Source organism: Lemur catta, chromosome 4 (genome assembly GCF_020740605.2).
Source record: "Lemur catta isolate mLemCat1 chromosome 4, mLemCat1.pri, whole genome shotgun sequence".
Lineage (NCBI taxonomy): Eukaryota > Metazoa > Chordata > Mammalia > Primates > Lemuridae > Lemur > Lemur catta.
In genome coordinates, this window is record NC_059131.1 from 94,620,185 (window position 1) to 94,676,364 (window position 56,180).

At 36.5% G+C, this 56,180-nt stretch overlaps 1 protein-coding gene across 1 annotated transcript; it reads left to right on the forward strand.

Moving 5' to 3' along the window:
* Positions 1-3,756: 3,756 nt before the first annotated feature.
* ZCCHC4 (zinc finger CCHC-type containing 4) lies at positions 3,757-49,618 on the forward strand. The gene is made up of 13 exons (XM_045550466.1): positions 3,757-3,919; positions 4,691-4,809; positions 5,891-5,973; positions 18,711-18,986; positions 19,444-19,524; positions 28,571-28,643; positions 32,503-32,653; positions 34,518-34,618; positions 41,856-41,977; positions 42,227-42,302; positions 44,432-44,483; positions 45,315-45,459; positions 48,927-49,618. Exons 1-13 carry the CDS (start codon positions 3,793-3,795, stop codon positions 49,060-49,062), a joined length of 1,542 nt encoding a protein of 513 aa, XP_045406422.1. The 5' UTR covers positions 3,757-3,792; the 3' UTR covers positions 49,063-49,618.
* Positions 49,619-56,180: the final 6,562 nt, after the last annotated feature.

The window sequence follows — 56,180 nt, forward strand, 5'->3', positions numbered from 1 at the left end:
CACACACACACACATTCTCTCTCACTCTCTCCTGCACTTCCTTCCCAGCTCTCACGCCAGAGAGGCATGTTCAGGCAAGAGGAAAGGGGACAGGGAACTCCTGGAGATGTGGATGGAATGCCTCCCTCCCGGGGGTCCCCTGCCACAGGTCTCTGTTGGCTTCTGAAAGGCCCGCTCCATGGGGGCTTCTGTCCAGCACATCAGAAATGACGGGTGAATCTCAGTAGCTTATCAAGCCGTGTCCTTAGCTTCAGGGTGTTTGGTTAGGCCGTGTCGTCGCCGTTTTTCAAAGATCTGAGGAGGGCTCCCCAAAGTCCCTTTGTATCCAAGTCCTTCACTAGCCAAGTTTCACGACTGAGACTTTTCAGGGCTGGAAAGAGGTTTGGTGAGCTTTACTCTCAGGAATTAGAGAAAAGAAGCGGGGGGTGGGGGGGATGTCAGGATCCAGAGCCAGGGGCAGAGAATGCCACAGTCAGGTCTTTGCGGGATCTCTTCCTTGTTGCTAGTCTTCCCTGGCAGCTTTCCCCTTAAAAAAAAAAATGTGTCTGAGTGCTTAGTTTGGAGCAGAAAGGCAAAAGGCAGCCGAGGAAGCCAGGTTCCATCACAAGGGCCAGAAAGGGTGGAGGGGAGAAGGGCAGGCAGAGCCACAGGAATCGTGGCAGGGAGGAAGGAGGTCAGGGTTAGCTGGTCTTGCCTGGCAAAGGGCTTTGAGGCCTACGGATAGACAAATACATCCATCCAATATTACAGCTCCAGCCATACAGCATTAGTCAACATTCTTTGTCGTGAATGATAGAACCAACCCCATCTCAAACTGGCTCAAGGAACCATGAGGGAAGTTCTGGACTCATGTAACTGAAACCTTCAGGCATGGCTGGATCTAGGTGCTCACATGGTATCCCCATGCATTCCTATCTCCTAGTTCTGCTTTCCTCTCATTGGCTTCCTGCACGTACTTCTCAGGGGGTGGGAAACATTGCCACTGGCTACTTGGTCACCCAGGTGAAGATGCATATGTGGTAGATTGTTTCATGGACCCCAATTCTTCACTGCTTCCTGATTTGCACTCTTTGCCATGAACTTTGCAATGCTTGGCCACATGACTTGCTTGAGCCACAAGAATGAGGTGGAAGTGAGAGGCGTAGTTCCAAGCTGAAGCTTCATGAAGCTTGTCTGTTTCTGCTGCCACCTCCATGAGAAAGACATGCCCTGGCTGTCCTGCTGTTCCAGGAGGAGGATGAGAGACACATGGGGCAGAGCTGAGTTACCCCAGCCAAGGTGAACCTGGATCAGCCAACCCCCAGATGCATGACCTAGCCCAGGCAACACTGGAGAGCTGAGCCCTGCAGACAGGTGAGAAAACATCACGGATGCCACTGAGATGTTAAAATCTAACTATTACACCTTCTTTCTCAGCTGTTTCAGCAGAAGCTCCAAGTTACCTGCCCAAATCCAAGCCAGTCCCTACTATTCTTTGTACCTCTCAAGTGACATGGGCTAAAATCGGAGAGGGTTGGCTTCCCAAAGGAAAACTGGGGTTCTGTTACCAGAAGACAGAGAAGATGGTCAGGAATCCACTATAAAATGCTCCTCTGGTTTCAGCTTGGGAATTGGAGGCTTTCAGAAGACACTTATTCTATTAATAAAGTCAAGAGAGGAAACTTCCGGACTCCGATATGAAGCTCACCAGTTTGACCAGACCCTCCACTGGGAGAGTTGCTGCGTTCAAGCAGGTCTTAGCAGCATTGGGAACATTCTCCATGTGATGAAAAGTATGACCAGGATCTATCCTGGTGCTCAGTCCTCAAGGGGCCCATTTTCGCCTGCCTCTGGTTTCCTTGCAGAATCCTGCTGAGTCTCTCAGTATGTCTCCATTCAAGGATTTTTCTGCACAAACCAAAAACACTATTAGGCAATAAAATGAAACAGTCATAACATATTGGTCATATTCATAACCCCATCAGTAAATATTTAACATAGGCTATTTACTGCATATATCTTAATACAAGCTGAGATTTTTTTTCTACCCAAAGTTATCCTTCAGGAGAAAGGGAATTGCCTTGTTTTTTGAAACCTTCAACATCTCTCACATTTTGAAGTGCTCTCTCATTTACTTAGTCGAATCAATCTTTGTATAGTTTTACTGTTTGGGGAAACTTATCTGAAAAGGCTGAAAATCCATATTCATTTGGGCTGCTTATAGAGGTGACCTCACAGAATTATCATTACTTAAAAGCAAAGAGAAAATATAGATTCTATAACTATTTCCAGTTGTATGATTTCACAAATTCAATTGCAAATTTTATAAACAAGTCTTTGGAAGATCTCAAATTTGTACATATAAAACAGATTGTTAAATAAAAGTGCTTGTGTTCATGTGAGCAGGTAGTTAGGACTTGAGATAAAATTTCCAAAAGTATCACCATCATCATGGGTCCAGAAAATTCCTTATCTCAAAAGACATAGAAGTGCAGGTAATGTACACTGGAAACTTGTGTTGGACACAACGAAGACACAGATGCTGCAGGCACAGATGGAGAATTTGAGTGAAACCATTGCATGAAGTGTGAATGGAAAAGAGCAATGTTTCTACATTAAAATACCATAGCACTAAATGCGGGATGTTAAATATGTATGTGCACTGTCAATTCTTTACATAATGTAAGGAGACATTTGACTATTTCATCTATTAATACAGCCGTACATATGTGTGCCTTGATTACTGCAGCTATACAATGCCTTGAAATTGAGAAGGTTGATTCTTTCCACTTTATTATTCTTTTTCAAAATTGTTTTAACTATTCTAGTTTCCTTCCCTTTCCATATAAGTCAAATTTCATAATAATATTATCTAAATCTACAAAAAAATCTGGCTGGGATTTTGATAGAGACTGTACTAAATCTTTATATGCATTAAACCTGGGGAGCAGTGATATCTTTACTATGTTGAGTCTTCCAAGTCATGAACACATTTTGCCTCTACATTTCCTTAGTTTCTCTTTGATTTTTCTTTGTCAGCATTTTGTAGTTTTCAGCATACAAGTCCTGTTCATGTTTTATTAGATTTACACCTATATCATTTATTTGAATGATTGTAAGTGATATTCGATTTTTAATTTTAGTGTCCACATGATCATATCTAGTATATGGAAATCCAACTGATTTTCGTATGTTTGTCTCATATCCTTCAACCTTGCTGAACTCAATTAAACTGAAGTTTTTTGTTTCTTCGTCTTTCTGGTAGACTCTTTGGGATTTTTTGTGTAGACAATCATGTCACCTACAAATAGGGACAATTTTCTTTCTTTCTTTCTGCTGTATAATTGTCAGTGAGTATGCAAGTATGATGTGCAACTGTAACCGTTGTCCGAAAGTTAGAGATCATGTTGCGATTGTGACTTTGAAAAGCAGAGTATGGTTCCATCGAGTGCAGCTGCTGCAGCTATTTCAGCTGTTGGTCGGCTGCTGGCGGCGGTGGACCTACAATACTGCCAAATCTTTGTCCCAGAGTCGTCTCATCTGGTAATATTCTTATGAAAAGAGGGTGCTTCAGGAGCTGAGAGGGAAGGGGATATAGGTCCAACAAGTGAGCTGCGAGCCCCACCGCTAGGGGCCGCTTAGGAGCAGCCCCCGGGTGGGCGGGGACTCCGTTTGGGGGCGTGGTCTCCTCAGCGGCAGCCCCCCAGCTCCTCCTAGGCGCGCGGGGGCGCTGTGGGTCCCTGTGGGTCGCGGCGGCGCTCTTCCCCAGCCTCCCTTGGTTTGCACTGAGGCTTTCGGGAAGGCGGCGGGAAGATGGCGTCCCCCAGGGACGGGCTTGAAGCCGAGGAGACAGAGGAGAGCGCGAGTCGCAGGGGGAGCTCGGGAGTGGAAGTGGTGTTTCCCTCGGATCCTACCGTCTCCGCCCCGCTGTGCCCTCACGGTGGGTCGGCGTCTGGGCTAGGCCTGCCCGTCGTGCGCCAGGGCCGTGAGTTGGCCTGGAGGTGCCGAGGTCTTTTTAGAACTCCCATATTTTTATCTGCCTTTTACCCTCACCATGTGTGATGCCTAGAAAATGCTCCTTCCTCTGGATGTTGTGTTTTTCACCTTACTTGAGAAACCTTCAGAGCAAGTCCCCACTGTTGTGGCTTTGGCTTCAGGGCTTTTACATTTTTGGGGGTAGGGGGAAGTAGGCAAAGGGAAAGATGCATAGTATTGAATAATTCTGGGTGACAAGTGCTTAGAGATTTCATTTGTTGATTTGCTGCCTTTTCAATTTAAAAAAGGGAGAACGATAGAATGAAGTCTTGCATGCAAACCGGACCCAGTTTTTTTCTCTAACTTGCAGAGAGTGTCCAACTTTAAAAACTCAAGTTTTCACTGAAAGAATAACCGTGCAAGAGATGTCAAAGTACTCAGTTCTCTGGGCCCCCTCCTTGTTTTAGTCCCAGGTTTGTAACATTCGCTATTCAGACAGCATCTATATTGACAATAGCATTTTATCTTTGGAGAGACCAGTTTTCAAAAATTATTTCCATGTAGTTAGTGCCTGAATGTTGTGGCTGAAAAAAAGAAACGTTTATGAAACAGTGGTAGATTTAATTATGATAAATTATGCATAAAACCAAAACAAGTTTTATTTAAGGGCCGTGTAAACTAGGAACTTGATGTAGATGACTATTATTTGACATGTTTTTTCCTTTTCTGGAACTAGGGCCCACTCTTCTGTTTGTAAAGGTGAGCCAAGGGAAAGAAGAAACCCGGAGGTTTTATGCCTGCTCAGCCTGTAGAGATAGAAAAGACTGTAATTTTTTTCAATGGGAAGATGAAAAGGTATATCAACTTTTTGGATATTTACTTTTTATTTTTGATATATGTGACAATTTTGTTGACAGTGTATAAACCAATAAAAATATGTAGTTTGTACATTATATGAGATAAATCTCTTAAGAGTGTTGGGATTCTGTGTTTTTTGGTTCAGAAGGCTGGAGTTCCTACTTACTTTGAACTTGCTGATGTCTTAAACTACTGTCTCAAAGACTTAGTTTCCCTTCAGATGCTCCGAGGTGTTAGTATGGGGTGGCTGATCATCCTTGTGTTAGTGAGCTCTGGCTGCTGTAACTACAATATCATAGACTGGGTGACTTAAATGACAAACATTCATTTCTCACAGTTCTGAAGGCTGGGATGTCCAAGATCAAAGTGCTGGCAGATCCAGTGTCTCGTGAAGGCTGTCTTCCTGGTTTCAGAGGGCTGTCTTTTCATTATATTCTCACTCTCTCTTATAAGGACACTGATCTTACTCATGAGGGCTCTCCTGACCTACTTACCTCCCAAAGTCCCCCCTCTCTAAATACCATCACATTAGGGTTAAGGTTTCAATATATGAATTTTGGGGGATATAAACATTCAGTCCATAGCACTCTGATTGCAAATATAGATTTCTCACTAAAGAGTTTAGGTCATAATCATTCCAGGAAATGTCAAAAAAACACTTTTTTTGAACATTTGCGTTGAACATCTTTTATACAGCTATTGGGTGACTGATGAAGGCACTTAAGAGATACAGCTATGAAGTTGGTATCCTCTTAGACTCAGGTTAAGTTAGAGTTTCTGAAAGCTTTGACAAGAGAATTTTCAGCTTTGTTAGGTTTATTGTAAAACTGGTCTCTTTAGCAGTCCTGTTAAGATCACCATATGGGAGTTAATCTCTCAGTGTTTTTAATATGTTGAATATTGCTTCAAACTGCTCTAGAATTTTCCCAGTTTTTTGTGTTTTGTTTTATTTTCCACGGAAATGAATGCTTGTTGAATTGATTAAATTTATGACTTCTTGATATCAGAATGTGATACTAGTTTTTCTAGGATGATAGCAAGTTTCATAGTTTATTAAATGGGCTTTGTAATCTTTCAGTTGTCAGAAGCTAGACTTGCTGCCCGAGAAGCTCATAACCGAAGATGTCAGCCTCCCCTATCCCGAAGGCAGTGTGTGGAGAGGTACTGATGCAGGATCATTTTTCTTTATTATTTTAGCTGTAATGTTTGTTTATTTGTTTTCTTTTCCTGAGACTTTTAAGTTTACTTTCATTTATTTCTTTATTTTTATTGTGGATATATATATATATAATGTAAAAGTTGCCATTTTAATCATTTTTAGGTGTACAATTTATTGCCTTAAGTACATTAGTGTTCTGCAAACATCATCTGTGTCTGTTGTCAAAACTTTTTCATCACCCCAAACAGCAACTGTTACCATTAAGCAATAACTCCTCATGCCACCACTCCCCAAACTCTGGTAACCTCTAATCTACTTTGTGATGCTTTGAATTTGACTATTCTAGGTACCTCATATAAATGGGATTATACAATATTTGGCCTTTTGGGTCTGGCTTATTTTACTTACCATAATGTCTTCATGGTATCAGAACTTCATTCCTTTTTATGACTGAATAATATTCATTGTCTGTATATACCACATTTTGTTTATCCATTCATCTGTTGAGAGACATTTGAGTTGCTTCCACTTTTTCATTATTGTGAATAATGTTGCAAATATCTGTTTGAGACCCTGATTGCAATTCTTTTGGTGATATACCTAGGAGTGGAATTGCTGGGTCACACAGTAATTCTATGTTCAGTTTTTTGAGGAGCTGCCAAACTGTTTTCCATAGTAGCTATACCATTTTACATTCCCACTAGCAATGTACAAGGGTTCCAGTTTCTCTACATCTTTTCTAACACTTATTATTTTTTGTTTTGTTTTTATTTTTGTTTTGGATTATAGACATCCTAGTAGTTGTGAAATGGTATGTCATTGTGGTTTTGATTTTTATTTCCCTGATTACTAGTAATGTTAATCATCTTTTTATGTGGTTATTGGCTATTTATATGTCATCTTTGGAGAAATGTTTATTCAAGTCCTTTGTCTATTTTTAATTGGGTTGTTTGTTTTTTTATTGTTGAATCACGGGAGTTCTTTATATGTTCTGGATATTACGTACACCCTTATCAAATATATGATTTAAAGATATTTTCTCCCATTCTGTGGGTTGTCTTTTCACTTTCTTGGTGTTGTCCTTTGATGCACACAAGTTTTTAATTTTGATGAAATCTAATTTATCAATTTTTGTTGTTGTGCTTTTGCTGTCATAGCTAAGAATCCATTGTCAAATCCAATGTCATGAAGATTTACTTTGATGTTTCTTTTTGAAATATTAAACCAAAAAATTTTTTAAGCTCTGTAAACATCTGTTTTTTAAAATCTGCATTGTTGAAATGTTGTATTGGGTGGATTAGAATTGAGTCATAGACTTAATTCTCTGGCAAACTTGTGAAAAGAATTCATCCCTCTCCTGTGGCATAGGCATTATGTAATATGCAGCTGGGAGAAGCTCCTTAAAAAGCTCCTGGTCTGGGTTACTGATGATGAATGGTTTTTCATTTTTATGGCAGCTCCTTCATTTTACCTGGGCTGCTGTCTTCAGAAGTATTGTGAGGCCTCATCTAGGCTACATGGAAAGGAGTACTGGGATCTACTAAAAATATCTTCCCTGAGCTTTTTGGTAGTAGATTTTAAAGTCCTTTGACAGAAGAGGCATTTCTCAGGATAACTTGATTGCCCCTTAATTACAGTGCTTAACCAGAGGTGACTACTTTACTTATTTACTGTATGGAAATTGAATCAACAACAAAAAATGTTGAGACGAGAATTAATATAAATGAGCTCTACTGTGAGGCAGGCACTGTGCTAGGTATTTTACATGAGATATTATTTAGTCTTGCAGAGGTTATTTACTTAGATGAGAAATTGAGGCTTGTAGAAGTTAAGTAACTTCAGGTAGTTCATACTATGAGAATGACTGAGCTGTGACTCAAACTTATGTCTCTCTGATTCGAAAAGGTTATTTTTAAATATATAAACAGATGGTAATTAATATATGATGTGTAGATAAAAGGTAAGGACTTATATAGAGATATATCATGAGAAGATAGTATATTGAAGATGCAGAAAGTAGAAAAACATTGCCCATGGTTTCTTCCTTTGAATTCATCACCTTGTACATTTTGTAGTATTTCCTCATGGCCCTTTCTCCTATGTCCATGCCAGATTTGTTTGTAGTCATAATGTGTACATAGTTTTGTACTCTACCCATATCGCTTTTATCTGATAAGCATGTTTCTCATGTTATTATATAAGGATATGGTGATTTAATTAAACTCTGTGAGAAAATCTAGGTGATCTTGTTTCCCTGCATAATAAAATTTTAATCTGGAGCTAAACTACTATTCTTGTCTTTGTACTGCCAGAGTATGGTTTTTTGATAATAGCTTTTGAAATTCATGTTTCATATTAATTAGAACATAAAAACTGGCTAAAATATGAAGTATTAAAGAACTTCCAAAAGGTTATTTCTTGGAGGTCATAATTTCGTCTTTTATCTAGTGCTGATTCTTGAAAGCATGTCTTAATAAAATGATTTTCAACATTTTACACCATCTGTGACCCATAATCTTGAATTTTGTTGCCAGAAGCCTCCATCCAACCCTCCATCCCTCCAGTCATTCATTCATACTGCAGGTATTTGTTGAGGGCTCAAAAAGAACTTAAAATGCCAGTACTTGAGTTGAGATACATATAAAGATTATATAGTATAAAGAAAGTGGTGTTGACAGTAGTCACAGAAAAGACTAAGTGCTAAGAAGCATTAGGACTAATGCTAACGTGTGCCTTAGCTGACCAAGACAATGTAAGGACATGGTATTTGAACAGGTTTTGTAAGATGGGTAGAAATTTAAGCTTTTTGAAATGTACTATCATTGATTTCACTGCATTACGTTGTAATTGATGCTCCTATGCTTTATTATATGTTTTCTGTGGAGTAAAAAGTTTGAAATCAGTCATTCCTTAAAAGTTTTCAGTGCCTTAAGATAAAGAGTGCAATGAAAATTTTGGCTTTTTAAAATAAGAGACTTAATAAATCACCTGTTCACTTAGTGTATCTTCAACTTGAGCTGGCAGTTCATTCTTGTGTGTAAATGGACCTAAGGATGTTGTCCTATTACTTGAGATTGTAATTGTTTTCTAATGTGGATAATTTAATTTAAACAACTCATGTATAAGTTAGCTTATTAAATATTGTATTTGAAAGTATTCAACTGCATTTAAACTGTATACCTATTCTGTAAAGCAAGCTTTTCATCTGTTACTGTGGTATAACAAGACCTTTCCATTGATTAATTTATTTTTGAAATCATTAGAAAGCAATGGTAGTAGATAGCAAGATAAATTGACCTTTGTTACCTGATTTTTATTAAGGGAGTGGCAGTGTGTCACAGGTTTCTAGGTTTACAGAATGGGATTTGATATTCATGTGTCTAATCCTCTTTGACCCATGCTTTATGTTTCATATGTGGTCAGTTGACAGATTTATATTTTGTGCCTGAGATTTGCTTTTCCTTATAGTTTTTAGCTGCCCCTTAAACTCTGAAATGTGCTATTATGTTTACTATGTAGTATGTTTGCACCCTTACTGTGACCCATGAAGTCTTAGGGAAGATATATTTGAATGCTAAAATCAGTATTAATTTATGTGCATCCAGATAGTTTTGTTTAGTTGATGTTTCATTTGGTTACTTTTTTTTTTCAGAGCTCATTTAAACTTAGATTTTCAAGGTCTGCTATTAGAGAAATGCCATAAACATAATTTGTGTACTCCAGGAAAGGCAAATGGAACCTCAAATGGAGATCAATAAAAATGACATTTCAAAATGCTAGCCTGCAGTTTGTGAATCACGCTGAGCCGTGTAGCAGAATGAATTTCCTCTCCCCCCAGGGTATGTGTAGTATATGCGAATAAGGAGGGAGCCCGGAGTAATCTTTAGGGCTTCATATTCTCATGTTCTTTCTATCAAGCTTTTAAAAAGCCTTGTGTCTGAATGTTAAATTTAAGGCAGTGTAGTTGATGGTTGTGTTGTGATTTTGAATAGAGGGAAATATGCACAAGATCTGTTTGTCTCTTGTCAAGAAAAGGTTAATAAATTAGCAATAAAGCTTTCTGAAGCTTTTGGAAATAGTTAAAGGAAAGAGTTAATTGACAAGGCACAAAGATATGTCATGTAAGTGGAGGCTCCTTTAGGAGTGTTCTCCTTTTCCTTTTAAAGATGATTAAACTTAGTTCCTTATGGTGAGTGAATCATCACACCAGCCCCTCATTGCTTTGAACTTCTTTCCTCCCTTCCTAGTGACTTTGCAGCTTCTCCTGCCTTCACCTGGCATCACTCAGTGTGTGACAGGTAGTCTTTTTAACCATGTTTGAGTAACAAAACGTGATACTGCTTCATCTGCTTGTGGGATCTTCCTTTCTTTGGTTCTCTAAAGCTCTTGACTGTTGTCATCATTCTTTCAACAAGGAGTATTTATTTACTTCTCTGATATCAAATCTATGCCATTGCCCTGTTTTGGTGCCTAACTGCATGTACGGTGATGTGTTTTGGTACTGAATCATAGGGTGATGGCAGTTAGCTCTCCTCCGTAGTTCAGCAGTGCGTGGCACTGGCTTCAAGACATGGCAGTGTGTAGAGCTAGGACCGTGTTTTCATGAGGTCTGCACTACGTTGTGACATCTGGCTGATGGCAATTATAAATCCTATCTCAATATTGCAGATGCTAAAAGGTGAAACAAACATGCAGCTTAGAAGTGATGAAATAGGATGGTTGGATTTTGCTTTGTGATCCAGTCTGATGGGCTTTCTTTTAGTGGGTGAATTTAGCCCATTTTCAGTGTTGATATAAGAGAATGCTTGGACTTAGTTTGCTGTATTATTTTATGTTTTCTGGTTTTTATTGCTTCTTTTTGTTCTGTTTCATTGTATGTTCTATGTTTTCTTTTTTTAATGTGTGTTTCTTCAATATTTTTGTTGTCTTCTGTGTTTTGTGGTTACCTTTGCAACTTTCCAGACTATATTTAATCATTGTTTTCATCCACCTAAAAAAATGAGATGAATTTAGTATATTTCTTCTTCCTATCTCTTTCTTTTTCTACAATCACTATCTAGATTTAATTGATTATTTATTTTGTAGGGTTAACTTTTATACCTTTGAATATTGCTTATAGCTCTTTTACTTGAGTTTCAGTTATATCTTATTCAATTCTATCTTTAGGTTCATGTCTGTAAAAGATGAGAAAATCAGTATGCTCACACCCTCTCCCACCTTCTCTTCCTTCCCTCCTCTTTTTGTTTGGATTTATCTTAATTGTATTTTGTACAGTACTATACTCCCCACATTTGTTTCTGTTTTGGTCCTGTGGTTAGATGGATTTAGTGCTTACTGACAGCCCCTTTGCAGTGGTTTCTTTTTTTTTTTTTTTTTTTGAGACAGAATCTTTTTCTGTCACCTAGGCTAGAGTGCCATGGCATCAGCCTAGCCCACAGCAACCTCAAAGTCCTGGCCTCAAGTGATTCTCCTGCCTCAGCCTCCCGAGTAGCTGGGATTACAGGCACATGCCATAACGCCTGGCTAATTTTTCTGTTTTTAGTAGAGACAGGTTCTCAGCTCTTGCTCAGGCTGGTCTCGAACTCCTGAGCTCAAGCAGTCCTGCCTCAGCCTCTCAGAGTGCTAGGATTACAGGCGTGAGCCGCTGCACCTGGCCTGCAGATGTTTCGTATCTCTTATTTGGCTGAAATTCATCTTCTGGCAGTTTTTATTTTTTAAACAAAAGCCTTTAATTAATCAAAAATTTTTAATCAAAATCTGTATGTGGCTATTGCGTGATTCCAGTGTCCACAGTGGGCAAGACTATAGAGGTACAAAGAAGGTTAGTGGTTTTGCTTAGAGGGTGGGGTGAGGGGTGGGGAAATGGGAATAACTGCGGGCAGGTACAAGGTTTCTTTTTGAGGTGATGACAATGTCCTGGAATTAGATTGTGGTGATGGTTGCATAATTTTGTGAATATACTAAAAATCACTGAATTGTATACTTTAAAAGGGTAAATGGTATGTATGGTATGTGAATTATATCTCAATAAAAAATAATTACATGTGGTTCTGAGGTTTTACAAAGAACAACCAACACTCCTGTTTTCTACCTCTGCATTTTTCCCTCCGCAGAGGCAGCTATAGTCAGCTCTTGGCTAATTCTTACAGAATTTACCTTCCTGTCTGGTGGGTGTACGTCCTCCTGTATCACATGAAAAGGCAGATGATGTCTGCTTGTTCACTTAGTAATGTTGAGATCGATCATGTGTTCAGCTATTAGTCAGCCTAAACCATCTATTAACAAAGTTCCGTATCAGCCTGTTGCCTAATGGTTTTTAGCAGTAATTGATGATCATTGCCTAGAGGTTGTAAAGGGTTACAGAATCTTGTCATTGTTTATGCATTCATTAGCTGTATTCTTCTATAAGAAAGAATTTTGTTTCATCAACTGTTGACTTACCTCATTACAGTTCACGTGGAAAAGACAAGATATATGTCTCACTCTTCCCCTCCTGTCCTTGTAAAACAGTTTTTAGAGTAATGATTTAGTACTCCAGCAACTTCCAAAGTTGATTAATCAGGATCGTTGTTCTGTTGTCTTTAATATCATTATGGAAACATGTATTTTAAAAATTTGGTGTTTTAGTCCATTTAAATCATTATTCTTGATGACACAGCACTTTTTGAATATGATTTAATTTTTACAGTATGATGGGGGTTATGTATATGGTGACTATATAATTTTAGTTCAAATTTGGGTACTTTATTTTTAATGGACACTTTTTGAGAGTGAAAGGGGCACTAACCAAATGGAACTTCAGGATGGTGGATGTAAACTGGGATTGTCCTGGGCATTCAGGGATGTATGGTCACCTTAGTGATCTGTGGATTGTTAGGGGAAAATTAACCTTTTTTTTTTTCTTATTTTCAGCTTTACCAAGGTACAATAATTTACATACAATAAATTGCACAGATTTAAAATGTACCATCTGATGAATTTTGACATATGCATCTACCTGTAAAACCTAACCACAGTCAAGATAATGAACATGTCCATTACCCCCAAAAGTTTCCTCCTGCCCCTTTTGTCCTATAGCCCTCTACCCCCAGGGTCCCCAGACAACCACTAATCTGCTTTCTGTTACTATAGATTAGTTTGCACTTCCCAGAAGTTTTATGGAATCTTACAGTATGCTCTATTTTTTGGGGGGAGGTGCATTCGTTTACTTAGCATAAATATTTTTGATATTCATCCATGTTGATGTGTTTGTCAGTTGTTCATTCCTTTATTCCCAGATAGTATTCCACTGTATGGATATATCCATTCACCTGTTGTAGATATTTAGGTTTCCTCCACTTATTGACTCTTATAGATAAAGCTATTACGAACATTTATGTATAAGTCTTTGTACAGACGCATGCAATCATATGGTGGGTATATGCTTAACTTTTGACAAAACTGCCAAACTTTTCCAAAGTGGCTACACCGTTTTACATTCCCACCAGCTATGTATGAAGATTCCAATTTCTCCCCGTCTTCCATGTACACTTGTTATTATCTGTCTTTTTAATTATAGTCGTGAAATGATATTTCATTATGGTTTTAATTTATATTTATGATGTTGAACATCTTTTCATGTGCTTATTGACTATTTGTGTATTATCTTTGGAGAAATGTCCATTCATTTCCTGTGCTGTCTTTTAATTGGGATAATTGTCTTTTTATTGTTGAGTTGTGAGAGTTCCTTATATACTGTGGATACAATTCCTTTACCTGATGTATAATTTGCAAATATTTTCTCCCATTCTTAGGTTGTCTTTTCACTTTTGTGATGGTGTCCTTTGCTGCACAAAAGTTTTAAACCTTGATTAATTCCGATTTATTTATCTTTTCTTCTGTTGCTTATGATAAGAGTATCTTTTGAAGAAAAAAGTTTAGGTCTTGAAGTCCAATTTCTTGATTCTTTTTCTTTTAGATTTTTTGCTTGAGTCCTGTTTAAGAGATCTTTGCCAAATCCAGTCATCATTATTTTCTGCTATGTTTTCTTCTAGAAGTTTTAAAGTTTTAGTTCTTGAACTTAGTTCTATGATCCATTTGGGGTTAGTTTTTTAATACGAAGTGAGGTAAGCGTCAAGGTTCAGTTGCTTTGCATATGACTTTTGAACTTTTCCAGCACCATTTGTTGAAAGTATTGTCCTTTCCCCATTGAATTGATTTGGCACCTACATTAGTTTTCTGTTGCTGCTTTAACTAATTACCACAAACTTAATGGTTTAAACCAACACAGATTTATTCTCTTATAGTTCTGGAGGTCCGAAGTTCAAAATCAGTCTCACTAGGTTAAAGTCAAGCTGTTGGTAGGGGGTTCTTTCTGAAGATTCTAAGAGGAGAATTTTCCTTGCCTTTTCTGGTGTCTAGAGGCTGCCTACATTCTTATCTCCACATCTTAAGAGCCTTGACTTAATCACAGCTTCGAAGTCTCTTTGGTCATATAAGATAACAACATATTCACAGGTTCCATGTTAGGATGTAGACATCTTTGGCAGGAGGTGGGGAGGAAGAGGGCATTATTCAGCCTGCAGTATAGTTGTTTTGGCTATTCTAGGTTCTTTTCATTTTCATATGAATTTTAGAATGAATTTTTCAGTTTCTACAAAATGGCTAGGATTTTGATTGAGATTGTGTTGATTTTATAGATAAATTTAAGGAGAGTTGACATCTTAGTAATATTGAGTTTTCTAATCCATGACCGTGGTTTATCTCTTCAGTTACTAAATAATCTTTAGTTTTTCTCTATGATGTTGGGTAATTTTTAGTGTTCTGGGGTTGCACATCTTTTGTCAGATTTATCCCTAAGTATTTCACATATTTTAATGCTATTTTAAATAGTTGTGTTTTTGAATTTCAGTTTTGGGTTGTCTGTTGCTAGTCTATAACAGAGTTTATTTTGTAAATTGATCTTTTACTCTGCAACCTTAATAAGTTTACTTATTAGTTCTAGCAGCTTTTCTATTGAAGATTTCCTTAGGACTTTGTATATACCTGATCACATGAATAAAGAAGTTTTAATGTTTCCATTCCAATCTCTGCCTTTTATTTCTTTATCTTGTCTTATTAAACTGGCTAGAAACCCTAGTCAATGCTGAGTAGAAAGGGTAAGCGTAGACATCCTTGCTTTGTCCCAGTTTTAGGGGGAATACATTCAGTCTTTCATCAGTATCGTGTGGGCTGTAGGTTTTTCTTTGATGCCTATTATCAGGTTGTAGAAGTTCCCTTCTATTCCCAGTTTTCTGATAATCTTTCTCATCAGTGGATGTTTCTTTTGTCAAGTGCTTTTTTCTGCATCTAATGAGATCTTTTTTTTTAGACTGTTAATATGGTAAATTGCATTGATCGAATTCACATGTTAAAACAGTCATGTATTACTGGGATAAATTATACTTGGTCATGATGTATTACCTTTTTTATGTATTGCTGGATTTCATTTGCTAAAATTTTGTTAATAATATTTGAGTTTGTGTTCATGAGGTATATTCATCTATAGTTTTTTTGTAATTTTTTTTTTCCTGGTTTTGGTATTGGTGTAATAATGCTGGCCTCATGAAATGAACCAGGAAGTATTCCCGTCTCTTAGTTTTCTGGAAGAATTTGTATAGAGTTGCTATTGCTCAATGGAGTTGCTATTGCTCTTCTTGCTTGCATTTTTTTCAGTGAGAACCCTGATGTCAGTCTTATCTGTGTTCCTCTGTACATGTGTCTTTTTTCCCCTCGTTTCTTTTAAGATTTTCTCTTTATCGTTGATCTTAAATAATTATGATGTCTTTTATAGTTTTCCTTCATGTTTCTTGTGCTTGTGGCTCTTTGAGCTTCTTGGATCTTTTATGTAATTTTGTAAATTTTCATTCATTATATTTTGAAATTTTTTCTCCCCTCCTCCTCGTTTTGGGGGCTTCATTTACACATATTTAGGCCCCTCAGTGTTTCATTTTGGGTAGTTTCTAAGACCTTCCCTTCAAGTTTACAAATCTTTTCTCTGTAGTTCCTGAACTGCTGTTAATCCCCTCTAGGGTGTTTTAATCTTTATAGGTTGGATTTGCATCTTTTTTATATTTGCCATGTCTTTGTTTAACAGGCTCGTGTTTTTCTCTACCTTTTTGAACACATGGAATATATAGTAAGTGACTTTAATTTCTCTGTCTATTAATTGTATCATCTTTCATTTCTGGGTTGGTTTGGATTGATTTATTTTTTCCTAATCATGGGTTCATGTTTTCCTGTTTCGTTTTATACCTGGTAATATTTGATTAGGTGCTGGCAGTGTGAATTTTACCTTGTTGTATACTGGATATTTTTAATTCCTTTACACATTTTTTGAGCTTTGCTCTGGGACACAGCTAAGTTACTTGCTATAGTTTGATATTCCGAGCAGGATTTGGCAAACTGCAGCCTGTAGCCCAACTTTGGCCATGCCTATTCATTTACCTTTGGTTGATGATTGCTTTTATGCTATAACAACAGAATAATTGTGACGGAGAGACTTTATGGCCTGCCAAGCTCAAAATATTTATCTGATCTTTACAGAAGCAGTTTGCCACACCTGGTATTGAAGGCTTATGTTTAAGATTTTTAGGCAGGAAGGAGCACCCTTTGTTCCAGGGCTAGTTTTTCTGCACTACTGAGGTAGTGCTCTTCTGAGTACTTTTCTTGATGCTCATGTATAGAGACGCTTTTCCACTCTGGCTTGTCAGTGGACAAATCATCTTGGACCCTGGGTGTGTATTGCAGCAGTGATTCCACCTGCTGCTTTCCAGTGGTTCTTTCCCTTGCCTTGGTGGCTTCTTCATGCATGTGCTGATCAGTAGTACTCAGCTAAAGGTTTGAGGAGAGTCGCCAGCAGATTTCGGAGATCTCTCTCTCTCAGCATACAGCTTTCTGCTCTCCCTGTACTCTTCCTGTTAATTCTGGCTGCCTTCACTTCCCCAGATTCTCCACTCTGTCTCATCAGCTCCTTGAGCTCTGTTTGATTCTCCACCCCTGAGCTGCCAGCTCTCCACAGGCAGTGAGCTGGCTGGTTGCACGACTCACCTCATCTGTTCCTTTCCCTCGGGATTCACTGTTTGGGCTGCCAGTTGTCTAATATCTGAAAACTGTTGTTTCGTATATTTTGTCTGTTTAAAAATTGTTTTGAGGCTGGGCGAGGTAGCTCACGCCTGTAATCCTAGCACTCTGGGAGGCCGAGGCGGGTGGATTGTTTGAGCTCAGGAGTTCGAGACCAGCCTGAGCAAGAGCGAGACCCCATCTCTAGTAAAAAAATAGAAAGAAATTAGCTGAACAACTAAAAATATATATATAGAAAAAATTAGCTGGGCATGGTGGCTAACTAGCCTGGGCAACAGAGTGAGACTCTGTCAAAAAAAAATTGTTTTGAGGGCCAGAATGCTAAATCTCTGTTACCCTGTTGGATGTGGAAGTCGTCAACGCTTGATGTTTTGTGATGAAAGGTGTAATAGTAGTAAATTCAGTATTTGCTGCTGAAGAGTCTCTGTTGGTTCCTTTCACTTGCATTTCATTTCATAGGGGCCCTTTCCTGTACTGACATTTCTACTTTAAATTACTAAGAAGTTTCTTCTAACATCCGTCTGTCTCCTTTTTCCTTTTAGTTATAGATAAAGCTGTCAAAAAAACAGTTATCGTAGAAATAGAAACATTTGAATTACTGGCATGATAGCTTATTTCTTGCTGTAGCCATTCAGAATATCTATTTGTCACTGCCTTGGGTGCTTTGAAGTAAAACTGTGCTTAGATATAAAAAGTTTTAATACTGACTTTGATTACATGTTAAGTTCACAGTTTTTACACTGCAGTTCCCAAATTTAGTTCCATGGAAACTCTATGACTCTTCTCAAACTATAAGAATCCTTTTGTGTGCTATTTAACATGTTTGGTTTTAGACATTTCTAACTCTCTATGGTCCTCAATAATCTTATTTATTTTTCTTTTGTTTTCTTACTCTGATTTCATAGCTGGTATTACATACACAAAATCAGCAGTTTTTAAGACATACTGACAAGGATTATTTTCTCTCTTGAGTAATCTCCAATAACATTTAAAAAGAAAAAAAAAAAAAAAGAAATGGTGGCTTTAAATCAGATATAAGGGTGACCCAAAAGAGATTGAATGGGAGGTCCAATATAGTCTTTTTTTAAGGCTTTGAATATTGTCTTGCCCTTTTGGGGGTAAGCTTATAACTGCCTCTGACAGTAATGCTAAGATCAGAGGAGCTTTGTAGAAACATCTTTTCTTTTAGGAGGTAATTTTTCTTGTTAAGTATGCCATAAGAACTTGAAGAATGATCTTAATTTCTCATTTTAAAATGACTGTCAACTGAGCCAGACTGTTTAACATTTCAAAGTTGGAACACATGGATTTGTCAATAAATTTAAACTTGATAGTAGTTGTCATTACTACTAAGTTGTTTGAGTAATATATTCCATTTTAAATGGATATTGATCTTCATTCAGTGACTAAATTGGAGCATCTCAATTCTTATTAAATTGCTGATTCTTTTCAACTTTGTAGATGCACAGCCAGACATAAATTGTAGCCAACATGCCACAGATTTTTCTTACCTTTCTTTTTTATGCAATACTCTTTAGGAAATAAGAATACTTTTTGGATACTGAATATAGCAAAAATACATTGTCTTTAAAACAATAAATTTAAAATATATTACTTTGTGTTTTATTGTGTCTTGAAGGTACTTGAAGTTTATTGAGTTGCCCTTGAGTCAGAGGAAGTTTTGTCAAAGGTGTCAGCAGTTGCTATTACCAGATGAATGGGGGAGGCATCGTGAGCATCAGGTCATGGGTGATATTTCTATCACCCAGTTACGAAGGCCCAGTCAACTCCTTTATCCATTGGAAAACAAGAAGGCAAATGCCCAGTATCTGTTTGCTGATAGGAGCTGTCAGTTCTTGGTAGACCTACTTTCTACCCTTGGATTCAGAAGAGTACTGTGTGTTGGAACACCAAGGTATGTTATATGATTTTTAAAAAAAATACTCTTATCACCACTTTAGAAATTGTAAAATTTTTATCAGGTAGTTATTCACTATGTGCAGAGTACAGTGTGAAGCTTTGAATATTCAAAGAAAGTGTAAAGCGTGGTCCCTCTTTTAAGGAGTTTGCAACCTGTATTCCAATTGAGAGAAATCTTTGTATATTTCTTTCTGATATATGATGGGGGGTTCTTTCTGATCTGAATCCTAAATTGTTTATAATTTTAGACTTCTGTTTCAGATAAATTCTGCTCTTTAACAAATATTTGCAAAACTGAAAACTTGGTTATACCTGCCAAATTTTCCTCAGTGTTTCATTGAAATAATCAGAAATATCAGAAGAACATTGATGGGTTTTATTGTGTGTTTTGCACACAAATGTCTATGACATTTGTAATTTCTTACTAAATTTGCTTTCACTAATTGCTTTAGGTTGCATGAGCTGATCATGTTGACAGCATCAGGTGACAAGAAGTCTAACATTAAAAGCCTTTTACTGGATATTGATTTTCGGTAGGTTTACAAAATATAGTATTTATTCCCCTTTATTGTCTCCTGTTTCCTTTTAATGTTTTTTTCTTTTTAATTGTTGTAATCTGTTACAACTCTTTAACATTTAGGAGTAGTAATTGGTTATGAGGCACCTATTTAGTCCTATAAGCTCAGCATGTAATCTTGTGTATTTCAAACAGGGAGGCAGTTGATTTCTCCTTTTGCTAGTATGCTTCCTGGATTTTCTCCATGAATATGTCTAATTGTCTTTGGCTAAAACTTAGAGATAAATTCCTATTAAGTGAAGTTTCTTCACATTTATTATGTTCAAAGATGATTCTGAACTGCCTCATAATCAGATTTCCAGGATTTTGTTTCCTCATCAGATCTTTGAAGTGTGATAAGACATTTCTTTTAATATATTTTACCAGATGTGCATATTGTCTTTCACTGCACATAGCCTCAAGTGAAGGGATTATTAACTAGGGAAGAGACACGTCCCAAGGCAGAGCATTAGCTAACAGACAGGCTATGTGGGAGAGGGTCAGAATTAAATAGCATCTGATGTGTTGGGACAAACAGGATGAGACTGAGTGAGGAACGTACCTTGAATCTCCCCTTTGGTGGTAATTTAGGATTTATAATAGGGATGGCAAATATGTCCATCACTGTCTGTATAATTCTGTAGATTTGAGGTATTCTTTCCAGTTTCTATGACTGTTTGAATTCCAGGAGTTCATGGTGAATATATAAGACACTGTCTCTGTTGTTAGCATCTTTTCTATGTTCTTGACTGTATTAATGGAATCAGGTTTTGTGTTTCTTTTTATTTAGAGCTGACAGAGTCTATTTGGCCAATATTCCAGTATTTCTTTGAGACAGTCTATGGAATTAAATATGCTTTCTCTTCCTGAAAATAAGGCAGACAGATTTTTAAAGTATGAAATGTTACATTAAAAAGTATAGCTTTTATATGATTTATTTTTCTGTAGATTTCCAAGTCTACTTTAGGTTGTCTGATACAAGCAACTACATTAGTCAGAAATGACCTACACTTTCTCATTCCTTATTAACAGGACTAGCCTGTTAACCACTCAACCCTTGTTAACAGAACTAGCACAGTTTACTAACATCTGCTTGGCGTGAGTGATCCTTGCCAAAATGATCATACAGACTTCTTAAAGATAAACTTAGTTTATTTTTGTAATTGAGATATAATTCACATAATATTAAACTGTGGTTTTGGGTGTGTATTCGTTATATTGTGCAATCATCACCGCTATGTACTTCTAGAACATTTCCATCACACTAAAAAGAAACTCCACATTCATTTCCCCTGACAAACACTTTCTGTCTCCGTGGATTTGGCTGTTCTGGACATTTTATATAAATGGAATCATTCAATATGTGATCTTTGTGTCTGGCTTCTTTCAGCATCATGTTTTCATCTATGTTGTCACATGTAACGGTACTTCATTTCTTTTATGGCTGTATAATGTTCCATTATATGGATAAGCATTCATATATTAAGTTCTTTTCTTAAATTTTGTGTTCCTTTTCTAAAGTATTATTAAATTATTATGAATACATTATTTTAAAGGTAGATATTTAACTTTTGGGTTCTGATAATGTCAACATTAATAATAGCTTATTAATAATTTGTTATTAATTATTAATTCATTATTAATAATGAATAATAATATTCATTGCGTGCCTGTCATATGTCAGGCCGTGCTCTGAATCATTCCACACAATAGCCCTAGTTGCTCTGTAAGATAGATGCTATTATCATCCTCATTTTCCAGATGAAAAAACTGAGGTGTAAAGAGCTTAAATAACTGGACCAAAGTCACAGTTTATAAGTGGCCAAGCCAGAACCCAAACCCAGTCATTCTGGCTCCAAAAATTAAATTATCCTTTGGAAAGAACTTTGCTTTTGAACTTGTGTATAAGCCTTTCTTATATAGTCCGTTTCTCTCTTGTGATCCTTCTATCTCTCCATTTTTCCCTCTATTCCCCTTTGTTCCACAAAGATTTTCAAATGAATCAATAACTGGTTGCTAGGTTATTTGTATATTTAGAATAAGGCACTCAAATTAGGAATCTTTGCTGGAGTCTTGGAAATCCATTCATGTAAAAGAATTTATTGGTTCACGTTACTGGAGTCTAGGATATAGTAGGCTTTAGTCCAGTTGAGATCAAGGGGCTCACACTATGTTGTTAGGGCTCCATCTTTCTTTATCTCTCATTCTGTCTTTCTTTGTATATTGGCTTTGTTCTAGGACAGTTTCCTTCACATTGCCAGGGCCTTTGGTGGCAGCAGATTTAAACTTACATATAGTCTCAGCTTAACTGCCCAGTGGAAAGTGGTAGTCTTTCCTGAGAGCTCCAACAGCAAAACTCCAGAGAGTGCTCTGATTAGCTTGACTGGGGTCACATGCTTATTACAGAACCATCACTGTGGCCTGACAGATAGGGTGCTCTGGCCAGCCCCTGACCAACCACATGAAGTGGGTTCTCCCCAGGAAATAGGTACTTGACTTAAAGAATGGGGATATAGGTGGTGGAGAGACAAAAAATTAGATGTCTATAACTGAATTATTCAAGACAAAATATACAGTTGTCAACAGCACTCAAATTCCTACCTTTAGCACTTTTACTTCAGTGAAAACTGTACAGTGTTATCTTTCCAATAGTACTTTGAATTTATATTAAAAGTTATATAAAGATTTTGATTTTATTAAAGACGCTTTTTTCAAGCTAGTTGTGGTAGATTGATTTATACAGAAAGAAACTAGGAAAAAATCATTGTGTGTCATCTCAAAGAACTTGTTCAAATTGCAAGGATCTCTGGTTTACTTTTTTTTTAAAGGAAAAGTGATCTTTAATTTTGCCATCTAAAACATGGATTTGACTTTTTAAAACCTTTTTATGATATAAACATTTTCAAAAGTAGAGGTAATATGTAGTCTTTTTTTCCCACTTGCTATATTTCAGGCATTTTTTAAAGCTGAGATATATTTTACATATATAAAACAGCAATTTTTAGTATATTCACAAGGTTGTGTAACCATCATCACTATCTAATTCCAGAATATTTTCATCACCTTCGAAAGAAGCACTCTCCCAATGAGCAGTTGCTTCCCATTTTCTCTACCTCCAGCCTTTGGCAACCACAAATCTACTTTCTGTCTTTATGGAGGTACCTATTCTGTATGTTTTATGTAAGTGAAATCATATGTGGATTTTTGTGTCTGACTTCTTTTACTTAGAATAATGTTTTCAGGGTTCATCCATGTTTTAGCATGTGTTAATCCTTCATTCCATTTTATGGTTGAATAATTTTGTTTCTCTGTTCCTCACTCATTTATTGCTTCTACTTTTTGACTGTTATGAATAATGCTGCTATGACCATTTGTGTATAAATTTCATGTGAACGTAGGTTTTCAGCTTTCTTGGATATTGTATTAGTTTGCTAGGGCTGCCATAACAAAATACCACGGACTGGGTGGCTTAAACAACAGAAATTTATTTTCTCACAGTTTCGGAGGCTGGAAGTCCAAGATCAAGGTTTCGGCAGGTTTGGTTTGTCCTGAGGCCTTTCTCCTTGGCTTTTAGATGGGCACCTTCTCTCTGTCTCCTCACATGGGTTTCTCTGTGTGTGTGTGCATCCCTGGTGCCTCTTTCCATGTCTAAATTTCCTTTTCATAAGGACTTCAGTTATATTGGATTAAGGCCCATGCTAATGGCCTCATTTTAACTTAATCACCACTTTAAAGATCTTGTTTCCAAATAGTCACATTCTGAGGTACTAATGGTTAGGGCTTCAACATAAGGATTTTGGGGGGACACAGTTCAGCCCATAACAGGTATACCTAGAAGTAGAATTGCTGGGTTATATGGTAACCCTATGTTTAACTTCTTGAGGAACTGCCAAACTATTTTCCAAGGTGGCCATACCATATTATATTCCCACCAGGAATATATGAGGGTTCCAATTTCTCCACATCCTTGCCAATATTTATTATTGTCTGTCTTCTTGAAGTGATGTTTTATTGTGGTTTTGCTTTGCATTCCACTGATGGCTAATGATGTTGAACATCTTTTTATATGTTTATGGGCCATTTGTTTGTCTTTTAGCATAATATTTTCAAGATTCATCCATGTTTTAGCATGTATCAGTCCTTCATTCCATTTTATGGCTAAACAATTTTGTTTCTCTGTTCTTCATTCATTCATTGCTTCTACTTTCTAGCTGTTATGAATAATGCTGCTATGAACATTTGTGTATAAATTTCTTGTGAATATAGGTTTTCAGCTCTCTTGGGTATTAGTTTACTAGGGCTGCCATAACAAAATACCACATTTGGAAAAATGTCTATTCAAACCTTTGCCCATTTTTTTAATTGGTTATTTGTATTTTTATTATTGAATTGAGAGAGTTCTTAATATACTCTGGATACTAGACTCTTATTAGATATATGATTTGTAAATATTTTCTCCCATTCTATGGGTTTTCACTTTTGATGAAGTCCAAGTTTTCTCTTTTTTCCTTAGTTGCTTGTGTTTTAGGTGTCATATCTAAAAAAAACTCTTGCCTAATCCAAGGTCATGGGTACCTGTTTTCGTCTTAAGAGTTTTATAATTTTTGCTGTTACATTTAGGTCTTTGATCTATTTTGAACTAATTTTTTTATATTGTATGAGGTGGGGGTCCACTTTCATTTGCATATGGATGACCAGTTGCCCCAGTACCATTTAGTGAAAAGACTATTCTTTTCCATTGAATTGTCTTCGTACCCTATTGAAAACCAAATCATAAATGTGTGGATTTATTTCTGGACTCTAAATTCTATGGTGTTGATCCTTGTCCTTATCCCAATCTCAAACAGTCTTGATTACTGTTGCTTTATAGTAAATTTTAAAATCAGGAAGTGAGAGTCTTCCTATTTTGTTCTTCTTTACAAGATTGTTTTGGCTATTCTGTGTATCTTGCATTTCCATATGAATGTTAGCATCAGCTTGTCAATTTCTATGAAAAAGCCAGCTGGGATTTTTATAGGGGTTACACTGAATTTGTAGATCAATTTGAGGAGTATTGTCATCTTAATATTAAGTTTTCCATTCCATGAACATGAGATGTTTTTTCATTTATTTAGGATTTCTTTAATTTCTTTAAACAATAATCATGTAGTTTTCAGTATATAAGTCTTGTACTACTTTTGTTAAATTTATTTCTAAAATGTTGTATTCTTTTTGGTGCCATTACAAATGAAATTGTTTCCTTAATTTCATCTTACAGTACTTATTGCTAGCTAGAGCCTTGATTTATAAAATATTGTGCAAAACTGCAATTGACTCTTGAACAACGTAGGTTTGGTCTGTGAGGGTCCACTTATAAGCGGATTTTCCTCCGTCTGTGCTACCCCTGAGACAGCAAGACCAACCCTCCCCTCTTCCTCATCTTCCTCTGCCTACTCAATGTGAAGATAATTAATACGAGACCTTTATGGTGATCCACTTTGATGAATAGTAAATACATTTTCTCTTCTGTATAATTTTCTTAATAACATTTTCTTTTCTCTAGCTAACTTTATTGTAAGAATACAGTATATAATACATATAACATACAAAATATGTGTTATCAACTGTTTATGTTATCTATAAGGCTTCCAGTCATCAGTAGGTTATTAGTAGTTAAGTTTTTGGAGAGTCAAAAATTATACTTGGATTTTTTACTGTGTGTGTGGGGTGTCGGTGCCCCTAACTCCTGTGTTTTTCAAGGTTCCAGTGTACATATAACATTTACTGTCTTAGCCATTTTTAAGTATACAGTTCAGAGATGTTAAGTACATTCACATTGTAACTAATCTCCAGAACTCTTCATCTTGCTGGATTTACTTTTAATTTGAAATATTTATATGACCTTTTAACTGTTTTGCCTATAATGCCGTGCCTTTCGGTTTTTCCTTTCTTGCACTTATAATTGAAATCTCCTGGTCAGAGTAGGGGGTAGGGGATGTGGATATTTTATGACTTATAGAATATATTGATATTTGTTTTCTTTTCATGTCTGTAAACTTCTGTGTGTGCATTGCAGACAAAAACTGATGGTGTTCTATTGGAGATGTCCTAGCTTAGTTTCTTTGATAATGTAATCTGTTACTGAGTCAGTTCTTTTTTTTTTTTTTTTTTTAATTTCAGCTCATCATGGGGGTACATAAGTTCAGGTCATATACATTGTCCATGTCCTGCCCATCCCCCCGAGTCAGAGTCCCAAGCGCGTCCGTTCTCATCTGAGTCAGTTCTGTCTAAGGTTAACGTTAGATGTTAAGAGAGAACTGGTTTATTAAAACACATTAATAGTTATTAAAACACATTAATAGTCAGAATGAGCTCAGGCTGTTGCCTGTATTTACAGTATGATGGAAGGTGTGGTTGGTTCAGATTTTTCTCAAAGACCACAATTACATCAGGAAAAAAATTCCTGTGTGGTGTAGAGTGGTAGTGAATAGTTACTTTTGGCACTATGACTTTGGTTTCATGTTGCTTTCCAAAAAGTCTATCCAAGGCTGCAGCACTGCCTCAAACTCTAGTGTTCTATGTAAATGTGCTATAAATACCCTTTTTAGGGGGCATAAGATGAAGTTAACATTTGCTAAGATGGCTTTCTATATGCTCTAATTTTAGCAGGAAAAATGTGAAACTCTATTTGGCAAACTATTATCCAAATAAAGTTATGTCAAAAAAATGAATTTCTTAGGTTCATTTCATGAACTAATTTTATTCAGCTCTTGATTACATTTCCTGTGTGTAGAGCATGTTTCACACTTGGTAACTGACTCTCATTTAAAGAGAATGAATGGCCAAATTTAAATGAATGTCCTTTTGAGCAGTTTTCAAGTGCATGCATTTCTGATTGGTTTTGTTTGCCTTATTCAATGGAGAGAATAATTCTTTGTGGCCAATTTCATTTTAAGAGGGCAACATTGAGTGGCTTCTTATAATTTAAAATATGAATAATTATGCTCCCTTGTTTATGTTTGATGGAAACTTAGAACTGAAATCTTGGCTTTTTTCTCTCTCTGGCTCTGCACACTGCTGCCCAGAATGTGTTGGACAGGTATGCTGTACTGAACTTTATGTAAATCAAATTTTCTTTTTTAATTTTTAAAAATGACTATTGTGTCTTTGTGAAGCAATGAAAAAAATGAGGCTTAAATTTAAAGGGGATTATATTTTCCTTTGCTCATACTTATAAAGCAGTGCAAGAGAGAAGAAAACCCCCAAGTGATAGTTGACCCACAGCTATACTGGTATTGATATACTTTTTTTAACTCGGTTATTTGAAATTTAGTTAAATAGAAGGATATTTGCTTAATGGTAGTTGACATTGCCTCACAGTTTTTGGAATGTTTTAATATTTTTCAGTTATCTAAGCCTTTTGTTTATTTCTTCAGTATAAATTTATGTTTTATGAAATCAGATGTGCTGACAGTGTTTTACAGGATGTTGTACTGGGAGTGGTGAGCAGCGATTTGTTCTTCCATCTCTTCAGAACAAGAAGAAATAGGTTTAGATTATATTTCAGTGAACATTAATGTAATTCCCTAATAGTAGGGGCATTAAGATGTAAATCTTTATAGCTTTATTTATTAAAATAACGATAACATTTTAGTATATACTATACAGGTGGTATTGTATTAAGCACTTTATATACATTATCTCTTTCTTATCAAGTCCTATGAGGTAGAAGCTATTATTTTTACTATTTTGTAGATGTAGAAACTGAGGCTTAGAAGGGTTAAGTAACTTACTAAGGTTGTGCAGCTAATAAGAGATTCATTGTTGAGACCGGACCAGCTGACTATTGAGCCTGTGCACTTAACCACAGTGTAATGGGAAGAGGATAAACATGTGCTGCCCATTACATTTTTTTTTTTAATTAAAAAAAACAATACAGTGTTTCACTATGTTGCCCAGGTTGATTTTGAACTCCCTAGCTTAAGTGATCCTCCTGCTTCAGCCTCCTAAGTATCTGGGACCACAGTTGTGTGCCACCATGCCTGGCTGTCTATTGTATTAAATATTCACGGTTGATTCATGGTTGATCAATCAGTTGTAGATAGTAACAGACAACTGAGAGTACAAGTGCAAGCAAAGAAGTGCTACTGTCATGATTTGGTTCGAGAAGTCATATAAGTAAGGATGTGTCTCTGATTTTTTTTCAGTCTTTCTGCTAGGTTTTGAATTTCTAAGAAGGATGATGTGGTTCATATGTGAATTATTTATGATAAAATAGTCAAGGTACAAAATCCTATTGAGATAACAAAGATATAATATAATGTATATTATATGGAAAACTCAGAAATCAGCAAGAAAGACATTAAAACCCTTATACATAAATGGGAAAAATGAACAGATAGTATAAATACAATTAAGGGATATAGAAAACTAAGTCTTGTAAGTAATCAAATGCAAATTTAAATCATAATATGGTATGAGTTTTGCCTGGTAAATTAGGAAAAACTTCTAAAATGTTAAAACCCAAAGCTGGTACTCTCATTCATTGCTGATGGCATTTTAAAGTTGTATGTTAGAAGAATAAAACAATTCAATCAGTAAATAAATATCGCTCTTTCCTGGCACTAATTCAGTAAATGTGAAATGCACATACTTCTTTTTCTTTTATATTGAGAAGCATGTTTTACTAAACTTATCTGCATTAGGCAAGAAAAACTTTGATTAAATACTCTTTGTTAACTACAGATGAAAATAATTAATAGCTGTTGAGCAGAAATGTTGATTTAGTACTTTTCTTAAAATTATTAACCATGAGAGATGTATTTTAATTGCCAACACATCACAAACTTAAATTGTATAATAATGTGTCAGTAACCTGATTGTTTATGTGTAATATTCTGGTCCATGGGAACATGCATGTTTTATATATGAGTATTCTGTAATTTTGCTACTGGTTTATTAAACTTGGGAAAATAATTTGTTATTTTTTATTTACTTTATAGCTATGACTGAGCAAGTAATGCCCATAATATATTATTTTGCAGGTATTCACAGTTTTATATGGAGGATAGTTTTTGCCATTATAACATGTTTAACCATCATTTCTTTGATGGAAAGGTAAGAATTATGACCATTATCTCTTTCTTCTCTTATTGTGGAATAACAAACTCCAGAGTACCCTCTTTGTTATTTTTCTAAATTCCTTCAAGATCAAACTGTGGCTCTTCTGCCATGTATTGGTATTTATTTTTGTTCATTCACTGAGTGTTTATTGAGCATCTAGAAGTGATTTTGTTACTCCCTTTTTATGACTTTTCATTGCTTTTTGGATGAAGACCTACATCCTTATGAAGGCCCAGGGAGTTGTCCCCCGCTTTGGTATTTGTGTGCCGGGCACAGGGCTTTCATCTTCAACTAGTCAGATTCTTTCCACCATAGGAAGGCCCAGGCTGTTCCTGCTGGCCTCTGTTCTCTCTTTGCCTTGGTAACTTCCATTCATCTTTCAGAACTTTGTTCCAAATCACTTCTTCCAGCCTCCCCTGATCTCCCCATCCCCAACAAGGTCAAGTTCTCCTTTGTAGATTTACCACACTATAATTAAATGCATGTGTCAGGGCGGGGGGTATATGGGAAATCTCTGTACCTTCCTCTCACTTTTACTGTGAACCTAACACCGATCAAAAAAAAAAAAAAACTCTTTAAAACAAAGGGGGCAGTGGCTTAAAAAAAAGCTTCTTTCAATATGTTAATAATGTCACTGAGAATACACAATATAGCAGAGCTGATACTTCTCCCGGTATGAGCTCTTTGTCATTCCTATTATAAAATAAAATCTATAACCAGCCAAGTAATGATACCTGACAGGAGGTTGGCCAAAAATGTTTTGAAATTATTGAGAAGACAACCCACAGATATATGCATATATGTAAATTTTTTTTAAATTGTGAACTCAGCCTAACTATATATTGTGTTTTGAGGTATTAGTTAATGATAGAATAAAAACCAAGCAAGACTAGAAATGTCAGCATTGAGGAAATGAAAACAAATACTAAATTGTTGGTTGGGGTTGAAAAATGAGTTCCCTGATTTAATAAGTATAGCACTTCTTCCATTTGAATTAATTTAGCATTGGGATATATGTTTTTCAGCCATGATAGCCATTAAAACCAAGTACTGAAGTAAATAGTTAGAATTAGATGTATTTCACTGTTTCCCAAAAGGTTTATGTGGTTGGTAATCACTAGGATTTGAGAACCGATTAGATGAGCATGAAGGAGAGCAGGGACTTGACTTGCCAGTGAATGATGAGGGTCTTCTCAGGCAGGACAGTGGCAGTGGGGAAAGAGAGAAAAGAACTGGATTCTCTAGGCATTTCACAGACTGTGTGAAGTGTACTGGGGAGAAGGCAAAGCTGACTTCGTGGTCTGGCCTGGGTTTGTATTTTATTCTTCAATACAGGGTAGTGAAGTTTGGAAGTAATGAGTTTGTGGGGCTGGTGAGATACTGACATGAGGGTGTCCAGTATGGCTCTTGAAACTGTGGGGCCCTTCTCAAGTCAGGGAAAAGAAAAAATAGAAAAAAAAAAAAAGAATGAAGACGAAAAAAAAGAAACTCTGGGGCCTTGACCTCGGAGTAGATGAGGAATAGTGGGTTAGGGTTTTTTGTTGTTATTGTTTATTTGTATTTAATACCATACTGTGATTTTGCTTTTAATTTTGAATAATAAAGACAAAATAAGGGTTAAATTACATTTAAATGCATAATGGTTGGCTAGTAATTTCATTTATTTTTTAAAAGTAACACATAATTAGGCTTTTTCTAGGACATTCTGTGTCACTTACTATTGAAAGTTTATAGGGAATTACCTTATAAGTTTCTAAAATAATGGTTGGAATAAGCTGCCAAGCTTGAGAGCTACTTTATCTTTCCCTGAAGAAAACAGCCATCCAGCTAAGGTTTTCCTTACTCTATATTTTAGCAGCAGCCTCTAAATAGCACTGCAGCTGTAGAGATTGATCTGCAGAAACCCATTGTTTTAATGATTTTATTATCTGCCGTTTTTCTACCTACTCCTGGAGTCAAGTTTCTCAGTAGAGATTTACCAACCACTAATCAATCACTAAGTATTTAAGTGTCTGCTCGATGCCTTTGAGGCTGTACAGGGTACTTAGGACGATAGAAGACTCTGCTGCTGCACCTCAGCAACTTGCAGTCCACTACATTAAAAAGCAAGAGTTCCCCACACAGGATTTTCTCACTGCAAATCATATAGTCTTTAAGGTATTAAAAAAATATCATATGCCTTAATGGTAAAAAGCGTTAACGTATATGTAGAGGATAGCTAATTAAAATGCCACACATTATTTTTGTGATAACTGAGATGAAGGAAAGAGTCAAGTTACTGTCCACATTGGTGGCGTAACAAGCACCTGTTTCCCATAGGTGGTCAACATAAGGACCCTCAGCAACTCATGACGGGCCATGATGCTATTGATTCTTACCCGGAAACAAATATTCTTTAATTTTTTTTTTAAATTAGGAGTTTAGGGATCATTTACTTGTGTATTTTCTTTTTATACTTTTTTAACTCTAAGGAATTTGAAGGTTTTCAATGTCATCATCTGTGCTTTAAGTCCTTGTTCATGTAAGCAGGTTAAGGAAGTGCCAGGTAGCACTTGAAAAATGATTAACCTTCTTGACATACCATCGTCTGCTGTAGGAGTTTCAGTAGGAAGTTAATAAAGACTAGGGAAAAAGGATTGTGGTGTTTTTCCTCTCATCAGTTGGGTCTTCTAAATTGATTTAATAGTATAACAAAATATATTTGATTATAAAGTATAAATAAGCTTATTAAAGTTTAAAATGCCTTGAAACTTTAAAATTTTGTATATTGTAAGTGTTGATTTACTTTTATAAATGAGTATAGTCGGCCTTCTGCATCTGTGGGTTCCACATCTGTGGACTTAGCTGTGGATCAAAAATATTTAAAGAAAAAAATGTATGATGGCATCTGTACTGAACATGTACAGACTTTTTTCTTGTCATTCTCTAAACAATATAGTCTATTTAAATAGCATTTACATTATGTTAGGTATTATAAGTCATCTAGAGATGATTTAAACTATATAGGAGGATTTGTGTAGGTTATATGCAAATATTACAACCTTTTATGTCAGGGCCTTGAGCATTTTGGTGTACGTGGGAGGTCCTAGAACCATCCATGGATACCGAGAGAGGACTGGACTTGAAAACTACTTCCAAGTCAGTAGACTGGAGATACTGTTGTAGGTGTATCTCTTAATAACTTTACCCAAAGCAAAAAATGTTAAATATTTTTGCTAATGTTGACTTTACGATTACTAATATCGCTCAAGCTAACCTGTTGGGAAAACATGTTAATAGCATGGTTTCACGGACTGGATAAGCTTTTTCATTTGTGAACTTTCCTTTATTGACTTACTGTGCATGTTCAAATATGCCTATCATTTACCTGATATTCAAAAACATGTGCATGTTTAACTGGTAATTTGTAACTGTTATTAAACTGAACTCATGGCAGTGGACAAACCAGATAGGAAAAAAATATGTCTCATTCTTCTTTGTGTCCCCAGGGTTCAGCACCGTCCCTGCTTCTGTTTGTTGAATTGAATTTAACATTTTAGGTGGTTTTCGTGGGTAATGAGTTTCTCTCTTTGAGGTTACTAAATTTAGTTTTTTAATTTAACCATTTGAAATGTGTAGCCTTTTGATAGTGATGGTGTTTGAATTTGCAGCTTTAAAAACCTGCTTATCGAGGAACCCAAAGATAAAATCTTCTGAGGGCTGACTCAGTGACTTCAGGGTGTTACTGAGGGATGCTGCAGAGGCAGGATGACTTGGTAAAGTTTCCAGCACTGAATCTAGTGCATTCTCCTTCAAGTAGGATGAAATGCCTCTCTCTAGTCCTAATTTAGAAATGAATTTTTATTTGTTCCAGGCTGCCCTTGAAGTATGCAGAGCATTTTTACAGGAAGATGAAGGCGAAGGAGTCATTATGGTGACAGATCCTCCTTTTGGTGGCTTGGTTGAACCTCTGGCTGTTACATTTAAGAAGTTAATTGCTATGTGGAAAGAAGGTCAAAGCCAAGGTGTGTAATTTATTACTTCAAAATAAACACGTATCTATGTATCTATTGCCTGTCAAATATTAGCTGAGCTCAGTGAATCAGAGCACTGATATAAAATACATGTCTTGGTTTCTTCTCTCTTCTTTAAAACAGTCTTATTTAATGATGTGGCAACCTTTATTATCATGATAGACTTTGTATTCTTCTAATCATGTGTTTTTAAAATGGCTTGAAGGTAAAATATTTTTCGTGGTGTTAATGGGACACGAGGAAGAACAACAGTGAACTGTTGTCATTCATTTGATAAATACTTACTGAGTGGCTACTATGTCCCAGGAATTGTTGAGATACTAGGAATAGATTAGTGAAAGCAGACATGTATCTCTGCCCTATGGACCTTACATTCTCTGTGCCTAAGGTCTTGCCCAGAACTCTAAGAGGGCACCCACGCTTAGGCCCAGAGCTTTAAATGTTGCCAAGATTTGAGTGTGAGGTTGGATATCCACTAGACTAATAGTGGTTATCAATGACGCAGATTCCCACCCCTAGAGGAAGATTATTCGCTGGAGGTTATTACTGTGTTTAAAGTGGCTTAGGACTTCAAAGTATATTATGTAATTATCTAATTAGTCCATACACTCATTTTTTAGAAATAGTTTCTATCTTGCAAGTTGATAAATTGTAAAAGTGTCAGGAATTGTGTCATCAAGCTTCTCCATTAATTGTGCTACATAAATAGTGAGCTTTGGGAACAGAATGCAAATGAAATCTAAAACATGACTAATATTGTTAAGTATTTCACTTACTTGCTGTTCTTAAGTCCTCTAATCAGAGTGAATAAAATCAATGTTATTGGGGAAGCAATAAAGAGCTTTTGTAGGCTTCACTTCCTGTTCTGCCACTTATTAGCTGCATGAACTTGATAGCTTGAGGCTTCAGTTTCACCATCTGTAAAATGGGATTTTTAATATCTAACTCTAGGGGTTACTATAAGGAGACAATGTATAGAAAGTACCTAGCATAGTGCTTAGGCTATACTGGTTACTCTGTAAGTAATATAATAGCTATGTTCCCTGTTTCTCATAAAAACTAATTTTGAGGCTGGGCCTGGTGGCTCACACCTATAATCCCAGCACTTTGGGAGGCTGAGGTGGAAGGATTGCTAGAGGCCAGGAGTTTGAGACCAGCCTGAGCAAGAGTGAGACTCTGTGTCTACAAAAAATAGAAAAAACTAGCCAGGTGTCGTGCATACCTGTAGTCCCAGCTACTCAGGAAGCTGAGGCAGGAGAATCTCTTGAGCCCAGGAGTTTGAGGTTGCAGTGAGCTGTGATGATGCCACTGCACTCTAGCCTGGGCAACAGAACAAGACCCCATCTTAAAAAAAAAAAAAAAAAAAACCAACAAAAAAACTAATTTTGATAAGATTGTTTTTAAGAATCTTCCATGATTAAGAAAAGGCTGATTCATCCCTGAAAACCAAAATAACGAGTTGTGGCAGAGCTAGGGTTCAGACCCAACGCTTTCTGCCTTGCAGTCCAGGGTTCCTTCCACTATATCATGACTACTTTTGTGCTTCAGAGTGATACTCCTTTTTCATTTTCTACTTTTTGGGTAATATCTTTGTCTTTACCTAGGCTATAGTAATAAACATATAAGGGTTATTTTTACATGCCCTTTGTGGCTATGTCTATGCAGAAAAGAATATTTCCACCGACCTTTGGGAAAGGTCAGGTTGTAAATGGCACTGTGGTAAACATTCTCTCTTTTTGGGTGAGATTTAAATGTGTTAAACAATTGCAATTTCTCACAATACCAGAGGCAGCTTTCTATTTTTTCTTTAATAACAGTTTCTTATTTTCTTTCCCCTTTTTTTGTGATCCACTAGATAACAGTCACAAAGAACTACCCATTTTCTGGATTTTCCCCTATTTTTTTGAATCCCGCATTTGTCAGTTTTTTCCAAGCTTCTGCATGCTGGATTACCAGGTATGGTAAATATTCTGTTTTATGGCATGGTTGGGGAATGGATATTTTGCTGAAATATTCTGATAAGAATGTGCATTGATTTGGGTAGATTAAAATACTATGTGCTGCATTAAACACTAAAATTATACCATATATAGTTTAGTCCAGTCTAAATGTCTGTAATCCCTAGAGTGCTTGTTGAAAACATAGATTCTTGAGTACCAAAAAAAAAAAAAAGCCCCTACTAAAACCAAATGCAGAGGGTAAAGCCCTAAGAAAAAATATTTTACCAAGCTTCAAGTGATTCTGAAGTTCAGCTAGGTTTTAGACTAACTGATCTAATCTTTTCTCATCACCAGAAGATTTTGCAGCCCCTAGGATCATCATTATGAATGTTGGTTTGCTCTGTTCAGAGGTTGTAGAAAAATAAATCACTTTTCCTGGTTGGTGCAGTGGCATGTACACTTCACTGTGTCACTGAGAGGATGCCAGGAGCATCAGAGAAGGCAGAGATGGCTTTCTGTGTGAGGGTGAGTGTGCTGATTCAGGGCGGAAGTTATTGGAGTGAGCAACTGCCTCCTTCCCAACACTGCCTGTGGTACTTCCCTGTGCCCGAGATGAGAGTGAGGCTGGTGTACATGGTGGCTCCACCTTGTTCCTTCTTCTGTTTTAATGTCCACTTTCCTGGATTTGTTTCTTTGGGTTTGAAGTTAACCCTGTTGCCATCAGTATGTGTGGTCACCAAGTGGGGACTGCTTCCTCTTTCTATAATGACATTTTTCTATTTCAGTTTTCTGAATAATTGACTAGCCTCTTGATTTAAGGCTTTTCAGCCCTTTATAGTTTGAACTGTAAATGTCTTCACTAGTTGTTGGAAGGTAGCACTTGATTCTAATCTTCCTAATCTTGAAGGCATATACCATTATGAAAATTACTCTGAAATTCTGAAAGAAACAATGTTACCAAAAATGAGAGGACAGACCCTACCTGTGATTCTACCTAAACAGCAAGTATTATAATTTTGAAGTATTCATTTGCAATCTTTTTTAAAAAGCACTTTTTACATATTTGTAATCATAGAAGACAATTTTGAATTCTGCTTTCTTCAGTATATCTTGTAAGTATACATTTTTAAAGGTAGCTACATAATCCTTATGCTTTTAATTCTTTTAAATTATTTCATTAACAAGATTGGTTATCATTCTCTTCTTTTTGGGCTATAGGTTGTTTCTATCTTAAGGTAGTATAAATAGCACTGCTATAAACATTTTTTTTGCATAAAATTTTTCCATATTTTCCATAACTTTCTTAAAATAGATTTCCAAAACTGAGATTACCGTATCAAATTTAATGGACATTTTTATGGCTATTGAGCCATATTAACAGGTTCCTTTCCAAAAGTGTGTAGCACAAGCCATTTTAACCTTGAGTTGTTCAGCTCTGCTTCAGGCAAAATCTGCATAATAATACTTAAATCTGGTTTACTCTCCCTTTTAGGACATCCAGTTTTCTGTTTCTTGTCTGAGGGATGCTCCTAGTATTGACATTTGCAATGCAAAGATAGCTGACATATTCTGAAGATGTTAACTAAGTAAACTTTTCAGCAGTTCCTGCTGCCTTTGGCAATGAATAATCGTCTACTTAGATGCTTGGCACAAAGTAGGTGCCCTATATATATTGAATGAATAACTGAGTGAAGGCCGGGCACGGTGGCTCACTCCTGTAATCCTAGCCCTCTGGGAGGCCGAGGCGGGTGGATCGCTCGAGGTCAGGAGTTCTAGACCAGCCTGAGCGAGACCTCGTCTCTACTAAAAATAGAAATAAATTATCTGGACAGCTAAAAGTATATACAGAAAAAATTAGCCGGGCGCATGCCTGTAGTCCCAGCTACTCGGGAGGCTGAGGCAGTAGGATCGTTTAAGCCCAGGAGTTTGAGGTTGCTGTGAGCTAGGCTGACGCCATGGCACTCACTCTAGCCCGGGCAACAAAGTGAGACTCTGTCTCAAAAAAAATAAATAAATAAAAATAAAAAAATAAAAATAAAAAATAACTGAGTGAAAAAGCAAGAACTATGAAGTAAAAAAGGATTTGGGTTTTAATCCTGGTTCTGCCACTTACTTGACCTCTCTGAAGCTCGTCTTACTTGTCAAGTGAGTGTAGCAATAACGTATCTTAAGATTTGAAGGATTTTGAGATAATGCATGAAATGGCTAAGCCCAGTCCTTAACACACAGCAAGTGTAGAGTTTAGGTTCTTGCTGTCTCCACTGCCGTCACCATCAGTGTCATCATTCAGAAAGTCTTCTTTATGTCCTTTTTTTGTACAATATCTGAGACATTAAAATGGCATAATACAAGGTCCCTCGGAAAACTGTTGCGTCCACATTTGGGCAAGAGTTTGAATGGTGAGTGGGGAAACGAAGGCAGATCCAGAATACAGTGGATGAGAAAGGTTAATGTGGAGTAACCTTCCATGGCTTGTTTAGGCAGCCTGTGTTATTAGGAAAGAACTTTTGGAAATACCAGAGTTACAGTTTTGAGAAATAGTTGCAAGGTCCAAGCTTGCAGAAAATAATTATATACCTCAGTGTGTCGGTGGGAAAAGGTTTTGATTAGGTCATGTGTGTCTGGTGGACTAAAAAGCAGTCTTTTCAATAAAGAGAGCCAACTTTTAGAAAGAAAAATGAGAATAAACTATATAAAACAAAATTTAAGTGTTTTGTAATTTCAACAAAAGGCAAGAACAGTGCTTCACACACAGGACATTCTCATGTTGGAAAAACTGATTTCGCCATGTGTGTATTTATAAATCTTAAGATCTACTTCCTCTTTGATGACTTTTCTATTTTCTTTTTTGAAAATTTCTCTGGACCTATTATTATTATTATTATTATTATTCCTTTCTGAGCCTTTTGCTTCCTTCTTTTCTTACTTTAACTTCATTTTGTGGTACTTTTGTTTTCTTGTATATTAGCCTTCACCAAATGAAACATTTGAAAGTCTTCTCCCGTCTTTCCCAGATCTTTTCCCACAGACCTTGATTAGGCTTTTTTTCCAACATCACCTAAGATGATTATTAAGTCCCCAAACCACAATACAGTAAAAAAACAAAATCACTAAGTCTCTTTTTTGAAAATACTTTTCAGATAAGAGGAAGGTGGAAATGCCACACATCTTCATAAAACATAAATTATGTAGACTCTTCAGTGATGAAGCACTTGATGAGTACAAAATAAAATAGTCATCAAAGACCTAGAAAACCCAGAGTTTTCTTAAGGACAGATTAGAAGGGAGGGATATGATGATGAAAAGAAACTCTCATTTAGAGGCAGAAATTTTGAGTCCTGGCACTGCCTTTTAGAAGCTGGTTAATCTTGGGGGACATCACTTTATCTCTCCGGGTCTCTGTTTCCTTACCTGTAAAATAAAATGTTTGAACCAGAAGAGACATGGCGGATAAGTTTCACTTTTGGTGCATAAGCCTGATAAATTGCTAGTGATTTTCTGGAGAATTTGTTGAGAATGCCAAGCTCAGTGGCAAAAAGTAGCATGACTAGTGATGTCTGCTATGGGGGCCGGGGCAGGGAGTGGTGGTGTTTATGTCCTGTATTTACCGTATCTGGATTAGATGATCTCACATCCCTGCCACCTTGGACATTCTGTTCTCTCTTGTTTCTACTTAGTATGGGATCACTTGTTTGGAGTGTTAAAAGTAGAAATAGAGCTCTTTGCTTTTGTTGCAGCTGTCCTTTTTAAAAGTCAGCCTGTGTAGACACTGTTTTTCTAGATTAGTTTCACAGTCAGAAATGAAGATATTTTGATAGGAATTTCTGGAAATTATTGCAAATTACAAGATAGCTACAGAAATTCTTGAAATTCAATCTATATTAAACCTAAAACATTTAGTGGGTTTGGAGTGAAAAGGTGGTAAGGGGTGTGTGTGTGTGTGTGTATATATACATATATATAAATTTTAAGTAAGAGTTACATGGGATGTGGGGAATATGACTAAAAGACCTTGTTGCTGTGGTAGAAGCTGATTGATGGAGCTGAAGAGTGCACTTGGGACCTTTTGTGTATACTGATATTCAGTGTAACATGATGCTTAGGGAGTTAAGGAAATGCAAGTCTTTGTTTCCTGGAACATAGTAGGTACAAAATAAATGTTGACTTGAATGTCTTGGTCTCCATTTCAGTAATTTCAGTCTCATGGTACAGAAGACATTTGCGTATAGATAAAATTAAAAGTTAGGAATTGCAGAGATTTTGTGCTTTCCCTCATTTCTATACAGTACTTCATCACATTAATCAGTTCCATGGGAGAAATTTTCTATTTGAAAATGCCTCTAATCATCATTGTGAGTGAAATGTCAGGGATAATGACGGGAAAATGGTGTATCAGCTCTACTACTAGTGATATGCAATTTGCAAAATTATGTTTGCTTTACAGCACTTCCATAGGAGGTTTATTTGTGTGGATGAAGCTATGAAATATGGATGTATGTTAGAGGTACATTAATTTACCCTAGCAGCATGTATTTTACATACCATATGTTTATAGTTAATTAGCACAACAAACCCACATTTAAAAATAATAATAATCTCAATTAGGTTATGCAAAATCAAGCAATCAACCACCTTCCTGACACACACATTCTCTGACTCCTTGGGTAACCATAAAGAAATTGTTCTTTTTTTCCTCTCTTCCATCTGCTATCTATTATATTGCATAGAATATTCCCTGTACTAGAAATCTTTCTAAAATATTATTTTCCAACATTTTAAAATCTTCATAAGATTCTCCTTGAGAAGGATTTTTTTTTTATGACACACATAAATGTTCAAAACATCTTTGTTGAACTTAATAAGGTACCGTATATTTATTGAGTACACAGAGGAGTGCATTAGAGGAAAACATGAATTTAAATCATTTTAAAAGAAAACTACTTAAGGTACTATTTTAAGGTGATTTTGTAGTAAAATCTATTTTTGTATCTTAGCCTCTAATAGATAACATATATTCATAGAATTTTAAAAGTTGGAAAGAAACGTAGAGGTAACCTAGGTTGACTTCCCAGTGTAATAATCCTCGCTGCTGAATTCACGACCAGCAGTCATCTAGCCTCTCTTGAATGCTTCCAGTGAGCAGAGGCCTACAGCCTTACAAGGCTATGCAATTTATTTAATAGCTCTAATCGTTTGAAATTTTCTCATATTGAGATAAAATATGCTCCCCATTAACTCCTAACCATGGGTCCTAGTTCTTTTCTCTGAGGCAATAAAGGATAAGTCCAATTTCTATTCCATATGACACCCCTTCAGTTATAAAACAGCTATCAGGTCCTCCCAGCCTTCTCTTTTCTGAATAAACACCCCCAATTTGTTAAACTATAAATTCTGTTCATTCCCATTATTTTTGTTAGAAATGAAGTGGTTTTATCAATGCCTCTCTTAAGGTGTAGTGACTGAGCACAGAGTTTCAAATGTGATCTAACCTCGTACTTCCCCTGTTATGATACTATACTTCCAAATAGCTTGTACACACTTGTGCTGGACTGTGGACTCATCATGCTCACTGTCAGCCGGAAACCCCTAGGAGTTTTTTCACATTATCCTTTGGGTCTCCTCATCCTGTACTGTACTTCGTTTTTTCCACTGCTGAAGCTTGGCATTAAACTAGACAGGGCTGGAGAGCGAGCCTAGGGACCTGCCACTGAAGACCTCTCCTTCCCTTGTCATCAACTTCTTACATTTTTGTGATTCACTTATTAAATAGCTAACTTGCAAGCCAGTTCCGTTTGTAAGTTCTTAAGTGTATTCTTGTTTAGAATTCAAACAATTCATTATGATGTATCTGAATGTTGGGGCTTTACCTATACTGACCTCATAAAAACCTCATGGTATTCTGGTGGATAAGCTAAAGCACTGGTCCTCAACACTGTAGCACTCCAGGAGAGCTTGTCAAAACACAGATTACTGGGCCCCATTCCCAGAGTTTCTGGTTTATGAAGTCCTAGGTGAAGTGAGAATTTGCATTTCTAACAAGATCGCAGCTGACACTGATGTTGCTGATTCAGATACCACACTTTGAGAATTACTAATCTGAACAGAGTTGGATTAGTGGTCAGGTGGATTCTTAGCGGGCTTAAAACCAAATTGAGAATGTATGTGAGTAATAGGTTGGGGGAGGAGATGGAAGCAAGAAGAGAATCGAAATCATGCTTGTTAGCTTTGCTTTCAAGGTAATCTGCTGAAACTAAAAGTTGAGTTAGGAATCTTGAGAGAGAAATGTTTGAGATGGTCGCTGTGGGGAGAACAACTGTAGTTGTGAACCTCTCTCTCCATCTCCATTTTTCTACTTTATGTTAGCCCCTGAACTAAGTGTTTTACATACATTATCTCATCTAACCTTCACAGCAACTTTAAGGTATTATCAGTAACCACCTTTTACAGATGAAAAATACTAACCTTGCCTAAGGTCACATAAGTAAGTGGCAGTGCCCCGTCTGGCCCACAAACCAGAGTGTCTGCCAGAGTGTGAGCGGATGGATAGTGGGGGGTGGGGAAGGGAGACTGAGGCTGGACTTAGCCTTGGTGAGCTGGAAACTGACATACAGGGAACTTCACACAAAAATGAGAAGCCCCTACCAAACCAGCCCACATCCTCAAAGGCAGAATTTTTAATCCCAAAAGCTAAATTCTTAATTAAAAATAGACTTTCTTGTAAAGTCTCTTGTATTGGATAAAAGATTGGAGTTGTTCTCTTAATAATAGACAAAAGGCCGAGCACTGTGGCGCATGCCTGTAATCCCAGTGCTCTGGGAGGCTGAGGCAGGAGGATCGCTTGAAGCCAGGAGTTCGAGACCAGCCTTGAGCAACACAGCAAGACACCCATATCTACAGAAAAAAAAAATATATATATATATATAAATATATATATTAATATAAATATATATATATATATATATATCCAGGCCTGGTGGCAAGTGCCTGTATTCCTAGCTACTTGGGAAGCTGAGGAAGAAGGATTGTTTGAGCCCAGGAGTTTGGGCTTGCAGTGAGCCCTGATGACACACTCCAGCCTGGGTAACAGTGAGAAGACCCTGTCTTAAAAAAAAAAAAAGAATTTTTTATAAAATACTTTGGTTTAACTCACATGTTGATATCAGCTTGTTCATTTATTGGTTAAAGAATCTTAATAAATATTGACTCGTTTGAGTAAAGTTTCTTTTTGCTTTAACTTTTAAAAAATTTCCTAGGTAGATTATGATAACCATGCACTTTATAAACATGGAAAGACAGGTCGAAAACAGTCTCCTGTGCGTATTTTCACTAACGTTCCACGCAACAACATAATCCTTCCTACCGAAGAAGGCTACAGGTAAGATCACAGTGGGATTTTGAAATACATGAGTAATTGAAAATAAAGTTACATAAATCTAGTAGTAAAATGCTTTCAATATTGAATCATGTAGTTCTTCTGTTACTTTTAAATTAGGTCCATAATTTCATATTGAATTGAATTCAGGTTACACCCAGTTTTTGTAATGAGTGTCCTTGTAAACTTTTATATGCTCTGTGAATCTCAATAAATACATGCAGCTGATTTTGCTGTTTCTTTACTCTTTAGATTTTGCCCTGTATGTCAACGATATGTTTCCCTAGAGAATCAACACTGTGAGCACTGTAATTCCTGCACATCCAAGGTATAGTTTTCTTATAGAATATATTTTTACTATTTTTATTTTAATATACTAATGGTATATTTTAGTTTACTAGTTTCATTACTTTTTAAATATTATTTTGTTAAATTACCATTTGTATTAATGTATTGTCATTTGTTAATTAAACTTTAATACAATAACTTATTTTAAATTATAGAATACAACAGGCTTTTAAAAATATTCAGTTGTCTTCATCATCACCAATAATTATTTGAATTCATTTTCATATGGTACTGTAAGACTGCTAAAATTATGATGTTTCAAATAAGGCACTGAACTATTACATACATCACCATTCTGATGAAATAAAAAATAATAATATGCACTGTGCATGCTTAATGTGCCAAGCCCTTTCCTAAGAGCTGTACATGGATTAACTCATTTAATCCTCACAACAGCCTTTTTAGGTAGGTACAGTTACTCCCTACTTTTTTACAGATGAGGAAGGACTACAAGGGACGTACCTCCTATTTGTTTATTTAGCTATTATTTTTTCAATGACGTTATTTTTAAACAGTTTTAGGTTTATAGCAAAATAGAGCAGAAGGTACAAAGATTTCCCGTATACCCCCTGCCCCCATGTGCAGACTCCCCTACTATCAACACCCCCCCACCCCCGCCAGAGTGATTCATTTGTTACAACTGATGAACCTACTCAATACATCATTAACACCCAGAGCCCAGAGTTTGCATTAGGGCTCACTCTTGGTGTTGTACATTCTGTGGGTTTGGACAAATATATAATGACACATATCTACCATTACAGTATTTATACAGAATGGTTTCACTGTTTTCACCAAAAATCTTCTGTGCTCTGCCTATTCATCCTTCTTTCTCCCCCAAACTCTGGCAACCACTGATCTTTTTACTGTTTCCACAGTTTTGCTTTTTCCAGAATGTCATATAGTTGGAATCATATAGTATGTAGCCTTTCAGATTGGCTTCTTTTACTTGGTAATAGACACTTAAGCTTCCTCCATGTCTTTTCATGGCTAGACAGCTCATTTTTTGTTAGTGCTGAGTAATATTCTTCTGTCAGGATGTACCAACAGTTTGTTTACCCATTTGCCTACTGAAGTACATTTTGGTTGCTTTCAAGTTTTTGGCAATTATGAATAAACCTCTTAGTTTTTTAGGAAGGTAGGATGACCCTCAAGTTGCTTTGTGTATTTTGATTAAATGTGGTCAGAAAGAGCACATGTAAAGTTTACTTTGGCTATTAAGCACAAATTATTCTCCAAAGAAAAGGCTGCGTTTGTATAAATATTAGAAAGTACATTTTTCTTAATTATATAATTTTATTACTGGTTATAATTATTTTTAACTATGGTAACACATCTGATTATTTATGTGTATTTTCAGTTAGTTTAGAAATGGTCAGTATGCTTCATTTTAAAAAGACTATGTCCAGATTGTATAGTTTAAAATTGAGGAAAACAAAACTTTTTTAGAGATGCACACAGAGGTAGTAAAAATAAACAAGAGCAAGGAAATGACCACCACAAAACCAGAATAGGTGTTAGTCCGTGGGGAAGGGAGGTTGCTGTGATTGGGAAGGGGCACATGGGGAGGTTTTCGGGGGCTGGTCTATTTCTTGACCTGGTGGATTTCATCATTGTTTGCTGTATAATACTCATTAAGTTGGACATATATGTTTTTTGTACTTTTCTAGATATGTTTTATTTCATAGTTTTAAAATTAATCAGTCACCTGTAATCTATCTTTCTAAATTAAAGTTCTCAAATATGAATTTCATTAAGGATTATACAGTATAGACACAAAATTATGAATCATTAATTCTCTTGAAATTTTCATTTGAGTCTTTTCTCTGTGTAGATTGAGTTGCTTGAACTGGAGTGGATTTTCAAGATCATTTAGATAAATCTCCTAGTTTTACAGTTAAGGAAATTGATGCCCATCAAGGAGTCATTTGAGTTGAGTGGAGAAATGAATGCATAAATTAAAATCAAAGTATTTAATTGTCAAGCGCAGAAAAGGGAGAAATAAGGAATGAATAATTTACAAAGATTTTAATAAGACATTTTAATTTTTAATTGTGGAACTTGATTTTTAATAACAAATTAAATAGAGTTTAAAAATTGTTTTTGTAGGATGGCAGGAAATGGAACCATTGCTTTCTCTGCAAAAAGTGTGTAAAACCTTGTAAGTATTGAGACTTAGTGTTTGAAATCCTATGAAAACAATTTAGAGTTCTCCATCTAAATAAGATTTTTATTTAATTGTATTTATAAAGGAAAAAATAATGTAGAGAACTGCAGTAATTTATTTGCTTTTTAATTTTAGTTACCAACATATATGTTATTTCCTGCATAGGGAGTGATGACTGCTAACCTTAATAAGGCTTTGTGTCACTCAGCCAGCCTCCATTGTAATAGTAGCTGTCAGCTTGGGACTCACTGAAGAAGGGCTGAATTCATTGCCGTGTAACAGACAGTTACTAAGTTAGCTAGTTTATGTGGGATTCCAACCTCTTCACCTTGGTCTCATTAACCAAATTAAAACTGGTTATGCAAACCAGCCACAATATTTCAAGTAAACACTGTTCCTGTATCGTACCTTAAAAGTTAATAAAATGGGCCAGGCGTGGTGGCTCACGCCTGTAATCCTAGCACTCTGGGAGGCCGAGGCGGGTGGATCGCTCGAGGTCGGGAGTTCGAGACCAGCCTGAGCAAGAGCGAGACCCCGTCTCTACTGAAAATAGAAAGAAATTATCTGGCCAACTAAAAATATATATAGAAAAAATTAGCCGGGCATGGTGGCTCATGCCTGTAGTCCCAGCTACTGGGGAGGCTGAGGCAGGAGGATCGCTTAAGCCCAGGAGTTTGAGGTTGCTGTGAGCTAGGCTGACGCAACGGCACTCACTCTAGCCAGGGCAACAAAGCGACACTCTGTCTCAAAAAAAAAAAAAAAAGTTAATAAAATGAAAAATTATACAAAATAAACCTCTTTTAAAGCCTAATTTTTATTTTACAGCCTGGATCCACTGTAGCATTTGCAGTCGTTGTGCTCTTCCAGGTCACTCTTGCAAGGGCCCTAAAGATGGCTGTTTTATTTGTGGTGAATTGGATCACAAACGCAGTACTTGTCCTAACATCGCTACATCTAAAAGAGCTAACAGGTTAGTTGAACTCTTTTATTTATTAGAAAAAATTTTCAATGTGTGCTTTTTGTACAGTGGAGTTCACAAAATGTGCAGCATTCAGGGGATTCAGAAGCGCTAAATTGATTGTTACTTTCACTATTTTGTACTGTGTGGATAGATGGGGGAAGGAGGATAGGCAGGCAATCAAAGAGCTTACGAAGGAGCTTATATTCCCACAGGTTAGACATGAAAATAACCAAAGTAGGAGTTAGAAAATGATTGGCTTTGCATCTCCTGTGGTTCATGTGAAATTATAATTTGTGGGATGAGAGTTCAGGCTTTATTGAAGGACATGATACTTAAGTCAGGCTTCAAGGGACAGATTGGATGTGGGAAAGGCTGGAGGAGGAGGCATTTCACATAAATGTGTAGTGAGTACTTTCACAGTACACAAATTGTAAAGTGAAGTTATTTCTTTAAATTATATCAGATTTCAAGAAAAATATTTAGATATGCTTAATAGTTAAATATTTAAAATTTTCATTATTATTTTTTCTGTGATTATTTTCACTTTTCCCACCAATATTTGGTACTGATTATAGCTTAGAACAAAGTTATACTAATAACAGTAGCATATTTAGAAAAACCATTGCTGTTTCTACTGGGCTAACTTGAATGAGTATACTTCTTTTTTTTTAACTGAAATAGATGCTAAAGATTAAGTCCTCTTATTTTATTGATAAGAAAACCTTATCTCCTGTCACACAGTTATTAATTGCAGATTACCAGATAGCGAAATGTAGCATCACATAAAAATTGAGATTAGGATAAAAATTTTGGGCTATCATATGACTTGTGATGAAAAAATATCGATTAGTATTAAAAATATCTGATGGCTTAGTAACTATTTATGATTATATTAGAATTCTTTTCCATTTATTTATTTTTGATCAGTGAAAATTGTTTTTCCATTTGAATTCCACTTGATTTCTTCCCACTATTTAAACTGCTTCTTTTATAAATTTACTCTACTTTAAATAATTATTTCCACTAAGTAATCTAGGGTAGAAGTGATTAATTTTTAAAAATTAATCAAAGAGGCTTATTGAAGAATCTTATAAAATATTTTTCCTTAGAAACCTTCAACAATGGAATACAACCTTATAAACTTATTGGTCTGGGATTATTGCACTATTTACAGTGTAGTTCTGGATAGAAACTGGAGTTAGTAACATGCTCAGCCTTTAATTCTGTGAACTTACAACACATGGAAACTGAATTTGCATTTTGATAATATATTGTAGGCCCTTCATTGCTTCCTAAATAGCCCCAGCTAGTCTCTTTGGTAGCAATATATTATTTTCATTGGGGAAAATCATTCTAGTATCTTTCAGTATTAGATTTTGTCAAGTTTAATTCCGAGAGCAAATCCCTTGAGGTAACGGTTGCCTGCTAATTCTAAATAGTATTACTTTCTTCTCTGAAAGGAGACTCCTAAATTCCTGTTAACAGTTTTTGCATTCAAAAAAATTGTATAATGAAATTGACAAGGCAAAATTATTTTTTCTTTACAATAGTAAAAAATCATTTGAATAGCCTTTTAAACATATATGGCATAAAAGGTCTTCCCGTCTTCCACTTTTTACAGCTGTCTTCCATTAATTTGTTTTTCCTTAGTGTTAATTTTTCTTTAGTTGTGAACTGGAAGAATGCTAGCGCCCTCTTGTGGTTAAAGCTCATTTTATCATTACATAAATATGTAATTTAGAGGACAAATATTAGGTCAATTTAATTTTAAGGCAAAATAAAACAATTAATTGACTTATACTCAATCAGTTCATCACTGTTCAAAGACTATCTCTGGAAAGTGTTATATATTCATATTTTTCTGTGTTTTTTTTTTAACTGTATCCCCTAGTGAAATCTAGTTCATTTTTAGTTCCCTTATGAGTAGATGAGCCAAAGAGAAATTTAAGTTTTGTATATAGGCACACATGGCTTCATTGACTTTGCCATTAGAAATTATACTATACTTCATTAAATTTGCCAAATTGTCACTTACCCAGAAATTATCCTACTTCTAAAAAATGGCTGGGGGAAAGAGATTTATATGACATGCATGAATCGCTATAAAGATGACTGTTTTATTTTGAACTGGTAGAGTATACTAGTCCATAGTGCAAAATCTAAATATGGAAAAATGTCAAGTTGTCAAGCAAAATTCCACTTGATGGTCATGTAGAACTACTAATAATAGCTAATATTTATTCAGTGATTACTATATGGTTAGCATTTTACATATCTGAAGAGTTTATAATACAGTATGTAGTATCCAGGTGATTAAGAACACTCAATCTGGATTCAAGCTGCTTCTGTCACTTCTTCACAGGATGATCATAGATTTCATAGCCTCAATTTTTTTACCTATAAAAAGTTGGGAGGAAGGGTGACATTTGTCTTGTCTCTCTGTCTCCCAACTCCTTGAAGTCAAAGATTATACCTATTCATTTCTGTATTCCCAACATGAAATACATATACGGAGTATACAAAAAGTGAGGCATGAGTTTGACCCATTAGGGGTTTATATACTATTTATGAAGCCCTTTCCCCAAATTTTGTCCTAGGAAAAAGCTTTCCTGGGGAAAAGCTTATTGTGGCTTATAAGAGGTGATTCTAGCGATTGATATTGCTGAGTAGCCAGGGGAAGTTTCCAGGTTTACCAGTGCCGTTAGCCTCAGCCTGTTCCTTGGTTCTCAATATAAATGGCGTGATTCTGCTAGCTTGGAGAAAGTGGGTGGATGGGCCGGTAATATTTCTCAGCCACAGGTTGCTTATAACTTAGTTCAAAGAATACCAGAAATAAAGGATCTGTTTTGTCTGATGTGTTTTAGTGTTTTCAGAGGGTGAGTTCCAGCTTGTTCATTCTGAAGCTAGTCTTCAAGAAGATATGGACCACAAAATGTGGACATCCCATGTGGCACCTGTCAGGATTTTTAGATCTACTGAGGAAAGGAAAATCTGTAGGACCTACAAAATGGGTCCTTTCAAGTATTTTCAGTTTTTTCTGTTGTGCTGTTTCATTTTTCTTCCTCTCCTAACTGCCAAATGTATTGGTCCCTCTCCTAAAAAATGTAATCTGGGGATCTTGAGATTGAAGTGCTGAGTTGAACAGTACAGATGTACCAAAAAACCCAAAACAAAACAAAGAATGAAACAAACTCACTGGCTATGCTACTTACCTCTGTGGTGTGTTCGTCCCAAATAGCTTGTTCTAAATCCGTAGTAACCATCTTCTAAGGAAATTTTTTTTTCTCACATATTTTGCTTGGTCAGGCCTCTATTTCCTGATTGTTATGGTTAGGATACTGAGGATTTATGCTTGTGACACAGTAAATTCTTCCCCTTCTATTTTCGTATTTGGTTAGCTAGTTAATTAAACCTCAATATAATTATATAATTCACTGTGCTCATTCTGTAAAATAATTTAGCACCTTGTTTTTCAGAGCTGTCAGAAAGCAGAAGCAAAGAAAAAGTAATAAGATGAAAATGGAGACCACTAAAGGACAATCCATGAATCATACATCTGTTACAAGGAAAAAGAAAAGGAGAGAAAGAGCCCATCAATATCTTTGCTCTTAAATGTCCAGTGACTTGAGAATAAGAAAGATTTATAGCCCAACCTTTGATGCCATTTTCTGAAAGTGCCACACTGGACTTAAATTCAGCCGCTTTCAGAGGTGTGCACCTTTCTAAGCTAGATAATAGGCGGGTGGCATTTGCTGGTTCATAGTCCCCTCGGCTGCTTCTCTGAGGACCTGGGGAGTTGTTTCGTCCTCTGCTGGTTTGCTAGTTCCCTCAGCACGCTTTTTTCCTCTCTTTAAGTCTCTCCCAGTCATGTTATTTTAGCCTCTTTTATCTGAAAAATGGGCATACAGCATTCTTTTGCAGAAGATGTCAGAAGAAAATGAACGTGAAAACCTATGATATTTTGTTTACATTAAAGTGTGTTAACATAGATATGAAGATATTTTATGTTAAATATTTAACAGTGGTTTAAACCCAGTTGAAAAGTACAACGTACAATTATTTTTTGACTGAATCTGAAGATGATGGAAAGAATTTTTACAAAGGCCCTGTAAAGATATAAACATTATAATTATAGTTACATTATTATTAAATATTTATTTTCCAAGTACTTTTTTGTAGTTGTCCTTTGATGGTATAGAGTCACTTCAGTGTTCGTTGAATGAAAGAGACACTTAGAATTTTGATTTGCTCTGTCATTTCATTGTCTTTTAACCTGTGCAGTAAGTGTCTCTCTTTGTAAAAGTAGTTAGTAGCAGAAGGCAGGATAGTCTGGTGATTACACCTCTCATTCCCATCCTGACTCACACTTCCTGGTGGTATGGCCTTGGCCAGGTCACTCGCTCGCTAAAAGCCCCAGTTTCTTCATTATTATGATGGGGAGACTAATAGCTTTGCCTTGGGTTTGTTTTCATGATTAAATTAAATGAGACTTATGTGCCTGACTCAGTTACCCTCTGTCAGGGAAGAGTTATGTTAACAAATGAAGATTGTTATTAGGCCTAATGGTAATCATCTGATAGTCAAATAGCATAGCACTGAGGGGAGTAGTTTGAACTCCCAGAACAAACAGTTCGTCTCCCCATTTCTCTGCTAGATATCTCACATTATCTTCTTAAGACTGAGTCATTTTGGATGATGTACATTTGCATAATAACTTTTCTCTTGTTTCCAAACAAATGCTGTAAAGCAGATTTGGAGGCATCTCTGCTTGTGGTTAGCTAGAGCCCTGTGAGTCAGGGTAGAGGAACTGCACCCAATCTGGTATTTAAATTCCAGGTTAGTTAGGACTGTTTGATGCATGATGTGGAATATTCAGGCATGGCCCAGATCAGAGTGGTAGTGGTGTACATCAGGTGATATCAAAGGATGAATTAAGCTCCTGGACTTCATAAACATCAGAAAGCTCTTGTTCCCTTTGTTACACAGATTGCTGAGTTAGGAGGGGCAGATTTGGAGGTGACTGGGTGAGATATGAACTTTGTAAAATCATTGTGACAGTTTGCCTGTCTGATTCAAGCATGGATAGGAACATTGCCTGACTTTTACGGTGTTCACCATACCATGGTAAAATCTATTGAAATCTCTGAAACTCAGACACCTGAGGGACCATGACTGCTGAAGCATTGGGTTCTGATGGTCAACTGTTATTATCATTACCTTATTTCCTTAATTTTAAGATACCATCAATTGTAGAATACACCATTTGTTTTATGATAGCTTTTCAGGGGAAAAGTAAATAATACTTCATTAATTGTATATATTAATTTTTAGATTACCTGATTTGAGAAATATTGAAATGCAAAAAAGTAAATCTTAGTTATAATCAGGAATAACGTACTTTAAAACTTCATTACTTTCTTAGAAAGTTAAAAATAGGAAATTTGGTAATTTTGTACTTATATTCACTTAGTACTGATTTTAATGACTTAATCTCTATTCTTTTTTCAGCAAATAAACTAATGGGTAGGACATAAACATATGTCTCAGAGGTAGAATGTGAAGGGAGATGGGGTCAATTGTTCTCATTAGAAATCTGCATATCTGAACATCTAGATACCTACTCAAAACATCAATAGAAGAAAATTTCTGAAATTTGACAGATAAAACTTTCTAAGCTTTTTAAAAGGACATTTTTTATAAAATTATGGCTAAATTTCATTCTGCTTCTTGCTTATGAAAAATAAAGTCTTTTTGTAGGTCCTCAATGACTAGATTTCAGGTTTTTTCCTACATTAGTCTGACACTGAGACTAATTTATTTCTCCAGTATGCCCCATTCTTTTCATCCTATACCATTCTACTTGGAATATGTCCCCCTGTTATCGCCATCTATTGAAATCTTATGGAGCCTTCAGGCCCTGGCTCAAGTGCCATTTTCTTTTGGGAAATCTTCCATGAGTCTGATACCAACCAATACCTTCTTCTTTGAATCTCTTAGTGTTTTATACCACATTTGAGGCACTTTCACATATTATTCTGTGATTATTTTTACAGATTTTATTTCCCCCAAAGATTTAAGTTTCTTAATGTCAGAACCCATTTTATCCACTCTTACATCTCTTGTGCCTTGTATTAATACTTGCTCAATAAGAATGTGACAAAAGAATGAAATTTTCTAGAGACTTTGAGATGATAGGCATGCCTGACATATGGAGAGATCTTGCTCTTTTCTGTTTCTTCTACAGTCTAAAAAAAGGAAAACAGAGTTAAACAATATTGGGAGAGATTTAAAGTCAGTATGAGGATTTTCCAAACACTGAGGTTTTAAATGTGGGGATGGGATAGGATTGACTACTATGTGAGGAAGACTGGTAGTCTTATCTGCAAATCTTTAAACTTAGAATAATTCAGCTTTCTTTCTTTCTTTCTTTCTTTCCTTCCTTCCTTCCTTCCTTCCTTCCGTCCTTTCTTTTCTTTTCTTTTCTTTTCTTTTCTTTTCTTTTCTGTCTTTCTTTCTTTCTTTTTTTTTTGAGACAGAGTCTTGCTGTGTCACCTGGGCTAGAGTGTTGTAGTGTCAGCCTAGCTCACAGCAACCTCAAAGTCCTGGGCTAGGCTCAAGCGATTCTCCTTTCTCAGCCTCCCGAATAGCTGGGATTACAGGTGCATGCTATCAAGCCCGGCTAATTTTTCTATTTTTTGTAGAGATGGGGTCTCACTCTCGCTCAGGCTGGTCTTGAACTCCTGAGCTCAAGCCATCCTCCCACCTCAGCCTCCCAGAGTGCTAGGATTAACAGGCGTGAGCTACCATGCCCAGCCTAATTCAGCTTTCTGAGTTGCTTTTAAGAAAAACAGTTGAGTGGATGTCTGGCCCCTTCAAAGTGATCTATAAAATACATCTGGGAGAAGTTTGACTATTGCTGCCACCTTCACAATGTCCCTGTTGGTCTCTATAATGGAGTAGTACATTCTTGCCAGTGAAATAAAAATGTATGTGTATGTTTTTTCATTTTATACTCCTTTTAAGATACTTAAATCATGCCCTGTATTAGAATGACTTTATGTACTTGTTTAGCCCTGTGCAGATTAGAAGCTTGTTGATGGCAGCAGCCTGTGGACATCATTGTTTGCTCACTGGGGCTCCTAAAACTGTGCCTTATACACGGTGATATCAGAGATTACCAGCTGCATCAAGTATGACATGACCTGAGTTAATGGGAAGCGGGTGGCCAGGCTAACACCTTTCTTCAGCCTCTAGGGAGTAGGTGCCCGTGAATACCAACCGAGTGAATGGAAATGCCATTTAATATACCGCTTTATGCCTCAAAACCCTAACTATGTGAGTAGGAAGCTAGTACACTTAGAGCTGCCTAGGTAAGGATGGCTTCCACAAAATACAAAAGAAAATCCTATTTTACTTATTTGATGTGATTTTAATTGGACCGTTAGGATATGGGTTAAATTACTAAAGGGTCAGCTAAGAAGGTCATTGCAATAAAGTGAAGATAAGATCTCTACTATTTGATTTCAGGCAATTTAGTATAAATGTTAACTCAGCAAGCTTGAGGAAAATAGCACTAAAAGTGAGCAAGAAGATCTCAGAGCTCTGAGAGGTAGGTTTCATCCCATTAGCTGGACAGTTACAAGATTCTCAAGCTGGTTAGTTGCTTGATACCATACAGACTAGAAGAGGTGTAACAGTGATCTCTAAGAAACAGCCTGAATGGATGGGCTGGTTTCTTTATCTGCAAATATGGTGGCAAGGAGTGGGGGAACACTAGGGGAAGTCAACCCAAACATCTACATGCTTAAAGAAGACAAAAGGAAACAAAGGTTGCACTCTATTAACTTTACAGTTAATACATGAGCCAGAAAAATAAGAGAAATTCAAAGCATTTCTAATCCTACCACCCAGAGATAACTGCTATTACAATTTCCCTGTCTATTCTTTCAAAGACTGGTTCTTGCATAAATAGGTATCAGACAGGCATGCTAAAATTTCTCTGACAAAAATGGGATTGTAAATACATTCTGTTTTGTGACTGACACTTTTTCATAAATATATTGTAAAACAGACCCACATTTTTTCATAAATATATTGTGAACATCAATTTATGTCTATAATGGTATTCTTCAGGATAGATATATTTTAAGAAAATTATTCTGCTATGGTTGGACATCTAGGTTGTCTGAATTTTTTTACAATTGTAAACAACTCTATGATGACCATGCTTATAACCAAATCTTTCCTAATTTCCTTAGGATAAATGCATATTTATTTCATATTAACAATATATAATTACTACAAATACTTGTATTATGCAATATGGCATTATATGTTTAATATGTAATAGTTACATATTAATATATGTATATTTCTTATACATATGAATACTGGTTCTGTAGCTCTTATTAGAGCTTCTTTCTTCAAATTGAAGTCACATGAGTTAGTCTCTGGATTTCTTTCCCAGAAGAGCAACTGAAGTGATTATGGGAGACAGACAAACAAAAACACCATAAATCGATATAATTTAGACTCATTCTGCCAAGATGGGCCATCTCCCATCTTGCAAAATGGGCTTCATACTTCAAACCACCCCTTTAAGTAGTTGTGATTGGTTGTTATGTTGAATATTATTGATTGGGCAACATCACACCAGCCCTCCCCATTGAGAGCCTACTGTGGGATTTGGGGGAAGGATGACTGACACCCTCTCTAGCTCTTGGAGGGGGGTGCATTTCATCAGGTTAGACTAGTCAGCATAATTCTATCACCCTTACCAGCAATTGATTTGTGGCTAGGCTTGTAATGGGTGTGGGTCTAATCACAGTGAGGCTCAGGACTTGTCTGCTGGTTGGTGAAGAGGGGTTCATTCTCTGAATGACAAAGCATGTAGCTCCAGTTGCTGTTTGCAGTCTTCCAGTGACAACATGGGAAGCCAGCCTTATGATAATGCTGGGTCCCTGGTGACACCAAATTGCTGGATCTAGCCTGTCCTGAAGTCCACCCTACTGCTGGACACTTAAAATACATTCTAATTATTACTTGTGCCACTTTGAGTCAGGTTTTTTGTGCCCAATGAATGCAGCTGTGGTAGAGCAGAGAGGTTCTAACACCAACCGACTACATTTATTTCTTTCCAGGAAATTCACAATTTGCTTATTTTGTCTGTTTTGCTTATTTTATGACTTCAAAATAATAGCCTTTCACATGGCTTAGATTAGTCACATCGTACACAACTCCATCTTCCATCCCTGTACACTGGGATCCCAAATCTTTGCTCAAGCCCTGAACTTTCCCCTTCAACCTGCATTTCCAGATGCCTGTTGGCCATGACAGATAGATTTCATGCCATATTCCACCTTAACATAGTTCAATTCCTCACTGAACTTCTTTGCTGTGGTCTACTTTCCTTCTCTTCCATCTCCACCTACCCCTGCCACCCGCACCCTCGCCCCAATCCAGCAGCAACCAGTTCTCTATGCCCTGAGTCTGTGTGCCCAAATATCCCAGGCTCAGTCTTGACTATTCCCTTGCTTTTCATACCCCAATCCAGCCAATAATCAGTTGTTAGTCTACTTCAGAAATGTTTCTGGAATCTGCTCCACCACCCCTTTAACTAGTCTTCCTGCCATCTCTACACCTCTAGTCCTTTCCTTTCTAACCCATCATCATCTTTGTCACAAGAATTAAGGTCCTAAATAACCAATGAACCAGTGTGATGCTGTCAGGCTCCCCCCTTCCTCCCAATCTCTGTTGGCAGCTGCTTGACCTTTGAAAATCCAACCCCATACTCTTGTAAAAGAATGCCAAAGGCATGAGCTAGCCCAAGAGGAGTGTGGTGATCAAAGAAACAGCCTAGTAACCAAAAAGTTATTGCACAGAAGGGAGTTCTTGCCTTTTTTTTTTTTTTTTTGTAAACACTAGGAAGAAGCTATATAGAGCATGGAAGTAATTAAAGTGTATTTTCTCTTCCATTTCACTCACCCCACCTCCCCCCCTCCCTCCACATATATATATATATATGAAAAATCTTCTGCCATTGCCCCCTTATAAAGCACTGATGTCTGGCCTCTGAGCCTTCTTCCCCTTTCCTGTTTATTCTGTGCCACCAAAGCACCAATGAATCAGTTTGACAAAGCAGTATTTTCCTCAGTATGGGGAAGGCAAAGAAACAGAGTGGGTAAAGCTAAAATCTCCTTCATGGTATAGTGGGAAAAAGAAAAGGCTGGAAACCCGACATGTTAAAAGCTCTTGTCCTGTGGCTACTTTGGATCATTTCCAGTAACAATCCCTGCCCCTCCACACCCACCAACACACATGAAGTACTATAGCAACATAAAACTTGCTGTTCCCTGCCCACACCTGGAACTCCACACCTATGTTCTTTCCTGTGCTGTACGGCCTTTTAGGAAACTCATACCTCCGTGACGACTTAAGGTGTAGGTGGTTATACGCTCTCTATCCTTTGTGGCACTGTGTTTATACCTCTATGAAATCATTTCCACCTGTTGTTTGGGGGTTCACATTCAGGTAAGTCCCAGGAAAATGGACATTCAATTTCCATAGAATGTTTAGTGGATAGATACTGTCAACAGAAAAGAACCCAAACTCTAAAATTTAAAGAGGTTTATTCTGAGCCAAGTGTGAAGACCATGGCCTGGAGCCACACCCCAAAAGCCTTGAGCATGTGGACTCGCTGTGGTTGGGTTACAGTTTGGTTTTAGACATTT

Excerpts from the sequence above, each read along its gene's own strand:
- ZCCHC4 (XM_045550466.1), top strand. The coding sequence starts at position 3,793 with ATGGCGTCCCCCAGGGACGGGCTTGAAGCCGAGGAGACAGAGGAGAGC. Across the intron at positions 18,987-19,443 it reads CTGTGTGTTGGAACACCAAG|GTTGCATGAGCTGATCATGT; the intron begins GTATGTTATATG and ends TAATTGCTTTAG. Across the intron at positions 34,619-41,855 it reads TCTGCATGCTGGATTACCAG|GTAGATTATGATAACCATGC; the intron begins GTATGGTAAATA and ends AAAATTTCCTAG.